This window comes from Gordionus sp. m RMFG-2023, chromosome 2 (genome assembly GCF_954871325.1).
Source record: "Gordionus sp. m RMFG-2023 chromosome 2, tfGorSpeb1-WG-v2, whole genome shotgun sequence".
NCBI classification, from domain to species: Eukaryota; Metazoa; Nematomorpha; class Gordioida; order Chordodea; family Parachordodidae; genus Gordionus; species Gordionus sp. m RMFG-2023.
This window is the reverse complement of record NC_088776.1, coordinates 63,381,033-63,453,121: the sequence shown is the minus strand read 5'-3', so window position 1 is coordinate 63,453,121 and position 72,089 is coordinate 63,381,033. Positions and strand designations below refer to the sequence as shown.

At 30.1% G+C, this 72,089-nt stretch overlaps 3 protein-coding genes and 1 long non-coding RNA gene across 5 annotated transcripts in view; 2 read left to right on the top strand and 2 right to left on the bottom strand.

The window, feature by feature from the left end:
* Window positions 1–10,329, bottom strand: part of LOC135924541 (uncharacterized) — a 22,723-nt gene extending 12,394 nt beyond the window's left edge. The window contains exons 1-9 of the mRNA XM_065459603.1: window positions 10,065–10,329; window positions 4,569–6,629; window positions 4,235–4,396; window positions 4,017–4,103; window positions 3,528–3,733; window positions 2,781–2,957; window positions 1,554–1,640; window positions 777–898; window positions 1–26 (exon numbers count right to left, since the gene is read on the bottom strand). The exon at window positions 1–26 is cut by the window's left edge and continues 68 nt beyond it. Coding sequence (XP_065315675.1) covers window positions 1–26; window positions 777–898; window positions 1,554–1,640; window positions 2,781–2,957; window positions 3,528–3,733; window positions 4,017–4,103; window positions 4,235–4,396; window positions 4,569–6,629; window positions 10,065–10,251 — 3,115 coding nt within the window. The 5' untranslated portion in view covers window positions 10,252–10,329. The remainder of the gene's footprint in view (window positions 27–776; window positions 899–1,553; window positions 1,641–2,780; window positions 2,958–3,527; window positions 3,734–4,016; window positions 4,104–4,234; window positions 4,397–4,568; window positions 6,630–10,064) is intronic.
* A 12,242-nt stretch (window positions 10,330–22,571) lies between these two features.
* LOC135924750 (zinc finger MYM-type protein 1-like) lies at window positions 22,572–24,430 on the top strand. The gene is made up of 5 exons (XM_065459856.1): window positions 22,572–23,168; window positions 23,220–23,509; window positions 23,557–23,674; window positions 23,718–24,019; window positions 24,064–24,430. Exons 1-5 carry the CDS (start codon window positions 22,618–22,620, stop codon window positions 24,102–24,104), a joined length of 1,302 nt encoding a protein of 433 aa, XP_065315928.1. The 5' UTR covers window positions 22,572–22,617; the 3' UTR covers window positions 24,105–24,430.
* Window positions 24,431–27,032: 2,602 nt separating this feature from the next.
* LOC135925111 (uncharacterized) lies at window positions 27,033–27,490 on the top strand. 2 transcript variants are annotated; one of them, XR_010571537.1, is made up of 3 exons: window positions 27,033–27,135; window positions 27,177–27,303; window positions 27,344–27,490. It is a non-coding gene; the product is annotated as an uncharacterized LOC135925111 (long non-coding RNA). The 2 variants fall into 2 exon arrangements; XR_010571538.1 differs by having other exon boundaries at window positions 27,117–27,135; window positions 27,181–27,303.
* A 15,244-nt stretch (window positions 27,491–42,734) lies between these two features.
* Window positions 42,735–54,475, bottom strand: LOC135923351 (uncharacterized). The gene is made up of 8 exons (XM_065458044.1): window positions 54,355–54,475; window positions 54,271–54,312; window positions 54,076–54,227; window positions 45,311–45,437; window positions 45,016–45,186; window positions 44,477–44,627; window positions 44,106–44,206; window positions 42,735–44,050 (listed from the first exon to the last, which is right to left on the bottom strand). Exons 1-8 carry the CDS (start codon window positions 54,433–54,435, stop codon window positions 43,931–43,933), a joined length of 945 nt encoding a protein of 314 aa, XP_065314116.1. The 5' UTR covers window positions 54,436–54,475; the 3' UTR covers window positions 42,735–43,930.
* Between the last annotated feature and the right edge of the window lie 17,614 nt (window positions 54,476–72,089).

The following is a 72,089-nucleotide window of genomic DNA, read 5'->3' as shown; positions in this document are numbered from 1 at the left end:
TCCACATGATAAAATTGGAAACTACCCTTTAGGGAAAATATAAATATTTTTTTAAAATAAATTGGCGGGAAAAATAAAAAATTCGAACCAATGCGAGGAGAGATTACCGTATAGCCAAAAAGATTTTTTGTATCATTTGCCCCACCCCCTCTCCCCAAGAAAAGAAAAAACATAGTTTTTAACACTTTACTTTTTTGCAAATATACGTGTTGTTTATATGAGTGAAAGAAAGAAAGAAAGAAAGAAATAAAGAAAGAAAGAAAGAAAGAAAGAAAGAAAGAAAGAAAGAAAGAAAGAAAGAAAGAAAGAAAGAAAGAAAGAAAGAAAAAGAAAGAAAGAAAGAAAGAAAAAGAAGAAAAAACCTCATTTCCTTATGTCAATCCCATTCATTCTCCGAGAGTTTCCTCGACAGCAGTTTATTCGGAATCTTAATATCCCCTTCCTCTAACACCAACCTATTTAGGTGATTTTCACTAACCTCTAGAGACTTAACCTCTCTAGAAAAACGGTGATTCTTTCGGAATGACAAAAGGGGACAAAAATTTTTTTTACTAACATTCACCCACCCCCCCCCCCCTCCCAACCATGTCGAGTCAGTTGAATACGAATATGGGCCTCAAATTAGATTGATCAATTAGCTATCTTACAGAGTTTGGTTGGAACTTTTTAAAATGAGTAAAGATCTTTCTGGATCCCTATAAAAATCAAGCAATAATAATAATTTTTGTCTACGTAGGCTGAGTTTTAGTTTTGTACGTAAAAAAAAAAGACCCAACCTTTTGGGAGTTACGGTCAATAACTTTCCCAACTTTCTCATGTATTCCAAGGAGAGAACTCCCACCAAGTCATCTTCCTTCAGTTCGGGCATCAAATGCTTGAAGTACTTGAGCCAATTTATCTGTTTTATTAATATATCATATAGGAAAAACTAGAATCATAATCTCGGTGATGATTTAATTTGTAATGTTTCATTTCTCTCACTACCTTTTCGGTTTTGAAATTGAGTTGTCACTCTTTTTCATTTTATATAATGTCGACCGGTCAATCAAAGTATATTGAATTTTCTTTTTTATTCGGTCACTTTTGTAAAATAAAATTATTTTTTTTTTAAAAAAAAGAAGCAATCGCAAATCTTTTTAAATCTGTGTTTTTTAATTTGATTGACGTTTAAAAGCGAAAATTTTTAGTCTTATTATTTTATTATGAATTTGGAGGTTGGGAGGGGGGGGGGTGTATATTTAACGCGCGGTTATTATATCGGTAGAGAGGCAGGAGGGAGGTTAAATCTACATTGTCTCTCCTTCTTAAATCGGAGGGGTTAGCGTGTAGAAGATTATGAGGGTCTCTACGAACGCGTATCATAATTGCTATAACATAATGATTGACAGGGATATGGTGAATATCACTTTTCTAATATTTTTGGGCTAAGTTAATTTTAAATAATAGAATTTTTTTTTAAATTAATTTTCATAAAAAAATATTACAGGGAAAGGGAAGTTGCCATTTTATTCACTCACTCATTCATTAATTTATTCGTTCGTTCACTTAATTACTTCCGGGATTTCTTTTATCAATTCTCCGACGTTCATCTTGGTGTAATAGTTTGACACTAGATGCCTCGCCCTTGTAGGTAAGCTTATCTATATTATAAATTTAAAAAAATATATAAATGATTGACTTGATATGATCCGTTATTATTTCACGCCGCCGCCTTTGCGCAGGGTCGGATAACTGTTCCGCTATTAATTTTGATTAGAAATATCTCCGCTAGGCTACAATTTTCTATGTTTCAAGGGAGCTCCCATTTTTGTAATATAGCGAATTTAGGGGAGACCCTGGCCACATACGACCCTATTTTGTAAAAATTCTCATAAAAATTTTTTAAATATTAAAAAGTCTCTACGAAATGATTCTATTTGTTAGCTATAATAATGATGATGATGTATAGTACACACTTCTTTAAAAATTTTCAAATTTTCGAGTGAAAGAAAACAGGGCATATTGGACATAGTTAGCATGGTACATAGGATAACTAACTTCCTGGGTTGCTGTAGTTTATAATTAACGGCTAATTTTTTTCTATATTCTCTAATATAATCTTATAAATGATAGAATTAAATAATAAAATGAAATTAATTTTAAACGGATAGTAATTTAAATCAGTCCTTTCTGTGCAAAAGTCTCACGTCATTTTCAAAATAAAACTTAGAGAATAATGCTTGATTGATATAAATTTTAAAGTGCCAGTTACCCAAATTATCGCTTAGAAGTTCCCAACTTATAGAATTTATTTTTTTCTGTCCCCTTATGAATATAATTTGTCAAAATAGAATAGTTGAAAATATTTAAAATTTTAAAAAATGAAAGATTGGAACCGGAAACGTTTATAAACCGAATCAATAATCGAACCCGGATTTTAAAAGGTCAAAGCGAAGTTTGAGACCGGGTTTCAAACCGAACGGACATTGTTATTTTTTACGAATCGAACCTGAATAACCGTTTTTATAGGAACCGGTATCTGAACCGATATTCGAATCTGAACATTTAATCGATCCCGTTATAATCGATAACAGAAGCAACAAGGAATTTATGAGTTCATCTTAATAAACGACATTATTGAAAGGCCTTCAGAGGGGGGAAAATTTTTTTTTTTTTAATTCCGCGAAATATGCAGGAATTAAATATATATTTTTCAAAAGGGCATAGCAAATTGTATTTTAAATTTGGGAAATGTACATTAAAAAAAATCAAATAAAATTATTTATAATTTGCGCTAATACATTAGCAAGGTGGATTTCGAATTCCAACGTCTGTCTCATATGGATCTCGGCGTCCGCCCGATCAGCTCCCAAATATTCCGCCACTTCCACCATAAATGCCAGGTAACTTTTCATGACCTCGTCTTCCATGGAATTCATGTAACGTTCCCTTTGAAATTTGAACTTGGGTTGATCTATCTTTTTTAAAAAAATTTTATAATTAAAAATTTTTTTGCTATCACATTTTCTTCCTTCCTTCCTTCCTTCCTTCCTTCCTTCCTTCCTTCCTTCCTTCCTTCCTTCCTTCCTTCCTTCCTTCCTTCCTTCCTTCCTTCCTTCCTTCCTTCCTTCCTAAGAATCAAATCTAATAAAATTAAACTCTAAAATCCTAAAACTCGCCTTAGTGTCTGTTACAGAGATTTGCAAAAGTAGACCCGACCCGTACCTGGCCGGAACAGACTAGGACCGGTTCGGGCCTAATATTCTTTAAAAAAAATTCAGGCCGGGCCGGTTTTGAAAAATAATCAATCAATACTGTAATCTCCGGATTTTCTTTCATTCTTTCTTTCTTTGAGAAGAGAAGAGAAGAGAAGAGAAGAGAAGAGAAGAGAAGAGAAGAGAAGAGAAGAGAAGAGAAGAGAAGAGAAGAGAAGAGAAGAGAAGAGAAGAGAAGAGAAGAGAAGAGAAGAGAAGAGAAGAGAAGAGAAGAGAAGAGAAGAATTACATCATGTATTCCATAAAGTGTATAATTATAAAACAAAAATTTACTTCGACAATATAGATGGAGGAATTTCTCTTGTCCGGATTGAGTCCTTCTTGGATCAGCACATTAATCCTGTACCTCCGGAGCCTGGCTATCGTTTGTATGGGATCGAAGGATTGTTCATTCCAATTTTTGCTGTTCAGCATCGCCCATCCTCCCAACATATTCAGGAATTCTAACAACGGTTCTACCCTAGCGCTTTCTATGAAACCTTGCTCCGAAAAAATAAAATTTGCCATTATTATTAGAGATCCCTTTCCCGCATATTTTAACCGCGCGTATAAACGTAAACGCTTTCATTGCTAAAAAAAAAGATAGGATAAAATTATCAACAACATTTGAAAGCGTTTTAAACGCAAAGAGAAGTGAACCAGACCCTAGGTAATATACTTTCTTGTCCCAAATTCTAGTTTCCTGAGAAACTTCATATATGAAGGAACCATTACGTAAAATGCGTATATGGCAGATGAGACAAAAAAAAAAATAATTCGTACTTTCGTTGATACACGATTCGTAGAAAGTCTTCGCTCTGACAACGGCGATTCTATCTTGATTGACTTTGATGGGCTCCTCCAAAATACCTATTTCAAAAAATGTATTTTTTAGTTGCAAATGTAATCTATTTTCTAATAGAATATCTTCAAATAACGATTATGGTTACTTGACTTTTTCCTTAGAGTCAGGAAATCCTAAGAAATATTTATATTATTACCCTTAATTTTGACGTTTAAATTGTGAGTGAGTTCTGTGAAGGGATTAATTTTAGACTCCCCTTCCGGGATCACGTGTTCCCTATCCCATTTACCGCAAGCGTATTCGTAAAAATTATCGCAGGGGTCCAGCGTCGCGTCCATAGAAGAAAGAAGGGAGGCCGCTTTTATTTAAAAAAAAAGGAATTTATCAATTCATTTGATTGATTGATTGTGGATCATTTCTTATTTATGATAAATGGCCCTGTCCCAGTCCCTACTCACTTTCTGATTGTTTATGTATATATATTTCTTCTTAATATCCCAAAAATTCTAAAATTCATAAGAATAATATACCTATTTCAACGCATTGGGGTGTTAGGCACACGTTGCCTTCTTTTTTGGTCGATTGTGGTGGCCGACCCTTGACAATCTCGGCTTCCTTCTCTTCGATCGAGATCTTTTTCTGAATGGAATGCTCTGAGGATGATGAATGATCGTTACTCATGGTGGAGGAATTATTTATCGATTCGCTAGACGTGTTCGGCGTTGCTAGATTGGGAGCATATTTGGTGACTATCTTCGGGGAAGAGGTTGAAGCAAACCGAGCATCTGAGTCGCCCTTTGCCGAAATGCTTCTATCCAGACCCGGCTGTTCAAATTTGATATAATCCTGTTCTTCTAATGTTTTGATGGATATTGACTTGGGACCCTTGAGGGTTTCAGGTTTTTCATTGCTTCTCGATGCGTTAATGATGATGGTATAATGTGGAAGGGTGATGGTTGTAGAAGAATTTTTTTTACTCAGAAAATCATTCTGAATCATGGGAGTCATGGTATCCAATAAATTATACTTGACAGTATCATTCCAACTGCTGGAGTTGTTACTGTTCGAGGAGCTGGAAGGTGGTAAATTGTCGTCTCTCTCAATAAATCCTGCTTGTTGAGAATCAGGCTTAGAGGATGAGTCCTTATCTTCCATTTTAAATTCAACCGGCTCTTTCGATTCCTGCGAATTTATTTGCTGTTTTATGATCAGATTTTTCGAAGATTCCAACAGCAGCTTGTGCTTAGCAAATATTCCGGCGCTCATGGGTGGAATACCCAAAGAAATGTAAGGGTTAGAATTTCGTTTTTCCTTAGATTTTTTAGTGGTGGCGGAAGAGTTGATCACATCTTCGTACCCATCTGCGTAATCGCGATCTTCCAAATTTCTAGAACCGTTTGTTAGGACAGTGTAATTTCGGTTAGCCGCCACCTGGGGCGTTTTGCTCTTTATAAGATTCGCGATCGTGTTGACGTGGTTGGTTGCGGGAGATATTAAATTGATATCGTCATAGGGATGGCTCGATTCGTCATTAAAGTCTCTCTCGATACTGTTGGATCTTATATTTACTTTATCGGGATTTTGGGCATCGTAAAATTTTACGTAGGATAACAGCGAGGAAAGAGCGGAGGAAGATACAGGGTAAGGCATACCGCTATAACCCATACCGCTATAACCCATACCGCTTTTACTGGCATTCTTTTCGAAATTGTCCGGAGGATGATAGCTGGAAGAGCTCATCTCCTTCCCGACTCTTTCGTTATTGTTATTGTTGTTGTTGTCGTTGTTAGGTGGGGGTGCGTTGAGATTAGGATCTAAATACCTGTAAAGTTGGAATCCAGAAACTGCGCTTATGAGAGACTCGGAGTCGATGAACTTGCCCAAATGGTTGGAATCTTCGTAATATCCGTAACCCTGGTTATGCCCATAATCCGCGTAACTCTCTGCGTGGTTATTTTGGCGCGGAAAATTTCTAAGCAAATTTTGTGAGGAATCATCGTAATTCTTCTTAATAGTACCTTCGCCTATGTAACCGGTAGTGCCGGGTGGTGAAGAGGAATTTTTGAACTCGCTATTGGACATCCTTAGCCGCGAAGTATTAACCTCACCTGAACGTTTTGAAATATTATCACGATCGGACAAATGAACGATTGCTGTGCCTGTCAGATTAGCTTCTTTGTCATCTATAGTCCCTCCGCTATCACTGATCAACGTGATTTCAACCTTAGTGGGCGAGATAGATTTGGCACCATTTCCCACGAAAATAGGATTAGGAAGTATGAGTATACCGTCCCTCTCCACGTTCTCTTCTTGGATGAAGGACTCCATAGTGGGAATGGGCGGTAAGAAGATCTCGGAGTACTTAAAACTCTTATCAACATCGGTCGACAAGGTCGCTGGCGAAGATCCACTATCGTCACGGGTGATTTCTTCCTTGAAAACATGGCCTCCACCTGAAGACAACGAGATGTTTGTGAAGTTATTCGGATCAAAGATCGTTATCTCAGATCGAAAAAACTTACTGGATTTCAACTTCGATGTGGGATTTGGAGTGGTATTGTTAATGGAGGAAGGCAAATCATAATGCTTATCTGAATAGTTTTATTATTTATATTTTAATAAATAAAATCTTAGAGATCTATAAGGACCCTAACTAAGGCCAAAACCCTCAAACTCGGGAAAATTTCGTATAGTTCTTAACTGGAATTTTCTTCTTTAGAAGAATCTAAATTTATAAGCTTTCTATTTTTCCAGAAAATCACTGACAGGACAGGACAGGTCCAACGTTACAAATGTTAGGGGAACAGGGTGATAACCCCTGACATCACCCGACCATTGAGGTATCCATTTTTCATTTAGACTTGAGGATTTCTTAAAAAGAAAAGCGAAAGTGAACCTTTATAGATTTAAATAGTTTATTTATCAAATATCCTTATAATTTTGTTTTTAATATCAAAGATTCCATTTTTTTTTAAACTTTAAAAAGAAATTTGTCACATTAAAAGTCCATTTTTTAGGGCTAAAAGTTTAGCTAATCACTCTTGAGTTGGTCAAATGACGTTATTTAACCTAGAAGTGATTATAACCAGCCACACCCCCCCCCCTTTCCATTCTTTTCTAAATATTGTTGATCCATATCAATTATCTTACACTTTTTCTCCTATTCAAGAACAGATGTCCAAAACGATTCTTACTCATTTTATACTATCATTTCATCTTATAGTCCATATCATTTTTTAAATGTTTTCTCAAAGATTATAATTTTGAGCCATAATGTATATATTAATTAATAAACAAAGGATTAAGTGTTGTTTTAAAAGGCCGATTGGGCTGGTTTTTAAAAACCGGCCAAACTCGATATTTTATCTACAATAATATTACGCAAGCCTGAAGATTTTGCTCATCAAGGGCGCACCAAGGTCTAGACATCTATCAAACTAATTCTCGAGAACTTGAACAATATTTTTCTGGCTAAAATATTGAGCTTGCAATCGGCTCACGAACGATCAGTTTAACAACACTACAAAGGGATCATCTTTCCTAAAAGCGATGTTTTCCACGTGTGTTATTGGAGCCCACAAAAAAATTTTCTATCGCTTACTTTGGTCCGGCGGCATTAATATTATTATTATTTATAGAAGATTGAAAACGAGATTTTAAGCAACGTCACTCTCGTTAACTGGAAAATAGCGGGCATAACGGAAATTTTTTTTATGGGAGAATAAAATGAGTAACCATAAAATATATGTGTATCTTTCATTCGGTTTTATTGGACAAGTATCCTAGCACCCCGGCTGTCCCAAGCCTGTCGGTGACCGGGGTATTCTAAGCTCAGATATTCATCTCATCATATGTCTTTCCACATCAGTCATCGAAGAAAAACCTGAAAAGTTTTAACAGTTCCTTATCAGGATCGAACCTGGGAATTTCGGGCTTCCAAGCACACTTCATAAACCTACTAGGCCATCCCGGCGTCGAATACCACATATGGAGCTTAAAATTTTGGCTCCTGATCATAGAAAAGGTAAGCGTCGATATCCTTAGAGTTTCCGAAGAAGGAGGATGAGGGGGGGGGGGGGAAGGAGTTCCTTCAAAAGTTTAGGGTTTTTTTTTGGCAAATCGTTCATAATTTTGAATTCATTTGCTCATAAAATATAAATATAAACTATTATAATACGATTTGATTGGTTGTTGTCCACGTGATCGTTCATATTGCCTGTACCTTGAATGACAGCAGTCATCACATAAATTAGGGTATATATGTCGTATGGGGAAGAAATAAATCCTTTAAAAAAAATTTAAAATCCGATTTAACCGGAAATGGATTCTAAGCATGATCCGATTTAATCGGAAATGGACTCTAAGCATGCGTAGAGTATTTTACCTTATAAATTTCAACCAATTTTGCCAAGAACATTTAGAAACTACTTCTAAATTCGTATTAATTTTTATATGGATTTTTCATAAAAAAATTTTAAAAAAAAATACTAAAATATCTATGGCTTGAAATTGGCTGAAATTTTTAGGGTAAATTACTCTTACATATGCTAGACAAAATTTTTTTTAATCGCCCTCGGTAAAGGATTTATAATCAAGAGATTCAGAATCCCCTATACGACATATTCAATCTTAGATATTGGAAAAAAAATTTGGTCAAAAAAAATATCATTATTTTCTTAGGGTATATCAAATAATTTAAAACCGAACTTTAAGGAGTATCGTATTCGTGAGGTTGGTTATTAACAAGGCGGATGATGGACATTTTGTCCTGGAATCATTATTTATATCATGGCGTTATTTTTTTTTTCTATTTTCACATTTGTAAAACCATCAGCATGACATTGAGTCGGAATTCTCTTCTCTTCGTGCTAAGTCTACACCTATTGTGCTTAAATTGGGCATATTTTAAATATCCCAAGATTTATGTGCTAGTTCAGGCTTGTCCCTTTCCGTCGCAGTGACAGGTGTTAGAAGCCATCAGGAACCTTGGCTCCTCAGAGTATAACTAGATCTATCCTCCCCCTAGATAACTTCTAAGGAGTGAAATTAATGAGTTAAATTCAGGATGCGCATTAGAGATCAGTTACGAACTGGCCAGACCGGCCTGCCCCTAACCGGAAAAATATCTTACAATGGTTGCACCGTCGCCCTCATTAGCGGGAAACTCCCGCAATTTAAAAATTCCTCACGCATTTAAATTTTCAGCATTTTTTTTAAACGTTTTTTTTTTTTTAATTTTACGTGAATAAACAAAGAAACGGTTGGAAAATAAAGAATTGTGTTTGTTTTTTAATATAAAAATTAATATTTTTAAATATAAATAAAATATAAACTCGAATACAAGTAAAAGTAAAATGAAAAACTTTAAAGAACTTATAAGAATAAAAATCATTTATTTTGAAAAATAATTATAAAAACGACGCCGACTTTGTAAGGAATAATTAAGGGGGGGGAGGCAAAATGGCACTTTCACAACCCTGGAAGATCTGCAAAAGTAGGCCCGGCCTGGCCGGGTCGGGCCTGGCCGGGTCGGGCCTGACCGGGCATTTCGGGTTCGGGCCGGGCAAAACTTTATAAAAAAATTTTCGGCCGGTACCGAGCTTGAAGTATTAGGTCCGATGCAGTTCACTAACCCTGGAGACCTAGACATGTCTATAGATTGTTAAATGAACAACACCTATGAGCAAATGATTCTTAAAACGAAATAAATGCTCAGATAAATTTAGAAATCATATTTAATACATAAATACTTAAATCATATAAGCTTAATGTTTTAGATCCAGATATGCACCTAGTTATACTGTAATTTAAAATTTATAATAAAATACCGCTTCATATTTATTCGGGGGCCATCTCTATTTTAACTTTTCTGGCGCATGCTCGGTCAAAATAAAAATATAAAAAAATTAAAGGCATATCTAATTAATTTTAATTAATAAAGTCTGAGAGGGTGTGCAAGCAAGAAAAAATGATAATGCAAATAAAATATAAAGTATGTATTTTTTTTCTTTCTCTTAATAAATTACCTTCTTCAACGAATAAAGAATTCGATTTATCGTTACCGGGCGAATATTTATCCGCTTTCGTGGCATCGGACGAATAATTATCCGGCGTCATTCCTATCGGAGTGTGGAAGCATCGACACCGATTAATCCGGAAGAACAACAAGCTCAATATTACAACGGTCACCGAATTTCTAACAAATAATAGCATTTATTATAAAACAACCTAAGTTTTTTTTTGTTTTTTTTTTTCAAAAAAAGAATTATTTTTTTTCTCAAAAAGGTTTTTCAAGAAAAATGAGGGATTATTAATCATGTTATGGAATGAGGAATGAAAGAGAAAATAGAATAGGATATAAATTATAATTTACAATTATTATTTATATCATTATATTATATAAAACAAACAAAAAAAGTTGAATAAAACAGATTTTTTTAAATATAAATTTTTTTTTTTTTGAAAGACATTTGTAAAATTTTCCCATTATTTTAAAAAATAAATAATTTTTACAATTTATTAGATATATATTTTTTTTTAAATTCTCTTTAGAAAAATTCTCTCTTTTAGGACTTGTGTGAGGAGGAAATGGGGGGGGGGTGGCGAATGATATTTTATTAGGAATATGTACTCTTGAAGCAGGGGATGTTTTGATTGGGCATTTTTGAGATTGCAGACCGCCCGAGGTAAAATAGACCCTGGTCGGGTTCGAACCTCTCTTAGAAAATCGGTTTCGATTAAGTTTCCGATATCAAAATATTTCGCTAAATAGAGTTGATAATTCTTAAACCCGGGGTCCGAGCGTTTCGAATTTGAATTTATCGAAGACTTTAAACTGTTTTTTAAAAAAAAGAAAAACTTTAAAAATATCTCCTAGGTTCCTGTTGGGTCGATAATCTTTCTACCAATCAATTTTCTTTTGCCCCCCCCCCTCCTCTGAGCATGCGCTGTCCCGACAATTCACTATTCACTTCCTTCCCCAGGTTTACTCACATTTTTCTTTTCAACCTAAGCTTCAGAGGCGTAACGTTTGGTTATTATTCCTAATCCTAAATAAATAAAGAAAGAAAGATAGAAAGAAAGAAAGGATTAAAAATTTATTAAAATAATATTAATTTTTTTTAAAGAAAATTATGATTTTATAGAACAATATTGCAAACCCGTCTGGCTAACATTTTTTTCTAAAAATTCTGTATTTAAAAAAAAATAGCTTAAATTTTTTTATTAGAAACATCCATATGGGATAAAATTATATAACAAAAAAAAATAAAATAAAATCGAAATCTAATAAATATTTTTTATTAGATTTTGTCAACAAATCAGCTGGTAAATAAAAATATATCATTTAAACTTTATCGCGAGCTCAATCTGTTACCTTTTATTGAGTGATGGCAACCAGCAGCTCACCAATCTTCGTTTAGTGTTGGATAAAACTGACCCACTAAGGGTTAGGTGACTATCCAATCAATATAACCAATTTCTAAGAAATGACGAATTTTAGTTAGGCGATAGCTATCAGGCAAAGCACCATTTTAATTGCCAATAGAAAACAAGATACCTGAATAATAGTTTCAAATGTACAAGTTACGAAAAGATATAAAATCACAGCGCAATTAATAAAGGTTCTGTAATAGCTTGAACTGTAAGATTCAATTATCAATAATTTCGGAACTGGAATACTCTGATTCCATCTTATGCAAGACACTTCTACTGGGATTTTTATTTATACGAATTCTTTTGCCTCTTCTCAGCATTCATATAGAATTGCTTAGAATAATAGCTCAATGATTCAATTTTATACATTAAAACATTATTGATTATAAAAATAAATAGGCTTAGTTTCAATGGATTTATCTCCGCTTTTCCTATAAAACAACTAGGTTTCACATATGAAAAAGATCCGATGAGTTTGATTTTGATACAGTGCGCAGGCGTCATTGATCGGAGTTGGACGAATAAAAAATCAAGCTAACCCATCTGTCGTCTCTTGACAGTATTTGGCGATTAGCCTTTGGATGTTGAGGGCGGGAACGAAAGTTGGTTCTCAAGATTGAAAGGACAAGGACCTCGATGGTGGTAATAATGAACGCTAATACGTTATCTCATATCGAATTACCTATATAGTAGCTTGATTTAAGATTACTACATCAAGTTACGATGATTTGGTTGTGGATATTCGGTATTGACCCAGGAAATAGTTATTTAGCATTTATTAACCCCAAAATATTATAGCTGTCCTGTCGTATGGGGGTTCGGAATCCGTGGAGATTCTGAATCTCTTCAATCTTAAATCCTTTACCGTGGTTGATAAAAATTTTAAAATCCCATTTAACCTGAAATTGATTCTAAGCATGTGTAGGGTATTTAACCTACAAATATCAGCCAACTTTGCCGTGAAACTTTAGAACTACTTCTAATTCATATTAATTTTTGTATGGATTTTTTCATAATAAATTTTTTAAAAAAAATACTAAAATGTCCGTGGTTGAAATTGGCTGAAATTTATAGGATAAATACTCTACACATGCTAGAATATATTTCCGGTTATATAGGATTTTAAAATTTTTTAAATCGCCAAGGCCATAAGAGTGCACTGGAACCTCTGGCGCAAAAAAGGACTTAAAATTTAGAGATTCTGTTAGAAAATTAGGAAAATTTTAGGAGGAAATAGGAAAAACTTATTTATAACTTTGAATTACGATAATGATCAAGTGAAGAAAATTTTTTTTTTAGCTGTTAAAGCTTAAATTCAATAAATTATATGGTTTGGGTAAAAAAATCCTGGTAATATATCTTAGGCATTTATCCACATCATAATAGAGGGAAGCCATTATTAGAACTTTAAATAATCTAATCTTCAAGGGAATAGATAGTTGTCGTGATGTCCAAATTTTCACCAAGGACCTGTACTTTGCCCTGGATTTGTTTAATTTAACCTGCTGATTCTGTTTTGTTCAACCTTTCTTATCAAGTGATACACCAAAATATTTTAAAATAGTCACTTCAGTGATCTAGATGAGAATAATAAGAAGGTTGTGACATTATAATTATAGGAATAAGTTGAGGTTGGTGATCAAAGCTTTGAGGTAGAGGGACATTGATCAACAGTAGAGTTTGGAGTTATCAATTTAAAGAGCTCTCATATCCTCCCAAACAATCCAGTATAATGGGAGTACCAATTATTCATTTGGGCTTTTGGATCCGTTATCAAATTATTCCCTTGCCAGAGTTAAAATATACCCCGTTTCCTGCCAAATGTGAAAAGATTTCAATAATCTAAAGGCTTTGAAAGTATCATTTAAAAAGTTAGTTGTGATTTTTTTTACTAGAAAGTTTTTTCGTATATAACTTCAGAGTTGTTCCTGTATCTAAATATAAAAATGTGGTATCCGTATCTGTATATCTAGATAGATTTTTGATTAAAATATCGGTATCTAGATATTATTTTAGACGATGTATCTGTATATAGATCCATTTAAAAAGTATCTTTTAACAACTCTGTATAACTTAATTTAAAAATTCTCGGAAAAAAATTTGTTTTTTCTTTATTATTTATGACGTGCCTGTGCTCAAAATTAAATAGTATATTTTTCATTTTGGATAAAAATATCAAATTATATTTTGCACCTAATCGTGCTAAATTTAGCAGTCGTATAATTGAATGAAAGTTATAAATAAACTTTTACTAAGATACCTACCTATCTATCATTTTTAGAATATGTTTATGACATTTATTTCTCTATTTACGTGATACGTGATAAAAGCGTTTTCGCCCTCTGGTTGTGGATACAACAGAGCTACGCTAGGTTTTCCTCAAAAATCCATCAAACTGGATAGTTAATTTAGGGGAGGAAAAAAAAATGAGGAGCCCTTCACACGTTTGTGGGCAAGCCGCACGTACTTGTACGCGCAACAGTCCGAGAACTGTCGCTTAAACGTCTATAGGCTAATCAACAAAAGAGATGGGCAAAAACAAAAGCCTATACCCATGAACTGCCTAAATAATTTAATTACTTTAAGGGTGGGTGGTGGCCAATTTTAAGTTTAACATCTAATGTAAGCCTTGATAGTTACTAACAAATAATTGAGAATGTGTTCATATCAATTGAGATTAGAATTTATTCATGAAAATAAGGAAAAGCTAAAATGGGTTTACCACAAATTGTTTAAAAGGTGAAAAATCCAGTGAATAGGCAAAAACTAGTCAGTAATCGGTTTATGACTATCCAGCAAACGAACACCACACAACAAACGGTTATTTTTCCTTTTTCCAGAGAAACAAAATACTCTATGGAGTGATAGATAGATTATATAGCGAAAAAGGTCTTTGATAATGATAAAGATATGAGAGAAAGGAAACTATGACGCAGAAATAGGAGCCAGCTCCGTAAGTTTTAGGAAATTGAAAAGTAATTGTTGGCCAGGATTAACAAAAGGCATTTTGGCTTGATTGTTATATGATAGTCTATCATTCACGGAAAACTCTACCAGCAAAACATATTTACAAACCTCGCCACCCCCCTGTCGACTGGTTTCTCCATAAATGATGTAACAAGCGAACAAAGACTAATGAAAAAAACACTAAGAAAAAGCAAAAGCTCCAGGGCCAGATAATATCACAGCAGAAAAACCAAAAAATAAATAGCATCTATAACAATATCGCTACCTATTTGCCCTCATTTAATAGAAATATGGGAGAGCGGAACTACTGCAGTGGGATGAAATCAAAAATCCTACCTAAGTAACTACCCAAAAACTAAGACCACAAGAAAATTAAGACTTATTGAGCTATAGCCATCACATCCTATAGCATGGAAAAAGCATAACACCCACACCAAAAATACATAAGTATATACAGGCCAAGAAAAGAAAATACTGGATCCAAAATTAATTTAGAAAAATAATCATGCAGAAAAACTAAGTACAAAACCCCTTCTGCTTTACATTTGTGAATTATAACAGAGCTATTGATAATGTTAACCATGCAGTTTTTTCAGAAAATAAGATAAATAAAAGCTGAAGTCAGTGAAGTAAGTAATTCACAGAATAGGTGAAAGACAAAAATCAAGAGGTAAAATTTAGAGATGAAGAAATTAAATAACCTGAAAAATACAGAAAATAAATTATGGGAGGTTTAGGTAATTCGATTTAATTTTTAGTAGTTTTTTTATAGATTTTTTGTTTTTATTTAGCCTTAGGAATTGCTTCAAATTTAAGTTTAGATCCATTATGTCCTTCAAGGCTCTGTAGAACCATAATGTCTTATATTTGCAATATGTTTTCCCATTAAAGGAGTATAACCAATTAATGGCATCAATAACAAGGCTATTGTTACTATGATTTCTTAAAATATGGGCAAAGAAAGTAAGACGTTTCTTTTTTAAAGATACGTGAACCTGGGTATGGTTAGACTTCTTCCAAAGATTTTCATTTGAGATAATATTTGGATAGAAGATTCCATTTATTATTCTAAGGCATTTATTTACAAACGTTTGTAATTTCCTAGTTTCGGTCTTGGTAATCTCCCATGTATCACCGCCATAAAAGAGAATCGGGATGATGGTTGAGTTGAAAATACAGAGTCTTGTGAAAACGGATATCTCTCTAGCTTTCCACAGTTTAAAAAATTTATAAAAAGCCGCCCTAGCATTTTGTAAACGAATTTTTAGTTCTTCTTTACAACTACCTTTATTGTCAATGGTTACACCTAGATATTTAAAAGAATCTACCACCTTAACCAACTTTCCCCCCACCACCAAATTATTCAGAAGAGGCGCCTGGGACGAGGGCATTATCACTGTTTTATCAAAGTTAATGTCCAAGCCAACCTTAAGACTAAAGGAGTTTAATATAGCGATCAAATTTTGGGTTTCTTCCAAACTTTTTGTTATCAAAACTATGTCGTCAGCATAAGATATCACCCTATTTTCCAAGAAAAAAGACTGACTGGAACTTAATTCTAAGAGATTCGCAGTAGCCAGCGTATCTACTATGATTTTATTCATAAGTATATTAAACAAAAGCGGGGAAAGAACACATCCTTGTTTTACCCCTTTTTTTGTCCTAAAAGATGGAGAAACCTTATTATAAATTTTTAAGGAGGCAAAAAGACTACTATAATGTGTTTTAATGCCATATTCGGTTAAAATCTTCCAAAGCTCATCATGGTTAACATTATCAAAAGCACGTTTAAAGTCGATAAAAATAAAGTAAAAAGGTAATTTATACTTCTGACATTTCTGCATTATAATCTTTAAAGCTAATATTGGTTCGTTTATATTTCTACCTGGACGGTAAGCACAAATATACTTAGACAAAAGGTTTGGTGTAGAGGAAAGAATGCGATTTTTTAAAAGAACCATAAAAACTTTTGATGCAATAGACGTGAGAGCGATGGCTCTATAATCCTTGAATTTAGATGGATTTGGAATTTTCGGGAAGTTGCAAAAGATAGTCTTATTCCAATCCGCTGGCATCATCCCAGTCAACCATATCTTGTTAAACAAAGGAAGTAAGAACCGAGAGATCGTTAAGGGAGCTGCTTTCAGATGTTCTCCCGTAATGTTATCTGTACCCGGAGATTTATTATTCCTAAGCTTCTTAATGGCAGCCACAATTTCCGCCGATGAAAAGTTTGCATCCAATTGTCCCCCATTTTGACTAGTGGATGGGATTAAGGTAGGCCTCCTAGAATCAAAGACTCCCATATAGTGGTCAAGCCATAACGCTATCTGTTCGTCAGGGTCAGTAATTAACCTATTATTATCCAGTCTTATAGTTGGAAGTGTCTTGAACACTTTGGCTTTACAAAAATAATTTAGTTTCTTATAGGCGTCGAAAGTTCTATTTTCCCTCATATCCCTGTCTATCTCAAAAGCCTTTTTAGCAATAAAGATCCTTCTATCTCTCCTTAGGAGTCTATGAATTGAGGTCCATAAGTGACCATCGCGCTCACCCCGTAACTTGAGTTGAGCTATCATGCGAGTGGTGTCATCGGATAGCCATTCCTGTCTCGGTGGAGAAATGTTGATGTTTGGGAGATGATTGTAGGCATCAAACAAGTTGTTTTTGAAAGACGCCCAACATTCTTCGACAGATTGAGACTCCGACGAGGATAAGAAAGTTGCCTCTCTATCATTTAAGAATAGATCGAGCTGTAGTTTGACTGCAGGGCGTTGCAGGTAAGTTGCATTTCTCTTCCAGGACAGGTATCTCGGCTGGGGTTGAAGAGAAGGACGCCGAGAGTTTCCCCATAAATTTTTCACAGTGATAGTGGCTCTGATTAATTTATGATCAAAAATATTAATATTTGGCATTACTTTTACATCGATAAACCAACTATGGATGTTCGAGATGATAAAATCGATCTGAGACTTAATATTATTTCTACTGAAGGTTAGGGTGTTTAATTATTCGTTATTATTTCCATAAATAATTTTTTTTTTACTTCATTGTAAAATTAATACAAATTTTTATCCATAAGATGGCGTATTTGTAACAAATAAATATTATTTAAAACATGACCATGTTTACATAAATTTTTTTTGATTTTTATTTCTTCTTGATTTTAAAGATGATATTTTTTGAAGTGTGAAAGGCAAATATATTTTTTTTTCCCAAGGAAATGATTGTCATAATTATTTTTCAGTTTTTCAATATTTAAAACATTATTTAAATTATAAAAATAAATAAGCCTGGATTCGTGTATTCCCTCCCCCCTTGCCGCTTCTCATAGGTGAATACAAGATTTCTCGTAATTTAAAAAATTGTAATGTCCCAATCAAAATCGTTTTGAAATTTAGTTAAAATTTATTGCAAATATATTTTGGCGCTTTATGATTTGGGGAAAAAATATCTTATATTTAATTTTAACTCTTAATCGCCCGACCCCCCCCCCCCTCTCTCCTCATACTTTGAAAAAAAAATTTATCTTTCTCCTATCATTATTGAGAATTATTTTTTTTCCCTCCACGATAACCGGAGACATATTTTATAAAATTCTGGTTGCTGGAATTTTATAGGAATGGACATGTTCGCCAGATTAAATATCCACGAAAACTGCTGGCTTTAATGAGATGAAAACCTTAAAAGAATACCAAACATTTCTCCTTTAAATTATTTTTTTTGGTCGTTGTTTGCCACCACCCTTACTCATCGATCACTTAACTGTGGGAAAAATTATCAGCAGCGATCCAAAGGAATATTTTCATTGCAGTTCAAATTGTAGGAATTTAGATCTAATCTATTATATCAATGTCATCGTATTATTATATTTTAAACATAAATTAGGGCTGAGAGCCCTAACGCTGAGCCCTTGGAATACGCGAAATTTACCCGAACCAAAACTTTCCCCCCTTTATTAAAATTCAGTGTCTAGGATTCAAGAATTGTTTTTCTTTTGCCCATATTATTTTTTAGATTATATTGTTGTTGTAGCTGTTGAAAAAAAGAAGAAATAAATTTAATATAATACATCAAATGTCAGTTATTTTCTGACAGGGGAATTAGTTTTCCTGGTGGATGGGAGGAAAACGAAATCATCACATGGGTTGTTGTTAGAAAAGAACATTCTTTGTTTGGATTTGGAGTGAAGATATGGATTGATTGGGGAAGATTTAATATGTTTATATGTTATATGGGCATAAATAAAGATGAATTAATTCTATTAATGTTTATTATATTTATTTAATATTATTAGAAAGGATTATTTTGTATTGATAAGTATATTTTTGAGAGTAAAGGGCATTTTTATTTGTTTTTTTTTCAATAATTGTATTATCCTAATTCTAAATATGACTATAAATTATTTGTATGGTATAATAAAATAAATTTTAAATGAAAAACAGCTCCGTGAAGTTGGCAGAACGACTTGAGGTACAATTGACAAAATTGATGTCATTATTTAGAGCTTTAATTGCACTTCTATCCGGACATCGGCAGAATGAACCGTTCGTGAGTTATGAGCAAAATAAGAAAGTGTTGACACTTTGCCAAAACCGAATATAAAAGAGATCCTTTTTTGAAACTTGGCAATAATGTAGTATTTGATTTACTCTTTAATATTCTCAAACCCGGATATCCGTATCACTAACCGTAACCGAGCTATACCTATTTAAAAAACGTGAAGTTGGCAGAACGACTTGAGGTGCAATTAACAAAAATTACGCCATTATTTAGAGTCTTAATTGCACTTCTATCCGGACATCAGCAGAATTAACCGCTCGTGAGTTAAAAGTGTTAGCACTTTGCCAAAACCGTAAAAGAGATCCTTTTTTGAAACTTGGCAATTAATTAGTTTTCAATTTGTGCTTTAATATTCTCAAACGGGATATCCGTATCATTAACCGCAAGCGAGTTATATTCATTTATTTGAGAAGCGGAAATAGGTGGAATTATCTATAAAAAGTGAGGTGCAATTAGCGATACATATGCCAATATGTAGCCCTTTGATTGAACATGAAGAGGCTTTTAACGGCATATCAGCAGAATTAACGGCTAGTGAGTTATGAGCAAAATAATAAAGTGTTGGCACTTTGCCAAAACCGAAAATAAATAAGAATAATTTTCGAAACTTGGCAATTATTTAGTATTCGATTATTTGAGAAGCGGAAATAAGCGGAATTCTTCTAAATGTGAGGTGCAATTAGCGATACATATGCCAATGTGTAGCCCTTTAATTGAAAATTAAGAGTCTTTAAACGGCATATCAGCAGAACTTTCGAAACTTGGCAATTATTTAGTATTCAATTTGTGCTTTAATATTCTCAAACGGGATATCCGTATCATTAACCACAAGCGAGTTATATTCATTTATTTGAGAAGCGGAAATAGGTGGAATTATCTATAAAAAGTGAGGTGCAATTAGCGATACATATGCCAATGTATAGCCCTTTGATTGAACATTAAGAGTCTTTTAGCGGCATATCAGCAGAATTAACGTCTAGTGAGTTATGAGCAAACTAAGCTTCGAGACTTCGCTAATCGATGTATAAACCTTCGTGCTATCAATGACCAAAATCTTCAGTTTTGCATAAAATTTTTCCGGCTTAAATATCGAGTTACCGGTTTTTAAAAAATCAGCTCAAACCGAGCCGTTTAACAACACTGAGTATCATCATTCACCATCGCAAGTATATATATATATTCATAATAAAATTGTTTACAAGCACTTTTCACATAAAACAAAATGTAATAAAATAACAAGAGAATATTTCAAATAAAATTTAAATAAAACTAAATATTTATTGTAATTGGTTTGAGAGATTTGTAAAACTTAAATTTTCTTTATTATAGGTTGTCAATTTTTTATATTTCGTTCTTCCGATTAGCGCCTTTCTTATAGAAAAAAATAAGAATGGCATTTGCATTTATTAAAAAAAAAAAATTTTTTTTCAAGTTTTTACCGATTTATAGAAATCCGGGACCCGGAGTAAACAGTTAAACCGTTATAAATATCCGAACCGTAACCGAACCGTAACCGAACCTATATAATAATTTTTTGAAGGAGTAAAAAGTATAACCGGTTCAGTTTTTATGATTTTAGAAATGGAAATAATTTAAATATCCAGAATTATTTTGCTCTCAATAGTAACTGGCGTTTCCCCGTATCTTAAAAATGAGTTATTTCGAATCATAATATATATTTTTTTTTTAGAAAAAAAAAATTGAAGGAAACATCAGAAAAAAATAAAGATTTTAAAAATGTTAAAACAAAAATGGGAAGAAAAATATATAAATAAATTGAAAAAAAATGTTTTTTAGTTTTTTCCACTGGTTTATTTTCCGGGTGGTTTTTTTTTTAACCTTTTTTTTTACATAAGGCTATGTCCTAAATATCAAAAATTGCATAAAAATAATCTCGCGCAATTTGCGCGAGTTTAACGAAAAAAAATATAAGCCATTTTAAACGGAAAATTAAAATGTTGGCCTAAATGATTTTTTCGATTTTGCGCATACTACACGATTCTTACAAATTTTACGATTCGTAAAACTTTAATCTTTTTTTCTTTAAACTTTTGTAATTTGTGCGAAAAGATGGCGATGCAGCAAGTAAAATAAAATGGGAAGAGATAGGGAAGATATATGAATTAAACTATGAGCAAATAAAAAAAAGTTCACAGCTATAAAGTCAAAATTTAATAAATTTTATTCCCTTTCAAAAAAATCAGGTATGATATTATTAAATATATTATAATTTAATTTTATATAGGTTCTGGTGCTGCTATGATAAGCAGTAGGCACTTGAAATTTATAGAAGATTATTTTTGGCTAAAAGAAAATGTGGAAGATATTTGTAAGAATGCAGAGGCAAGTTTTAGTTTGGATCAAATATCTTCACATGTATTATAACCAGGGTTGCCATGTCTCCCCCCATCAGTGGGAGTCTCCCACAATTTTTTAGTTTACCCACATACATCTCATACCCACAAAACTCCCACAATTAGAAATCTCCCACAAAAAGCTCCCACAATTTTTTAATTTCTCCCACAATTTTTTTTTAGCATTTTAATGTTTTTAATATATAAATAATAATTTTGAGAGACAGTATTTGATTATTTATATATTTTTAAAATAAATTTTAAATATTTATTCGAAAAATATGTCTAGTTCTTTTATTTTATTTTTCCGCTCTAAAATATATTTTTTATAAAATTCTCCAATTCTCCACTCGACAGTTTCAAAATTTTTGTGTTAGAAAGAATAGAAGTTAGAACAGTATGTATAATTATTATAAATATATTTTATATCGTTATATAGAATTGCAGTGCTCCACTCAACATTTTCAAAATTTTTGTGTTAGAAGAATAGAACTTTTAGAAGTGGATATTATATCCCATATCCAAACAGATATAAGTAATAAAATGTTCTATTTTGCTAAAAAAAATTTTCGAGGATGAAATGTCAGAAGCATATTTGGGATTAGTTTCACATGTAGGAAATCTACTTCATGTAGTTAATATTCAGTTGCAATCAGTGACCCCTACAACGGGGGGGGGGTCCGAAGCAACTGCTTCTATAAATTTCTATGGGGGTACTTTTTTTTTTTTAAATTTTTTATTTTTTTTTTTTAAATTTTAAAAAAAATTTTTTAATTTTTTATTTTAAAAATTTTTATGATCGATGTTTAGCAAATTAGTTTGTTATCCGATATTTCTTATCATAAAATTATTTTTCCACTTTCAAGATTTGGCGCAAAATTAAAATTTTATCAAAGGGAATAGTAAAAATTTAAATATTAAATCTTATATATAATCATTTATAATTTTTAGATCATTGTCAAAATATGCCCAAAAATATTAACCAAAAAAAATATAAATGCTTGATTAAAAATTGTACATATCATAATATAAGAGATGATAAATGGACAGATCATATTAGAAAAAGACATGGTGGGCTTAATTTTCACGATATAAAGAAAAGCTTTGAAATAGTGGCTTTTAAGAATATTTCTCAAAATTGGACAAATAGCAAAATAATTTTTTTTATTAAATAAGAAGTGAGAAAAAAATTAAGGGATTAAAATCTAAATTATATTCAAATCTGTTATCATATAATAACATAAATATTCTTATTGAAACCATGAAAAATATGGTTATAAAAAAAATTCAAAAGGAGATTGAATTCAACAGGTGCTATTCAATTATAGTTGATGGCACATATGATGTATCGAAATCAGAAGCAATAGCTTTGATAGTGAGATATGTTGAAAATAGCGAGACACCTAAGCCCGTTGAAAGGCTGATAGACATTTATTGTACGGGAAATACAACGGGCCTCGATATTAAAGAGAATATAATATCCAAGCCTGGCTCCATGAATCTACCCCTCGAATTCCTAGTGGGGCAAAGCTATGATGGCGCCTCAAACATGAGTGGAAGAATTAATGGAGTGCAGGCTTTGATTAGAGCGGAGGCGCCAAAGGCAGCTTTTATTTGGTGCTATTGTCATCGATTAAATTTAATAGTTGTTCAATTATGCCAATCAGTAAAAGAGCTGCCAAATGTCTTGGGAATATTAGACGAAATTTACGTATATTTTAATGGTGTTAAAAGATATGAAGTGCTCAAAACATGTCAGAGTGATTTACTGACAAAATCACATAGATTTTTACGCATCAAGAATACCACTCGGTAATATTATCTTAATTGTTTCGATATATAATGTTTATTTTATATTTATAGAAGCTGGCTAACATCATATAAGGCGATTGTAAATTTTTTCCTACTTTATGATGCTTTGAGGGCAGCTTTGGCAAATTTAAAGGATTCTGAAGATCCTGCCACTTCCACTATGGCTAGTGCTATAGTCTATAGAATAGAAAAATTTGATTTTATTTTATCACTATGTGTTTTGGATAAAATATTGTTGATAACTAGCTTGGCTTGTACAAAATTGCAAACCATTTCGAAGGATATAGGGTTTGCAATAAATCAAATTCAATTGGCAAAAGATTGCCTGATTAATATGAGAAGTATAATTTAAATTATTATCTTTTATTATTTTATAATCCTAAAATAGATAATAACACTGAATTTTTGGATGTCTTTTCAAAGGCCCAAGATTTTATGAAGAAGAGAAATTTACCTTTTGATTTTGAAAGTTCAAGACTTCAAACATTACAATCCAAAAAGGAGAGGTATATATATACTTTCATCATTAAATATAATATTTTATTTTAGCTTTAAAATCAGTGTGTTTTATGCTGCACTTGATTTAATTATTATGCAGTTTAGTGAAAGATTTAACGATGAATCGATAAAATTTTTGAGTCAAACATCATTTTTTACCCCAAAGGGAATGGCGGAAAAGGCAATTGTTAAAGATGATATCAAGGATATCTGTGAATTTTATCAATTAAATACAAGTCAAGTTTTTGAGGAAATGTTGATGTTTAGAAATATTTATAAAATGGCTAAAACGGGGGACGTAATTATTACTCGTGACCTAGAGGTTAAAGAAGATTTGTCAGATTCTGAGAATTGTAAATTTATTTAATTAAAATATTTTTACTAATACATTATTTAGCTTCTTCTGATGATGATAATAATTTTGAGATGAATGATTAAGACTGGAGAAACTATTCATTTATTTTACCTTATCGTCTGCTTATAAATTTTTCTGCTTTCCCAAATTTAACAATTTTATATAAATATTTATTAACTATTCTTACTACATCATGTACTGCCGAAAGGGTCATGAGTAAAATTAAACTAATTAAAACAAGACTTCGTAGTGTCATGAAAGATCCATTTCTTAATAATTTAACCATTTTATCAATGGAAAATAATTTATTTAAACAATTAAATATTGATGAAATTATAAATTCTTTTGCTTTCTCTTCCCCTAATTTATCTAAATTATTAATTTAAAAATAATATTTTTAAAGCATATATTTTTTACATTATATTTATATTATAATAAATATTGATGCAATAAAAATTATTTTTGAAATTTATTGGTGTCAAAAAATAATTTACAATGGGGGGGGGGGGTACTTTAGGGGGGTATTCTGCTTCTATCCCTCAAAAAGTGTAGGGGTCACTGGTTGCAATCAGATTTTTTATTGATAAAAATTCATAAAATCATGCTACAACTCTGTTCATCTCTACAGTTAAAAATAGATAATAAATTTTATGGCGCTATTGCTAAAAATATTATATTAAAATGTTCAAATATTATTATAATTAACGTATTTTTAAATGAAGCAAATATTTTTATTAAGACAATTTTGGAATATTTACAATCAAGATTTGATTTTAATAACTCTATTTACAAGTGTATAAATATTATGACCTTGGAACAGAAACCATCATTTGATGGTTTTTGTAATTTAATAAATATATTAAAATTACCGATAGACATTGAAGCCTTGTTTGAAGAGATTGTAATTTTTTCCATTTTTTATGATTCGCCAGAATACTTAAAGTTAGATGGTCTAAAAGCAGAGGAGAAATGTGTGGAATTTTTTCGTAATAACGATAAATCCCCATGCTTGGAAAAAATTTGCGAGTATGTTTTCTCCTTACCTCATTCTAATGCCTCATCGGAGCGCATTTTTAGCCTGATGAGGACTGCCTGGAGAAAGGAGAGAAATCGAATTGCTTTAACAACATTAGAGGCCGAGTTAATGGTTAAACAAAATTATAAAATGTCATGCCAGGAATTTTATAAATATCTTAATAACGACAGTAAACGTTTAGTTCCATTATTTAAATCGCAAATAAAATATAATTAACTATAACTTGACTTTCTATATTTTATAAAATCTTATTTATACATTTGCATAAAATCAAATAAATTTATTTTTTACATTGTAAAATTAATATTTTGAATATTTTGGCAAATCATAAAAATAAAGAAGCATTATAATCTCCTCAAACATGACATCATATTAAATCTTATTAATAATTATCCGATAATAGTAATAATAATCTTACTTTGGTATTTCTGCAGCATAATTTAGTGAACTTTTATTAAATTATATTCTTCTGATTGCAACTGCATATTAACAGCATATAGTAGATTTCCTATATGTAAAATTCCTAAATATACTTCTGCCATTTATTTTTGAAAATTTTTTTCAAAATATTAGGACAGCTTTTATAATCTATTTATTTTTTAAAGGTTTGTAAAATTTTAAAATTCTACGATGGCGCGTATTAGGAGGAACCTGTCAACCAACATTATGCTGACTCAATTCTTGTAAATACACTCTGGTTTTTGCCAAATTCATTGAGGAATTATCAGACCAGAAAGCTGCCATGCAATACATTGGTAATGCCAAATCTGCCATATTTAACATTATATATGGTTAGCTATGTCTTTGGATATTTCATATCTGGAGAAATTTTTTTAAATAGTTTTATTGAATGAAATTAATTTTGTTGAAATAGGGGAGGATCAAGGGAAATGTTTTGATATCTCCTTATTAGATGCATCTGTTAGAATTGCATATGTTTGCACATTTTTCAAATCGTCAAGAATTGACCTTCTGGATTTATATCCTAAAACATTGATGATAGCCTTGCTCATTTGTGTTCTACAAAGTATACTTTTCATTTATATTAGTCGTTAAATATTATGGGGAAAGATTCTACCAACATTGTGATGTTAAGTAGCTCTCTGAATGTTGTACTGCATGATAGGTATTTACCATTTCCGCAACTGTAGTTGCATCTGTATTATTTCTTATTTTTGAAGAATATTTTTGTTTTGCAATAGATGTTGATAGACTGCCCTGTACTGATTTATGATTTGAAGATTTTTGATGCCTCAAAATATCATATTCCCTTCCCCCATTGTATTAACTAAATACTGTAGAACAACTTCCCCGCACTTATTATAATTATTTTTTACATTGTAAATTTAAAATTGTTTGTTTTTTTATAAAATCTTATTTATACATTAGCATAAAATATATTTTTTTACATTGTAAAATTACAATTTTTTCATAAAATTTTATCTTGTTTACATTCTTTTGTATTTAAAAAAGATCGTTGCTTATTATTTTTAAACAAAATTAATATATTATAATAAATCAATATGTTATTTTAATAATAAAGATAGTATTTAAGAAATTTTGTGTCGTACTATAATTACCTATTTTAAAAAATAGTTGCGTATTTTATTTTGGAAAATAGTTACCTATTTTATTTTGAAAAATAGTTGGCTATTTTATTTTGAAAAATAATTACCTATTTTATTTTGGAAAATAGATTCGATTTTATATTTATAAAAAATAATAAGCGGATAACTAAGTCAATTCTAAATCCCGGCCGCAGGAATTTTTTTTTTAGCAATTTTCATATTTCTCCCACAATTTTTATATTACTCCCACAAAATACCGAATTTCTCCCACAATTGGAAATTTTGACCTGGCAACCCTGATTATAACATGAAATTATAATTATATAATAACAATATTTTAGGATTATGAACAAAATATCCAAGATGTGGTGAATGTACAAACATTATCACAGGTATTATAACATGAAATGTATATAATGAACTATATATTAGGATTACGAGTTAAATACACATGATCTTTTAACTGATATTGTTAATCCTACTGATATATATGAGAAAGAAATTTTAGAGGTTAAATTAATATTATGTATATATTATTAATTTAATTATAGTTAGACAATTCTTTTAATAAAGAAAATATTAATCCATGTAGCTCAAAGAGGAAGAATTTAGATACTCCTAAATCTAAAGCTAAAAAATCTAAGAAGTATGAAGATGAAAAAATGGAGATATTTAGGGGTACATTTATATATTTAATAATCATTAATTTTTAAAATAGGTTTTGCTGCCAAACATACATCCCAAGGAGATGATCCCCATAATATTATGGGTTTTTTCAAATCATATCAAGCTCAATTTAATATTATGACTGATAAAGAAATTTTTGATTTTAAATTAAAATTTATAACAACAATGTTAGTTTAGTTTATACTGTATTTTTTTAATTATTTTATACATTTTTATATCTTAATTTTTAATACCATAATATGTTAAACATATTTTGTATATTTATTTATAATAAAAATTATTGAAATTTAGTCATTTGTCTTACTCATTAAATTAATTAGAAATAACTTACTTATATAATGTAATCAAAACAACACTTTTATTTGCACTTTTTATTGAATATTTATAAATAAATTATATAACTTTGACAAATGAATACATTCATAAGAGATATAAGGTTATGGGGATTAAGAAATATAAGATTATGGGAATCAAAAATTAATGTGTACAAAAATTTTACATATAATTATTTACAAATAAATTAAAAGTTTCTCTAATATTATTAGAGCTTTCAGTCCATCGCTGGAACTGAGATTGGGTAAAATTGAGTATTGGATATTGTTCATGATTTATATCTGTGCTATGATTTTTGTAAGAATGTAATTAAATGTTTCCACATGAATATGGAACATCTGACGAAATTTGTCAGGATATGAAGGAATACTATCAAATGTTCTAAAAATTCCTTGATCTCTAGAATTAATACATATAATATAAATCATATCATATATACCGTCCTTCTAAAAATCTATGCCTTCTTCTAGACTCAGTCGTATCTTCAAATAATATAAAATAGAGAAATAGTATAATGCATATCAAACAATTTAAAATTGAAAATAAATGTATGATTCGGGACATGTTTCGTATCTCGCAAAACTCGCTAAAGTTGTGCATTTCGCAAAACTTTTGCGAAATTATTTTTTTGATTTAGGACACGGTAAGAAAAATTTTAAAAAATTAGTAAATATTCTTTTCACATATTTTTTATTTTTAATTTAAATTTCCAGCACATTTCATTTCAAAGGATTAATCTTATTAATTTAATTACTTGTTCCATATTTAAATTTCAATATGTATTAAATTAAAATAAATTTTATTATATTTATTTACCCCCCCCCCCCCCCCCTTTTGTCAACATGTTTCATTAAATCATAACTACACATATAACACCGTAAAATGTAAGACTTTTTGAAGTGATCTTATATTTGTTGTTGTTTATTTTATTTTAAAATTTACCGTATGATATAAATTAGATCTTTCCAACAAAGTCATTTTAAAATAACCTCTCGCCCCCTCTATCTTATAATGATTTTTAAGCACATGTGTGGTGAATTCAATCAGTATTAAAATTATTTTAAAATTTTTTTTTATAATTAAAATATAAACTTCCAACGTTCTGCCAACTTCACGGAGCTAACTTTCAATTAATATAATATATATATTATATTATATTATTTAGGTTATAATGGCTAATAAAAGCCTTATTCCAGAAATATAGGAATGAAATATTAATTCTTCGTCAGCTGAATTTTGAAAGACCCTTAGCAATGAACTGGAGAATCTGACGAGTCCAAAATCACTATACATTTATGCTAAGCAAAATAGAAATAACTCATTAGATGGATTTATATATCCAGAAAAAGGTAAATATATCATTATTTATATCTATATCTTTTGGGGAAAGTCCTTGTGACTTCACTTTTTTTTTTACTTTCATTTTAATTCACTGCATATAATGGAGATTGCCTGAAATTTCAATTTATAAATCATAATATATTTAATAATTTCTCGTCTTAAATATCTAAATTTAGGTATCTTTTTTTAATAAATTGGAATAATTTCTTACTATGTCCCTCCCCCATAGATATTATAAATTTTAGTGAAAAATATATTAAATAGATTTTGCAAAAGTAGGGCCGGATATCGAGCGAGAACCAATACGTTTGGCGGGATTATTTTTAAAAAAATCATTATGCGCGTACTTCATAGGGAGGGACTAATAAATTTTGGCTGGACCATATGTTTGATATAGATATCGGGTAGACCAGAGCGCAATTTATTTTCATCGTCAATATAATACTATTGCATTATATCGTATAAAATCGATTTTAAAAATATAAAATACTAGTTAATAAATACTTCTTTTTTTTACATTTGTTTGTATAAATATTAAGATATTATTTGTAAATATATGACTATCCGTGATTCTACTAGTCTCTAAGAAGGTACTAAAAAATATATTAAAACATGATATATAGAGACCAAGGCTAGTGGGCGCATGAATGCCGGTTCAGCGGAAACCGGACATGTTTAGAAATTCAAATATAAATATAATAGTATTATATAATATAGCTCTTGTTCTTTTATAGATAATATAAAAAAATAATATATGATTGGATACCTAAGACTATACTCTATAAAAGGTGCCTTATAAAAAATCTTAAGAATGTAATCATTATTTTTTAAATTTTATTTTTTTGGATAAAAGTGAAAATTTTGTTCAACGAGCCCCAATGGCGGGGTGAGGCAAACAACTTCAAAGGGGCTTCCTAAACCATTGGATTTTTTAGGCCATAATAAATTGAAATGCATTTTTATTTATTAATAATGATATGTATAGAATAATTTTATTGTTTTATTGTTCAAAATATGATAACACTTATAAATTGAAGCTAAATTATACATAAAAATTGAAACTTAACTTTGGCTAATTTAATAAACAATTTTTGACATAAAAAAAATTTGAATTTTAAGGGGAGATTAAGATTTTTTAGCATAAATCCTAAACACCAATCATAAACAACCATGAAATTGCCCTTTCAAGATTTTGAAATTTTTTCATTGCTAACTGCCATAATTGACGTGTATGGTTCAGCAAACTCCGAGCTATCTCTAAATTGACAAATCGTGATTGAAATAATATCTAGATTTGATAAATGTACATTAAACTTACCCAAATTATAGAAGAATTTAACATATAAATGATTAGATATTTTAGTAAAAAATTAAAATCCTGTCATGTAAATCTTTTGAAAATTTCATCAAAATTTTATTTCTTAATAAAATATTTAATAATTATATATTTCAACATATATTTTGTCCATTATATGTATAGTGTACTAATGAAAACTACTATATTAGGATAAAATTTTACCCTTCTGGTGTATTAAAATGAGATTAAGTGGTTTGCCAAGCCCCGCGGTATACCTAACCTCATGAGGCCAAATATTTTATACCCGATATTGTATTATATTTTTTTGATATAGTGGGTTTTTTAAGATAAGAATCAGTTAGCACATGTTAGAGTGAATAAACATGATTCATATGGTATATAAAATAGCATGGGATATAACTTCCTCTTGGCTATCATTATTCTTATATATAATTGATCTTGAAAGATCATATATTTACCATGTTCCATCTAATCGTTTAGAATAACATATATAATGACCAATCCCCTAAGAAGTGGCAGGAGGTAAAAAAAAACTATAAAAGCTCCTAAAGTATAAAATATATCTCCTAAATATATTAAATCTAGGAAAATTAATTAATTTAGAACTTTCACATCCAGTTGTGTCAATTATAATTTGTTCACTATATTGATATTTATGGACTAAGGATAAGGGGCCCTACATTTTACACTATGTTAAAAGAGGTAATGTATCTTGAATTGCAATATCAAACCTTCAAAACCTATAGTATTTATTATATCTAAATTCATTGATAAACATATGGATTCTAAAAAAATTCTCCGATCGTGAACATTCTTTATTATTACATTTAAAAATATCGGTTACACTATACACATCTTTAAAACATTTTTCTATAATATAATATATTGTTGATTCGCAAGACAATCAATACAAATCATTACTAACATTAGTTATATATCAAATAATTTTAATAATAAATCACACCTTATCTTATATGCATTATTATTAGCCCCATGCGAAACAAAATATTCTATAAACTCCTTAAATTTATTATTTTCTATATTATCAAAAAACGCTTTATATGATTTGCTATCGCAGTAGGCTACTGCTACTGCTCGTGCTAAACTATCAATGGGACATGTATTACTGATTATATATCTATTAGATCCTACTTTTAAAGGTCCATTTATTGTGGTAAGATTCCCATTTTTCAACATGCCTAATTTAATCATGGTCCCTTCAATTACATGTAATATTTCAGGGCAATGTGCTCCATAATATGAAGTACGATTTTTTTATGGATGATTTTTCTGCTAAACCTTTCCAATTATACAATTAATACATCTTCATCATCGGACACTTCTCTCTCATTTATCATTTCAATGCTAAATTTAGAAATTGGTAAATTCTCTGATTTTTGTGGTATATTAACTTGCTACAATATCCTTTTCCTTAATTATATTAGACATTCGGGAGGCTCCGTCGATATTAAATCCTCTTATCTCATCAAAATGTTTGCAGAAAAATTTATCAATAGGCATAGGTAACATTACGAATTTAAATGTTCTATTTTTCAAATTATTAAAATAACTTTCAACATTTGATGTAGAGGATGTAGCTTGTCCATAATTATAATGTAGTAGCATAATACTAGACCATGAAGGAATAAGTCTTTAAAAAATTACATAAATTTATAGTTATATCTGGCTTATATAAAATAATTTTCTTCTTTCAATGATATGATACATTTAAATATGGCTTTATTTTTAATACTTTCTATCCAGCAAATTATATTGCTAGATAAATTTAAATCAATGATTGTTTCATCCTCAGGTTCATCAAATATACTAGTGTCTAATTCTTCTATTCCAGAGATTACATTTTTTAGCCTTTAGCGTAATGTCAGGACAAATTTCGGCCCCACAAAATTCATTATTACAGATTTTGCCTTAAACTGCCGTGTGAAAAAAGCAAATGAAACAATGAAATATGGTGAATTAGAACCCAGAACTTTATATTCCTTGGATGTCCTACGGAAGTGCAAACAATCTGTTTCAAATAAATTTAACATTAAATTGGAAAGCACAATCAATCAATTATTATATCTAAAATATACACAACCATATTTACCCAGTATAATCGATATATCTTGTGATTAATCTTTTATGCACTACTGGTTACCAGAACAAATGATAACTTTTAATAATACTACAAATAGATGCCACATGGACCTTAGTAAAAAAAATTAAGTCGACCATATGATCAAACATCTGGGCATATTTTCTTATACATAGGAGTAATCGATTTAAAAGTAAAATCTGGGCAGCTTTATTGGGGGCTGTTGCCAGATCACTAGCAAATTTTATTGATCTTAAGTCATATATTGAATATTCATATACAATAATAGGCCATAAATTGCAAACCCCTAGGATATTTATTAGAGTAGATTATGCTCATTATATCAAACTGATAAGTAGATGGCCTAGTTTATATAAAAAACCTCGTTTATTTAGAGAATTTTATATTCGTTCCGTTGCTCTGCTAATAAAATCCGTTTCCTTTAAAGAGGCGGAAATGTTAATAGAATCCATCCTTATTGTATGTAATAGTGAATTTTGTGGGTCCGAAATTTGTCCTGACATTACGCTAAAGGCTAAAAAATGTAATCTCTGGAATAGAAGAATTAGACACTAGTATATTTGATGAACCTGAGGATGAAACAATCATTCATTTAAATTTATCTAGCAATATAATTTGCTGGATAGAAAGTATTAAAAATAAAGCCATATCTAAATGTATCATATCATTGAAAGAAGAAAATTATTTTATATAACCCAGATATAACTATAAATTTATGTAATTTTTTAAAGACTTATTCCTTTATGGTCTAGTATTATGCTACCACATTATAATTATGGACAAGCTACATCCTCTACATCAAATGTTGAAAGTTATTTTAATAATTTGAAAAATAGAACATTTAAATTCGTAATGTTACCTATGCCTATTGATAAATTTTTCTGCAAACATTTTGATGAGATAAGAGGATTTAATATCGACGGAGCCTCCCGAATTTCTAATATAATTAAGGAAAAGGATATTGTAGCAAGTTAATATACCACAAAAATCAGAGAATTTACCAATTTCTAAATTTAGCATTGAAATGATAAATGAGAGAGAAGTGTCCGATGATGAAGATGTATTAATTGTATAATTGGAAAGGTTTAGCAGAAAAATCATCCATAAAAAAAACGTACTTCATATTATGCAGCACATTGCCCTGAAATATTACATGTAATTGAAGGGACCAAGATTAAATTAGGCATGTTGAAAAATGGGAATCTTACCACAATAAATGGACCTTTAAAAGTAGGATCTAATAGATATATAATCAGTAATACATGTCCTATTGATAGTTTAGCACGAGCAGTAGCAGTAGCCTACTGCGATTGCAAATCATATAAAGCGTTTTTTGATAATATAGAAAATAATAAATTTAAGGAGTTTATAGAATATTTTGCTTCGCATGGGGCTAATAATAATACTTATAAGATAAGGGGTGATTTATTATTAAAATTATTTGATATAACTAATGTTAGTAATGATTTGTATTGATTGTCTTGCGAATCAACAATATATTATATTATAGAAAAATGTTTTAAAGATGTGTATAGTGTAACCGATATTTTTAAATGTAATAATAAAGAATGTTCACGATAGGAGAATTTTTTTAGAATCCATATGTTTATCAATTAAATTTAGATGTAATAAATACTATAAGTTTTGAAGGTTTGGATATCGCAATTCAAGATACATTACCTCTTTTAACATATTGTAAATCGTGTAAAATGCAGGACCCCTTACCCTTAGTCTATAAATATCAATATCATGAACAAATTATAATTGACACTATTTGATGTGAAAGTTCTAAATTAATTAATTTTCCTAGATTTATATATTTAGGAGATATATTTTATACTTTAAGAGCTGTTATAGTTTTTTTTTTTACCTCCTGCTGCTTCTTCGGGGATTGGTCATTATATATGTTATTCCAAACGATTAGATGGAACATGGGAAATATATAATGATCTTTCAAGATCAATTATATAAAAGAATAATGATAGCGAAGTTATATCCCATGCTATTTTATATACCATATGAATTATGTTTATTCACTCTAACATGTGCTAACTACTTGTATATTGGCTATCATTACTCTTAATATATTTCCCATGTTCAAACTAACTGTCTGGAATAACATATTTAATGACCAATCTTTGATGAAGCAGATGAATGATAAAACTGCTAGATATCCCTTAAATATAAAAATCTAGTAAATTTATTTAATTTTGAACTTCCATATCTACTATTTTTTATTTATAACTGATTAATGAATAAGGTAATTATGGTATGGGGATATAGGATACCGCATTTTGAGTAATTTACAGAATGTTATCTGGAATTATATATCTTGAATTAAATATTCAATCTTTATAAACAATTTATTGGTTAGCATATGATTTCTAAGAAATTCTCCAGTCGTTACATTCAAAAATTCGGTTACAGTATAAATATGTTTATTTTTCTATAATATTGTTTATTCATAAGCCAATCTAAACAAATCATTATTCCCTAGTTTTTTTAAAAAAAAATCACATCCTTGCGAAAAAATAATATTCTATCTTTCAACATATTATTTACTAAATTACCAAAATTTTATATTAATTTGCCATCGCATCAGGCAATTGCTTCTACTTGTGATAAACCTAATAGGGCACGTATTGATGTTTATATTTATTATTTGTGGTAAGATTTCTATTTTCAACAAATTAATTTAATCCCTTCAATTAAATTTAAGAAGCAATGCGCTTAAGTTTTTCTTATGGATTGATCTGCCCCTTCCAATTTTCTATTAATATATCTTCCTCCACAATTTTATCCCGAATAAAATTTCATTTGCTATATATAAAATTTATAATTTCTCTATTTCTTTTGGAATATACATTGTCTTTTTCCTTAATTATATAATAGATACGAGATGCCATAGCGAGAGTAAAGAACTCTCTTATTTATATCTAAAAGATAAATGTATCAATTGTCTACATAGGCAACAATTACGAATTTAAATGATATAATTATCAAATTAATTTAATAGCATCCAACATTTGATGTATAGGCTGTGGTTAGTTCTTAGTAATTATGATTGCATTATCTGAATCATTAATGATAGATCTTTAAAAAATTACATAAAACACTAAGTTATAGAAATAAATTTATTCTTTCGATATGATATATTTAAATATAACTTTATTTTTAATACGTACTCATCAGCAATGAAGATTGCTAGATATATTTTTTAATCAATTATTCTCTCATCATTTGGGTCATCTAATATATTAACATGTCCAGAGATTACATTTTTGATATATTAATTATTCAGTGCCAGGACAAATCTTAATCTAACAAAATTCACTGGTAAATACAATAAGGAAAATTCTATTAACATTCTTATAAGCATAGCAACGTAAAATTTTCTAAATAAATATGGCTTTTTATGTAAACAGAGGCATATATTTATCTATTTGATATAACCAGATTTTTATCTAATAAAATTCCTAGGAGTTATCTTGTCATAATATTATATTTTATAAATATAAAATGTATGACTTTAGATCAATAAAATTTGCTGGAGATATAGAGACAATCACCAATAGAGTTAAGGAATCATCAGTTCAATTTTTTTGTAATTTACCACCAATATGTACTCTCTCATGCAGATTTTTGGAAGTGTGGTTGATATCGTGGCTTTGAATAGCACCTACATTATGGCGCATGCTCAGATTTTTATATCTAAATCGATTACTTATATGTATAAGAAAATACTGCTAGATGTTTAATAACATGGTCAATATATTTTTACTAAGGTCGTGAAATCTATTTGTATGTAGTTGATCTGGGCAATATTTATTAAAAGTTGTCATTTCTCCTGGTGAGCCAATAGGGCATAAATAATTCACATGAGTAAATATGGTTCTGCTATATTAGATATATTCAGCGTCTACATGATAGGATTTACCTATCCATAAAAAATTTATCATATCCCCTTAAAAGTGCCTACCCTCCTACCCCCTTATAAAAATTAGGCAAAATGTACTTACACCCCGCCCCCCCCCCTATGTAGATGCTGGATATATTAATTGATTTATATGTATAAATCTAGGATTTGATATAGATTGTTTGCACATTCATATGACTTTCAAAGAATATATTTTTTACTGGTTTCGAATTCTATATTTCATGGTTTCATTTGCTTTCAATACGCCAGGAACTAAATTTAATTTGGCATTTCTTCAATTTTAATCCCAGTAAGCGGTATTTTATAATTGTTATTATGTAATTTTATTTTAAGATATATAATTCGCACATAAATTATATATAGTATATATTCTTTAAATCCTTAACACCTCAGCTAAACACTGTTTACAAAAAAGCAAAAAACAAAAAAAAAATTTAAAAAAACAAAAAAAAAGAAAAAAAATAGCAAAAATACTAAAAAAGCAAAAAAAAAAATAGTAAAAAACAAAAATAAAAAAAAAAGAATAAATTATAAATATGAAAATAAATCGAAAAAAAACATCATTTACACCTTGCAGATTCACCCTCAGATAGGGTCAAGGCATGTTCTGCTGACAACAGTGGGTAAATAAATTAGTTATTTTAATATTTTCAAGGCAACAATACCTAGTCCAACCCCCCCCCCCCCCAATTCCATTAAAATGTGATTAAATAATTATTTGGAAGCAATTAAAATTTTTTATAGCCAATCCCATTAACATCACCTTGCAATTCACTTTCAGATAGGGTCAGGGCTGTTCTGTTGAGGCTGACAATAGAGGGTAAATAAATTATTAAAATAAATTATTTTATTTTCAAATTTTCAAGCTGCAACAATACCTAGTCCAACCTCCTATTCCATTAAAATGTAATTAAATAATTATTTGGAAGCAATTAAATCTTTTTATAGCCAATCCCATTTACATCACCTTGCAATTCACTCTCAGATAGGGTCAGGGCCTCTTCTGCTGACACCTCCATTTGTATATAGCCCAATAAATGTATTGTTTAATGTAGACGATAATTAAATACTTTTATTGAATGCTATGCTTGAATAAATGAAAACATTTATGGTAACAATCTAAAATATTAATATAAATATATATATATATATATATTATTAAAGGTCCAATATGCCAATAGGCAAAATTTCCTTTTTTATCAAAATAAGCCATACAGATTTCATTATGAAAGGTTGGATATATTCGTTACTGTTTCAGGAAATCAGGCTGTATTGCAAAATGTAAATATGATCACACTTATAATTCATCAGGGTATACACGAACACACCCTAGTGTTATTTATTTTGAGCTCTTAAAAACGAAATAGTCTATAAAAAAAACCATTTCTCAAAACCAGTTGAAACGCGAATGAATATATATCCCAAAAGTATTTAAATAAGATGTTTAGAAACTCTTTCTCAAAACCAGTTGAAACGCGAATGAATATATATCCCAAAAGTATTTAAATAAGATGTTTAGAAACTCTACATTGAAAATTATCCCGAAGCAATTCCCCTATTTATATCAATTAGGGGGTCATCATATTGATAGGCTCCTGAAAAAAATATAGGCCTTCCATGCCCAATTCAATTCATGATATAATTTGATCCCCATCTATACAACAACCTCAAGATCTCAAATATTCCCAACTGAGAATAATAGTATATTGATTTTTGGTAGCGCTAAAATTGATGTCATCCGCTTCAACAATATGTATGGACGGAAATTTCTGTATAGTTCCTAGATTATATGTTCAGCTCTATTACATTGTAAATAATGTATGAAAATGTAATGATCCCAGTTATATATGCTTCTTCATCGAGATAAATCAAGGGAGATATATATTCAACTTTTTCTCACTATCAAAAATTTTGGTGCTTCCGGCAATAGGACGCGACTGCTATATCTGCTCTTAGAATTTAGGTTAATTTTTTTAATGTATATTTTAATCTAAAGTATTTAAGATGCTTCTATTGAAACTCACAATCTATTCCCCACGTGGCTAAGTGAAACTGCATTATTTCCTCATACTATATGGAAAAGGTATAAAAACTATAATTATATTCATTAATATTTTTCAATATTTAATTTAGGTATCATGTAGATGGGCCTAACACTAATAACTAGCCCGAGGGATTCAATCATGTGCTTAAACCTAAAACACTTTAGTGAAATTCAAACGCTATATATCTCATAATACAAATTCATATAAATAAAATTATATAATCTTAGATAGCCTGTGATATTTAGTAATAGCGTAACTTAAACGCTTAAATTTACATAAATTATAATTAAAACGACATCATGTCTGACTAAATAAATATATATACCGCAATTATAACAAATGATTCTTTATTATTGTGATTAATATAATCTACATTGTTCGCATTATGTAAATATATATATTATATCTTACCTATGAAATTTTTGGCTAATTAAATAATAAAGCGACTAGTACAAACACCCATTGAAATTTTATATTACTGGTATCAGAGATAAATAATAAAAGATGTGTGTCGCTGTCTAGATTTTCAAATTATAAAAATTTAAGGTAATCACAAAATAATGGCAAAAGATGTATGTCGTTAATCTTGATTTTGTCTTAGTTGTGACGCCATTTTTTATTTAGCTATTAATATTTTAATTTTGGCTGCTAAACTGATTAAAGTACTTCTAACCGAGGACAGATGAATGATAGAAATTTTAACTATTCTTAATTTCTAAATTCAAAATTTGAGGTTTAACTCGGTTTCTATTAGTGATACGGATATCCCGTTTTGAGAATATTAAAGCACAAATTGTAAACTAAGTAATCAGTGGCGTAGCTAGGAATTTTCTTTAGAGGGGGTCCATACATATAAAAGCTGGGGGCTTCGCCCCCAGACCCCTTTTAACGGGCCTTCGGCTGGGTTTATCTTACAAATCATAACCATATCTTCGATAATATATAATAAATATATTTTTAAAATGCATCAATAATATGTTATTATAATTTAGTAGATTATTCTCAATGACTTAATAATAATACTATCCAGAATAATTTCAATAGTAATATAATATCCTTCCACAAACATCAAAACCAAAAAAATATAATTCATATAAAATCACTTTTTTGAACGTATAATCTCAAAAAAAAAATTTGCTCTGGGAGGGGTCCAAACCCGAAAACCACCCCCGTAGCTAAGCCACTGTAAGTAATTGAAGAACAAGCAATAAGGGTTGTAATAAGTTTACGTAATAACTATAAATTAGAAGATTCGTTTCGTAAGTTATTCTTATTTATTTTCAGTTTTTGCAAAGTGTCAAGACTTTATTAATTTGCTCATAACTCACTAGCCGTTAATTCTGCTGATATGCCGTTTAAAGACTCCGAATGTTCAATTAAAGCGCTACACATTGGCATATGTATCGCTAATTGCACCTCACATTTACAAAGATTTCCGCTTCTCAAATAAATGAATATAACTCGGTTACGGTTAATGATACGGATATCCCGTTTTGAGAATATTAAAGCACAAATTGAGTACTAAATAATTGCCAAGTTTTGAAAGTTATTCTTAATTATTTTCGGTTTTGGCAAAGTGCCAACACAATATTATTTTGCTCATAACTCACTACCGTTAATTCTGCTGATATGCCGTTTAAAGATTCTTGATGTTCAATTAAGGGGCTACACATTGGCATAAGTATCCCTAATTGCACCTCAATTTTTATAAATAATTCCGCCTACTTTACTCTTCTCAGATAAATAAATATTATTCGCTTGCGGTTATGATATGCATATCCTGTTTTGGGAATATTAAAGCACAAATTGTAAACTAATTAATTGCCAAGTTTCAAAAGGTAATCTAATTTATTTTCGGTTTTGGCAAAGTGCTAACACTTTCTTATTTTGCTCATAACTCACGAGCGGTTTATTCTGCTGATGTCCGGATAGAAGTGTAATTAGGTGCAATTAAGGCTCTAAATAATGGCATAATTTTTGTTATTTGCACCTCAAGTCGTTCTGCCAACTTCACGTTTAAATAGGTATAGCTCGGTTACGATTAGTGATACGGATATCCGTGTTTGAGAATATAAAAGAGTAAATCAAATCTACATTCTTGCCAAGTTTCAAAAAAGGATCTTTTGGCAAAGTGCCAACACTTTCTTATTTTGCTCATAACTCACAAACGGTTTATTCTGCCGATGTCTGGATAGAAGTGCAATTAAGACTCTAAATAATGGCGTAACTTTTGTTAATTGCACCTCAAGTCGTTCTGCCAGCATCAAAATTTCACTATTTTCTTATTTTGCTCATAACTCACAAACGGTTCATTTTGCTGATGTTCGGATAGAAGTGCAATTAAAGCTCTAAATAATGACATCAATTTTGTCAATTGCACCTCAAGTCGTTCTGCCAACTTCACGGACCTGAAGTTTTTCTTATATATTCTGACTCCCAATTCCAAACCATAACCCCCTGTGGATCAAAGATTTTTCATAGAACGCCAACTCCAGTTCTTAGAATGAAGCTTCACAGCTCTAACCATGGCCTTAAATTAAAAATTCGATATATCTTACCTCAGCAATCAAGATATTATTTCTTCATCGAATATAAAAATTATTCCCCAGAGTGAGATTTGTTTTTTAAATTCTATTATCGGATTTAAAATCTTTTAATTTTTTTGTTAACAACTTGATTATATTTTCAACACCCTCCCCCCTTCCATTATAGCAATTGCTTGTTTCCTTATATCTTGGATTTCTATTTAATAATTATATTTCCGTTTATCTAAGCACCCTACTTCTAAATTTGGCCAAAAAAAGCTTCCTAGTTTCAATGTGCATTGCATTTGAAAAACTCCCTCTGTCTCCAGATCTTACTATCCATCGACTACCTAGAAACCCAAAGATAAATTATAATGGCATGAATGGATATATGTAATGTAGCAAAAGGGCAATGTTACTCACTAACCATGAGTTCGGTATTGTTATCGATCATAGTTAAGGTTGTCTTATTCTTTCTGTTGACTGTGCTGCGTGTAATAAAACTGTTTTATCTTAAAATCAGCGGCCTCTTTCTGTGGCATGACAATCTTAATAGGTTGATCGCAAACATTTGATTTCCCCAAGAGTTTGGAGCCATCAGGCCTTTTAAACGAGGATGTCCTAATGGCATGTCTCTAACATCTGGGTATGGAGATAAAAGGCATTATCTGGGGATATGTCATGCACCATCTCATTCCTTCTAATTGATATTCTAACCTCTTGGAACTACACAGCGTCTACATGATAGGATATTCAATGGATAAAAACCCCCTCAAAAATCTATATCTACACTCCCTTCCCCCCATTCAAGAAATCCAATTAAGAGTAAGAAATTATCTTTATCTATTTATCGTTTTGAGAAATATCACGAATTTCTTCTTTCAATCATGTAGGTATAGAAGTTTTATAAATATAGAATATTACATATTTTTAAAAGGTAACTTGAAAAATCTCAAAAATGAGATTAATTATTTTTAGTTTATTACTTTTTTCAGTCAAATAATTTTCTTTAAATCTCCGGACCAGACATGTTTCTAAAATAAAATTTAGGATTGGATTCGAATCCTTGCAACATTGTGGATGGTCGGTCAAAATTTTTTCTCGGATCAAGCATGTTGAAATGAGAATTTAGAGAATACAAATAACATATTTAAATACTTTATTGAACAATATTAATTCTAATTAAATAAATTAAAAATTAAAATAACAAAAATTAAAAAGCAAAATAAAAATTAAAGTCTACTAAAATTTATAAAAATTTCTTGATATTACATTTTTTTATCGCTATATTTATACTACTAACATTTACATCATATAATCTCGTCGTATTCATATTCAAATTTTAAAATTTAATTTTATATATATATATAAAAAAAACTATTTTCCTTAACTATTCAAATTTATATAAACCACTATTTAATTAAATGCAATTACAAATAATAATATTCTATTACAAGGCATAACCCGAAAAATAGGTACGATATAAGACTATCACATAGCAAGTCTAGGGCACATTTTAAAATTTACAAGCGTTATAATATAACATACATTCTCATTCTAATATTATCCGCTAATTCACTCGCCTCCCCTACCCGCTAGTTTCTCGATCCTGATCTTTATATCACGGATTAAATAGAATAAGACCAACCAAATCCATTCATATTTATTAATGTATAACCTTCAATTTTTATAAAAAAAAATCAATTTTATAAAAGAATATTATGGCAAATATATATTTATATATAAGGATATACTAGATCAATCATTGCAAATAAAAAAAAATATTCTTATAATTTGTGCGTGTTATTATAATATAAAAGAGAGATAGGAAAAAAAAATTAATTATAATCATTTTCGAAAACCAAAATAATATGTCATTCCGGAAATATTAATACATGAACATCGAGAGGAGTTATATTATGACAATTTTAAATTTAAAAATGCTTAGTGGTATATAAATTTTAGTCTTTAATATAATGAAAAGGATTACGATTGAAATGCATGGAGTATTATCATTTCCCCCGTTTCGTTCAGTAAGAAACTTGTATAATTAAAAGTCAATTTTTCTTTTTATATGTGATGGGATTTGGTATTGTAATAATTTAGCAAATCAATAATTTGGCCTCTAATGGTTAGAAGATTGGAAAATTATTTAGGTGTATTTTATGGATTGTCAGTAAGTTATAAATTTTGGCTATTGAAGATCGTATATAAATGTAAATTATATTACGTTATAATACAAGATAATCATGGAAAAAAATCCCTCTAAAATAAAAAAACAACAAGAAAAGCGAACAATAATATAAATATGGCACGGCAAAACAATTATTAATTCAATAAGATAGGAGTAGATTTTGTAAAGAAGAAGAAAATAAAAATTGCAAAATAAAAGCGATTACTAACAAATTGCTTTAAGCACCAAAAAAGTCTTTCTAACATAAAAATTTTTCCGAAAGATGGAATCTAGATTATCCATTGGCACAAAATTTGTCTATTTAGAATTCTGAGATGCTTTCTTATTTTTAGAAACTTCAATAAAGAAAATACCAGCAGACAAAAATTTAAACAAATTTTACTTATGGGATACCAATAATAAATTATATTTCTTGTAACAATAAATTAGCGCCGAAATACCTATGGTATTCAAAAATAATGTGTAGGTAGTGGGGGGGGGGGAGTCATAAATGCATTTTGGCGCCATTTTAATAATAAATGCCATTATTTTGGCCTGCTAAATCTAACTATTTTAAAATGATGAGCCGTTTAGTTTGTTGAAGGAGAAAAGGGTGAAAGGAAAGAATAATAACGAAAAAGAATAAAGAAAAAAATGTTTACAAAAAAAAAATACTTTTTTAAATAAATAAAAAAAAAATGAATTCATATTTTTTAAATCTATTCACTATTTATTTCTTCAATTTATTTAAATACGTGGGCAATTATAGGGGGGTGAGAGGATCTATAAAGATTTATTTGCTAATTTTTTTTGAATGTCATGGCATTTTAAACGAATTTGTCCTTAGGAATAGGCTTGAAGATATATTTCTGGGTCTTGTAGAGCACGGCTTTCTGCTTGTACATCACGTACGTGACGAGTATGACGACAGGGAAGAAAAGGCATACCTAAAATGGCGCGCAAAATTAAATCGAAATCGATAAAGAAATTTGAATATTGTACCTTAACGAGTCTTCGCTTCCGTTCTTCGAAGTGGGGCTCGGATGACCACCTCAAAAAGGTGACGACGTCTTTGGCCAATTGACTGACAGTGGCGGGTGTACCTTATCGACGTGACAGGGAGAATTCGGTATAAATAAAAAAAATTTTAACGCATATCTGTTTTCAAAATTCATTTCTTCCCATGCCTTTGCTTTCTTATAAGGTTTGGATTGCTAAAATTAAAAAAACCTCTTTAAATTCCAATCTAATATTAATTCACCCTGATTAAGCGCATCGTAAATGGAGTAGGAGAAGGGGGGGGTCACATGATCCCAACTTATATCCTTATCAATTTTCTTTTTAAAATATGCCATCCGTTTATCTGTAATTACCGTCTTCGTATTCGAAGATATCGTCGTACAAGGCTTGGGCCATACTGATAGCGCCACCGGGAAAGTAAGGGTTATAGTGTTGCGTTTCAGTGATGGGCACCCCGGCGGGCGGAATCTCTTCGTAGCCCGTTAGAATTGCGTATATGTAATCCTTTGGATATTTTACAAGATAATAAATAAAATCATTCTTATTTGCGGCGTCTAAATTATTTATTTCAATCACAATATTTCAACTTATCGTGTCAATTCATTTTCGGTATCAGATAAAATGAGGACCCTAATAATCACTGGGAATTCTTTTATAAAAGCAATCTAAATAATTCAGAATCTGATAATGAAACCGGTTAAGACTCCAAGAAAACTGAATAGATTTTTTTTTTTCGCAAGAAACCCAAACAAGAAATGAAATAAATCAATTAGTCCAGCTATAACAAAAAAAATATTATTTTATTAATTAATATGTGAAGCCAAACATGGCCATTAAACCAGGGACCTGATTTAATAACAATAATAAAATGAAGAGTTCGATGGCGTTAAACCTCGTTTCCCTCTCGCGCTCTGACTATAAGGGAGAGATCGGGAGGCGCCGCTCCGTTGTTAGCGGCCCGCGCAGCTTGTTCGTTGGGGTAAGGATCCGGGAAGGTGTCGGTCAGCTTACCGGGTCGTTTAAACATTTCGCCCTTATCGTCCGGCCCATCCGTCACCTGAATCTGTACGAGAGTATAACGAATAAATTTATATTTTTTTTTCTCTTCTACGTTTCTTCTCTCTCTTAATTATATTTATTTCCATTTCTTTTTTTTAAAAAAAAGTCGACCATTTTTTTTTGTTTACTTCCGCCGCTTCGGCTTTAGCCTCGTCGATAGTCATGAAAGCGTCAACCATTTGTCGGTAGGATCGGAATTTCATGCTGTGGCAAGCCGCGCAAACTTGTTTGTACACTTGATAACCACGCCTCACGCTAATGGGGGATGGAAAAAAAAAACAAAATATCGTTAAATAAATGAAAAGGGAGGGCCCAAAAAATCGGTGTTTATACGCTACTTTCAAAAGTGACGTGCTTACCGCTATTCAAAAAAAAGGGTGACGTCATCGCTAATTTTCAAAAAAAAAATGGCGCGCTACCGCTAACTCGGAATTCAAGGATTAAGACAAAATTGTATATCATAATGAGACCTGTATAGAATAAGTTAATTGTACATTTTTAATTATAAAAAGAATAGTTTTCTATATCTTCATACCCCGAGTCTTGGGCGGAGACCAGTAAATATGATCTTGGGGCTAAATAATCGCTCAACCCTGCATTCCAAGGTTAGCGCTAATTAGCGGCTCATCACCAATTCCCAATAGAAAAAGATATATATATCGGAGACTTGTTAGCCCGGTCCTAAGCCCAGCCCGGGTTTTAAATATACCTGAGTCGGGTGTATTTATTTTTTTTTTAAAAAATATCCTGGCCGGGCCTCGTATTTTTATAACCTAATATTTGATATCGATAATGATAAACTATAAAAATAAAAAATTTCCATTGTAATTAGTCCACATTAAATTTTAAACAAAAGAATATTTTCTTTTTTTTATAAGAAACAAAAAAAAAAAACACAAATGCGCTGTAAATTCATCTCAGCTGTTTGCAAAATAGGAAAGAAAAATTTCTTGTCTATAAAATTTTTTTAATTCCATTTATTTATTTTTTTGGGTATGAACCCTAAAATTAATCATTTATTTGAGTATAACTTTTTGTCGCCAAATAAAATTTATTTATAGATAAATAAATAATAATAATCTTTCTTAAATTTTAAGAGCATAGTAAACCAAAAAAAAAATATAATCATATTGGGAGCACTTTGCTTAAATTCTAAGAGCATAGTAAACCGAATAAAAAAGATGTTCACATTGGGGGTACTTCTAGCTAGGAAATCTTGCTTAAATTCTAAGAGCATAGTAAACTGAAATAAATTCGCATTGGAAGTACTTCTATCCAGGGCACATCTCCTTTTTGCAAAAATCAAGAACACATCGAAATTAATAAGTAACATTCTTATTCTAGATCCTGCAAAAGATCGTCGTGATTGGTTGGATATTAATGTTGTCCACTGGTAGTGTCATGATGGGGTAGAAGAAAATATTTAAAAAAAAGGAAAAAGTAATATTTATTATTGTGTTGTGTTGTTATTATAAAAAATAAATAAAAGAAATAGCGTAAATTGTTTTTTTTTTGTAAAAATTATTATTTATTTATTTATAAAAAAAAAATGTGTATATAATGTGAGAAAAAAAGAATTGTTTTTTTTTTGTGTGAAATTGGAAAAGAAAACAATAAAGAATATCTTGTAAGAACCACTTGTGTTATTTTTATTATCGAGTAATTTTGGGGACAGTCTTTTAAAGGTTGGGGAAATAATCTGGTGCCGTTATAGCTATTCGAACCTGGGTTATAGATAAAAAACTTTGTGGGATATATAAAAAAAAAATTTCTTAGTGACTTGGTGGGATATATAAAAATACTTTGTGCTGTGGTTTAATTTTTTTTTTTTGGGGGGGGGGGGGGCTTAGTGATTAATATAAGAAACTTTGTAGCTTTGTGGGTTTATAAGAATAAAATAAGTATATATACGATTAAGCGCTTAAACTTTATTTATTCAATATATATATGTGTATATGTGTTTTATTGGAATTTTTACCGTTTTAATTGTTTCATACCTCTTAACGTTACAGATAATAAAGATTTTTATTTTAAAAGTTATAGTTAATTTCTTATAAATAATAATGAAAAGTTTAAAATTCATAAAATACTGGGAGATCCAATATAACGTTCTGGGGGCTCTAATCATTTTAGCCATATGGGTTTGCAGTTTTTTCTTTGGAAGAAGGATTAAGCGTAGTAGAAATGTAAGAATTAGAGGTCAAACATTAACCATTGAAGGGCATAATGGGGAAGAAGATGTGATGGGAAAGGTAACCTGGTTACCAGTTCAGGAATTGATCAAGGGATAGACTGATAGCAGTATAGGAGAGTTTAGTAGGAATGAGGAAATTAATAACACGGAAAGAGGGGGTAATTATAAAAGACCGGGGTATAACAATCTGTTAGGAGGGCCATATAGTGGATCAAGAGAGAATTCACAAGGAAGGCGAGTGGAAATGAGACCAAGTTTTAATTTCCGAGGAAAAGAGAATTTTAGTTGTTATAATTGTGGAAAAAGAGACCATATGGTAAGAGATTGTCAGGAAAGCAAATGTTTTGAATGTGGGAAATATGGACATATATCTCCGTATTGTCCAAGGAAACAAGATAAATTGCGATGTGCAGGCTGTGGGCGTTACGGGCACAGTAAAGAGGATTGCAATGTGAGCAATTTTAATACTAGAGGAGGTTTTCCTCAGAGGGACGGGGGACAAAATGCTCCAAATGTAGGGATTATTGAAAATGAGAGAGATAAGGAGATAGTAAAACCTTATGAGATTGTAAATTAAGAACAAAATAAACATGTTGCGAAAGATTGTGAGTATTTGTGACTATATGATAGCAAAGAGCTTGCTCAGAGGGTCAGGAGGCAGGGAATTAAGAAAGTGGAAGGGTCGGATTATAAAGAAAGGGGAAAATCAAAAGGCATAAATATGATACAAGAAGAAAGGGTACATGATCCTTGTCCTAGAGTTTGGATAAATTTAAATGGAAGTATGGTAGCCATGTTATTTGATACCGGAGCGGCCATCTCCGTGATGGCCTATGAGAGGTATCTAAGTATTTGGTCTGAAGGAATAATTAAACGGGAGGACATCAAGATCCGTCAGTTGGATGGATCAGAAGTAGCAGTAATGGGCAGGGTGGAATTAAAGGTTATATTAGAAAGAAAATAGAGTAGAGATGTTGGACTAATGGATAGTAGATCGAAAAATAGAGTCAGTGTTGGGATGGGATTGGATCACACGGATGGGTCCAGATTGTAATCTTTGGGGGGTATTCGCATGGTATGGTATATTTGTACCTATTACAAGAGGTGAGGAAAATAGAGATATTAGTTATTGGTATGGAGAAAATTTGCCAGGAATTGAAACCTTTTTGGAGGGGGAAAGGAGAGGGGAAGTAGATGGAGGTTTTAGAGATGATAGAAGAGATATTGGGGGAAATTATAGGGGAGAAATCGGGGGGAATTATAAGGGAGATATCGGGGGAAATTTAAGAGTTTGTCGTGATGTTGGAGGAAAGGAAGGAAGAAATGACACTGGAGAGGAGAAAGAAATTCAGGGTCCAGGAAATTTTGAAAGGAAGTTGGAAGAATTGTCACCTGAGAAAATAACATTGCCAAGAGAAGGAACTAAAGAAAGTGAAAATTTCAAACAAGGAAATACCGAGGGCACCCATGGCCAAGAAATGGAGGTAGGGGAAAAAGATGCAAGACGATGAGGAGAAAGGGAGTTTCAAAGTAAAGAAATAGAATTAGGTATGATCAAAGTAGAAGAGGGAGTGCGGAAATTAGTCAATAATTATAAAGAGATCTTTGAAGAAAAGTTGGGTTGTCTCAGAGATTATGAAGTGGATATCAATTTAAAGGAGGGATTTGTACCCAAGTTTTGTGCACTACGACGAATACCGTTCGAGTGGCGAAATGAGGTAGACAAGGAGTTAGAACAATGGGTACAGAAGGGCATTGTCTGTCCCGTGGAATATAGCGAATGGGCGACACCGCTAGTACCAGTGAAGAAGGCCAATGGAAAGCTTCGTTTATGCGCCGATTTTCGGGTTACGCTAAATCCGTGGGTGGTGGAGGTCAAATATCCGTTGCCTCGGATTGAAGAAATCTTAGCTAATTTGAAGGGTAGCACATATTTTTCAAAGGTCGACTTTTCGAACGCTTATTTACAATTGAAGGTGAAACCAGAGGTACAAAAGCTATTAACGATCACGACTCCGAAGGGATTATATGCTTTCTGTAGATTACCGTTTGGACTTAGCGTGTCGGCTCCGATTTTTCAGCGAACGATGGCGGCAGTCTTTCAAGGACTCGAGGGAGTATTTTATTACATGGATGACGTATTGGTGATGGGAGAGACTCCCGAGCAACACGAACGTAGATTGGAGGAGGTGTTCAAAAGAATCAAGGATAAAGGATTGCGGGCAAGCGTTGAGAAAAGTGTGCTGGGAGTATCAGAGATCGTATATTTGGGTCATAAAATCAATGGGAAAGAGGTCAGACCTTTGGACAAAAATATGGCAAATATAACAAGTATGGTGAAGCCTAATAATAAGGTTGAGATACAAGCTTTCTTGGGAATGGTGAATTATTATCACCGTTTTGTGGAAAATTTTGCGCAAATAGCGGCGCCATTGTATAAATTGTTAAAGAAAGGAGAAAGATTTGAATGGAGGATTGAACAGGAGGAGGCTTTTGAGGAGTTGAAATTAAAGATTGGAAGAAAACCCGTTCTAGTGTGTTTTAACAACGACCAGGAAGTGATATTGGCCGTGGACGCTTCGATTAGGGGTGTGGGTGGAGCGCTATTACATTGTATAGACGAGTTGGAGAGACCTAATTTGTTTTTCTCAAGAATCTTTAGGGCGGCCGAGACAAGATATTCAGTGATTGAACAAGACGCGCTAGCGGTTATATTTGGGTTGACTAAATGTCGGGAATACTTAATTGGACGTAGATTCGTCATATATACGGATCACAAGCCCCTGGTGCATCTTTTCAGGAAGGACAACAAGGAGCTCATGTTGTCGCCTAGGTTGCAGCGATGGCTATTGCTGGTAGGCAGTTTTGATGTCCAAGTGAAATATAGGCGGGGAAAAGAAAAATATTTACCTGATATTCTATCCAGATGTGGGGCTGGAGAGGATTTGGAAGAAGTGAAACTGAGAGGAATAGGAGAGAGAGAGGAAGAAGGGTTGATTCGTGTTATAGTGGGAATATCTAAAGGAGGGCCAGTGACATGGGATGAGCTAAAGAAGGCCAATTTGAAGGATCGAGAATTGATAAGAATTAAAGGAAACGTTATGGGCCGGAGACCTTGGAGAGAGGGAGATAAACTTTTTAAGTGTATAGAGAAAGAGCTAGCTATTGTGGATGAATGTCTAGTGCGAGGAAACAGAGGAGTGATACCGATGAAATTAAGGGGCCCAGTATTGGCCATGATCCATGCAGGACATCAGGGTATTGAACGGATGAAACAATGGGGCCGTGAGTACGTGTGGTGGCCTGGTATGAATAAAGAAATCGAAGACATGAGCAGAGGTTGCGAAATGTGTAATTTATGGTCCAATATGCCACGTAAAGACAGAAACAGTGTGTGGCCAAGGACTACTCAGCCCTGGCAAAGGGTGCATTTGGATTTTTTTGACTTTGGGGGCAAGATATATCTACTGGTTGTGGACGTTTACTCGAAATGGGCGGAATATGACGAGGTAAGGGGGTTAACGACCCAAGTAGTAGTTAAGACATTGAAAGATCTTTGGGCCAAGTTTGGAGTAGCAGAAGTGGTCGTGTCGGATGGAGGACCCGCTTTCATAAGTAAACAGTTTAAAGAATTTTGTACTGAAACTGGGACGAGACACATTTTGGCGCCTCCTTACCGCCCATCGTCCAACGGACAGGCGGAAAGGATGGTGGCGGTGGTCAAGGGTTGGTTGAGAAAGTCAAAATATGGGGGTGGGGAGATTTGGATAGCGGTAGCATATTGTAACAATAGTCGAAAGGGAGAGGAATTGTCCCAGGCGGAAAAGTTCTTGGGCCATAGAACTCGTATTCAGTTGGATTTCTCAAGACCCAAACCGACTCAAAGTGTGAGTTCAATGGAGAATCAATGTGAAATTGTGGTTGGTCAGGCCATTTGGGCTAGAATTTTTGGAGGTACCAGAAAATGGGAGCCCGGGGTTGTAGTAGAAAACATTGGACATAAATTGGTGCGAGTCAAATTTGGCGACGGAAGGGAAGGAGTTAGACATGTGGAACAAATACGAAAAAGAGTAGAGTCCGAAAGATTAAGGTCAAACCGGGATGTGGTGGGGAAAGGTGGGTGATTGCCTTCGTAGGTCGTATTGAGAGTTCCAAATAAAAAAAAAAGTTAAGTTAAAAAAAAAAAATTTTTTTTTGGCGTGATACCTGGTAATGGAACATATTTAAAGAAAAATTTATTATAAAAAAAAATTAGTGGAATGGATGTGGGTAAAAGCAAAAGGAACAAATTATAAAAATAATTGATGGAGTTTGATAGGATTGAAAATTTAAAAAGTAAAATCGAAATTACGTTGGTACGATTCGTTAATGGAAGGTTGACTAATGCAAGATAAATTTTAAAAAAGATTATTTCCCCAACCTTTAAAAGACTGTCCCCAAAATTACTCGATAATAAAAATAACACAAGTGGTTCTTACAAGATATTCTTTATTGTTTTCTTTTCCAATTTCACACAAAAAAAAACTAAAAAAAAATAATAATTATCTTATACAATTCTTTTTTTCGCGCATTATATACACATTTTTTTTTATAAATAAATAAATAATAATTTTTACAAAAAAAAAACAATTTACGCTATTTCTTTTATTTATTTTTTATAATAACAACACAATAATAAATATTACTTTTTCCTTTTTTTTAAATATTTTCTTCTCCCCCATCATGACATGCCATCCCCAGGGAGCTACGCTCCCAGTAACTCATCCCATTCTCCGGCTGACAAGTCAATGACCGGCCAGCTATCGTTGCTATCATTATCAACATTGGTATGATTATTCATAACGTTCCAGGGCTCCACCAAGGCGATTGGTGTCGTCATCCCATTATCCAGGTTCTACCGCCAGTACCACAGGACAATGATATTCTCCGAAGTTATAGGAACGACCCCGTCCGTGTTGCCACAAACAACTATCGTGACATGAACCCTGAGCTTCCGGAGCCCCAACGGCAAGGGTTGAGACCATGGAGGAGACCGCGGGTTTGCTATATCTGTCGGGCCACTGATCATGTACGAAATCAGTGCCCGAGATGGAATGACGAGCGAACGACAAATAGGCGCCCGGCGCCGGAGTCCCCGGGTCGGACGGAGCGTGAAAGGAGCAGAAGTCGGGAGGTGTCAATCCATACCTCTTTGCCGGTAAGAGTAACACGAAGAACGCCTGAAAATGGAGTAGTGGAGAATAATGGGATGACGACACCAATCGCCTTGGTGGAGCCCTGGAACGTTATGAATAATCATACCAATGTTGATAATGATAGCAACTATAGCTGGCTGGTCATTGACTTGTCAGCCGGAGAATGGGATGAGTTACTGGGAGCGTAGCTCCCTGGGGATGGCATGTCATGATGGGGGAGAAGAAAATATTTTAAAAAAAGGAAAAAGTAATATTTATTATTGTGTTGTTATTATAAAAAATAAATAAAAGAAATAGCGTAAATTGTTTTTTTTTGTAAAAATTATTATTTATTTATTTATAAAAAAAAATGTGTATATAATGCGCGAAAAAAAGAATTGTATAAGATAATTATTATTTTTTTTTAGTTTTTTTTTTGTGTGAAATTGGAAAAGAAAACAATAAAGAATATCTAATAAAGAATATCTTGTAAGAACCACTTGTGTTATTTTTATTATCGAGTAATTTTGGGGACAGTCTTTTAAAGGTTGGGGAAATAATCTTTTTTAAAAGGTAGTAAAATTACATCGACAATTTAAAATATTTAACTTTTGAAGCCTAGAATTATTTGTGTGGTTTATTTGGTAAAACTATATATTAAAGATTTATGAGAAGATATATGTCAGTGTTAATCAAATGATTGGATATTTCACTATTGAAATAGTAGAACCAAATTTAAGGTACATTCATCTTGAGATGATTAAAAAAAATCCAATAAATCCTTTAATGATTTGTTAAGAACTCCAAGAGATTTTTCATTAAATCCCAATTCAAGTAATTCTATTAAACATAATAATAATTAGACCTTTTGGTTTCATTCACACTTCCAATGTTTTAAAGTATGTTAATTCTTTTCCCATGTATATATAAGTAATTTTTCACCTTTTTAATTTAACTATATTAAATAAATAAAATTAAATTATCATTTTAAAATAATTTCATGTTTCTTGAAGAATGGAGTTTCACATCCATTTTTATATTTTTAGTTTAAATTAGTCTGAATATTATATATTCCGATCAAAATTTAAATATAAAAAAATACTACTATTTATTAGTTTATTATTTTGCATTATTTAGTCAATTTGAATACACAAAATAATAGAGAAATTAAGAAAAATAAAATAATGAATTTATTGTAATTCATTTACTACAAATCTCAGTTAAGGAAACTTCAGTAACTATTGTTTTTTTTAAATTTATGTTTTTCAGAATTAATTACTTCCAAATCTTAGATATTTGAATTTAATGCAACAATATTTGTGATAAATATGCAATTCATAATTTTATGAATATTAATTTAATTAATTACATCTTTTAAATATAAAATTATCAGCAATTATTTTCAAAACATCACCATAAAATTGCCAAATTTTTAAGATGGGCTTACTAACTATAATCAATTTCTAGAGCAGTCACATTTTGGAAAATATTTAATTCTAATTATTAATATAAAAATAGTACATACCTTGACATGTCCAAAGAATCAAAAAACCCATTATGGCTCCAAGGATACTTTGCTGGATGTAAATGTAGTTTTGTCATAGCTTTGACTGAATATTCTAGGGAGGTTATTAAACCTATAACACCAGCCCCACATATTCCAGCAATATAATACAACTTTATGATACATATTATAAATTTAAAATCACTTAAAAATTACATGTTTTTTAGATTTTGGGACTTTTGCAAATGTGGTAGAATCCTAAATTAAACTAAATGTATATTTTTAAAATATTATTTTTACTGTTTTAATATGTTGGTATAAGAATTTGTGTTTATTATATAAAGTCGGTTTAAAAACTACATTTTTCAGTGCAAAAGCCATGATGTTCACATGCAACAACCCGAAGTTACAATCGCTAGGGAAAAAACATATGATTTTAATAAAATAAGGTTGTTGTTAAAAATAGTGCGAAGATGGTAAATAGCTACATTTAAAAATATATAATAGAGAAGATATAGTGCATCTCTCTTTTTTTAAATTAAAATCTATTACTATCCTAGTGTTGTTGTAAATGGCTAAATCAATATTTTAGCCAGAAAAATATTGATTAAACCTCGAATAATTTATGCCTATACCTTTGTTCCATCTATGGCATCTTGTTTGTAATATTTTTCTGGATAAAATATTGAGTTAGTTGTTTTAAAAATCCGCTCAAAACGAGCCGTTTAAAAACACTATCCCATATTTTTATTTTAATAAAATAAAATTTGTTTTCGAGGAAATAATTTTGATATAACATACAGCGTCTAAAGCAAAACTTCTTTTCTTCGCAAGCAATATGATATTTCTTATATATTTTGTTAAACAATTTATTTTTGATTTATTATCTTACGGAGTAACTAAAATATTATTAAACAATTAAAATATTTAGTAAAACACATAATAAGTAGTACATTCTAATAACATGTAATAAAAACTATTAAGTATTAAAAAAATAAAAAATATAATTTATAGAATAAGTTTAATCTATAATATAAAACATAATAATCAATTGTGATATATCATTCTTTCAACGTTATGAATAATTCTGTACGATATATTCTATATTGGAACATTCTTATTTTATTCGCTTACTGGGAATCTTCATAATAAATAATGGTAATGATATGCGAGAACGACAACGAGACGGATACTTTCAATGAAATGTTGAGAGTAATCTGAAGACAGAATTTAGCAAGACCTGCACTTTGAATCAAACAAAGTTTTATATATATATTTAGTTAAAGAAAAAATAATAAAGAATGTGATTATATATCAAATATGATTGAAAAATAAAAAATGTGATCATACATTAACAACAACAATAAAGTTGAAGATAAAATATATTTCGAACACATCTATTCCCTGACCACCATATATAACAATATTAATATTAGGAATAAACTGTCTAATAAAAGGTTAAAGAAAACTCTAGACGTTAGGTTAAGCTTCTGGAATCCCTTCCTTGAGATTCAAGGAAAACACAATTTAAACAATTCATTTTGATGCATTATTATCTTCATTTAGCATCTTAAAAATTAAAAAAAATAGATCAATTTCAGGTGAAAATTTAAAGCCATTACAAATAGCAGTAATGATTTTCTAGATTTTATTCAATTATTGATCAAGAAGAATTTTCAAATAAGGATATCCAAATGACCCTAACACTTGAAACTAAAATAATATAATTTATAAGCTTTATTTTTATGTAGAAAGTAAAACTATATAATTCTGTATATATTATTTTTCAAATATAACCTACATATACCTATATTTTCCTTTTCTAATAGATTTTGACAAAATTATAATTTTTCCAAGAATATTCTTGGTGATTTATATGAGATTTTATAATATTTTGATATTTAACTGGAAATCCTTATAAGGATTATTATGTAAGAGTATGTAGGGTAGTTTTTATATTTGAAGATGCAAATTTTAAAATATAAATTTGAAATTTAATTAGCTTCTTATATAAAATTAAAATTTGAATGTTTATAATTTGATAATTAGTTGCCGCAACATGTAAATTATTTTTTTATTAAATTATCAATTTATTATTATTCAAAGAGAAAGATCATAAATATATATTATTAATATACAAGACCATTAACATATCAAGTAGTATAATTTTACTACAAAACCTATATAACACACTATAACAATTTCTTTATATCGATTCAGTTATATCCTTTGAACATTTCCCCTTTATAGGGAAATGTGGATATAACCGGATATCTCGGCCTTTATGGCTTTGGTATCCCTGTGGCTTTATTAATCAAAATTTTCGATAATAGTAGTATGAGAAAAGACAATAATGATAATATACGATATAATATTTGTATTTATGTAAATAAATATTCGAGGGATGATTCGTTCCAAGTATTCATTATTTAGAATTATCAATTTACAAAAGGTGTAAATTAAGCTGGCATTGAAAGTTTTAATGCCTCCTATCATTTTATCTATTCCAAGATGAAAGAGGATTTATCCATATGGGTCACCTTGTTGGATACACTGATGACGGAATTAGTTTATCTCTAAATACCAGGTGTGTTGGTCTGGAATAGCAGTCTTGAAGGAACTGGTAAAATTCAATATAATGAAAGTGAGCACACATTTCTAGAATTAATCGAGTTTTAATGTATTAATTGGCGAAATCGATTTAGACAAGGATATCATTAGAGGGACTGGTATCTAACATTCGGACCATGTGAAGACCTGATTTGCATCCATCTGCCTTTATCGTGAATTGCTAATTGACTGGATATATTGTGTGATATTGAAAATTGCATCCGACGCATTACTAATTATCCGGGTTATCGACGCCCGGGGATGCAAATGACCATAGATCTGTTTTTAATAGGTTTGTAAATGGCTATAGGCTTGCCACATTTATAATCTTCGAAATATCTTAGGGAATGCCTATTAAATGCATACGGATGATGAGCTGAGTCATTTGTGAAAAGATGTCTGTTTGTTTAATATAGCAGGAATCGTCAAATCCTAAATGTCAATTCCAGGTGGAGAACCGTGTAAAATAGGATTGCTCTCCTAACATCGGTCGTAGTAAATGTGGTAATACAACTAGGTACAAAATAAACTGGATTACGATATCTATGTTATTCGATTGGTGTTTTAGGGCCAAAAATGTATTATTGTCGTAAGAAGCTAGATTATCCTTGTCTATGGTAAGGCGTATTGTAGATCAAATATTTAAGTTATCTTGTAGATATAAGTTTGCTCTCGTTTTATAAGCATTATGAGTTTCCTTATTATTGCAATTTTCGCCATTTTTGAAAATTTTGGGTCATCGATCTAAAGGAATGGCATTCTCGGATGCAACACATTGTTGAAAAAGTGATATTTTTTTACTATAAAAGTCAGGGGTTTTGTAAGGTGCATAATTATTAAGCAAAGATGTTAAATTCTTTGATTAATATCACGATAATTGGAATTTATCATCTTTGGGTATTCGTAAAAAGATGTGAGACTTGAGAGAAATTAGAATCAACTCTACAGCATTGGAATAAGGGCTTGCACTATATATAGAGTTATCATGAAGAATATCTGAAACGGGTATCAATGAAGCTCATGAAGACTGCAAAGTAATAGCAGGATCATGAGTGGTTGTGAGCTCTATAAATGAAATGGGTATAAGTGATATTCTCGATTGGAAGCCTTTAATTTTTCTAGCACTTACTGTGAGTTGGCAGGAGGCCGACTTTCTTATTTAAACAGTTTTATTGTACGATAGATAAATAAAACTCTCTTTTTAACATGAAATCTATGAAATCCTATCTTATAAATCATGTTTTTCAATTGATATTCAAATAATTTGTTTTTGAAACTTTATATTGATAATCATATTTTTTAGCGATTAGAATATCCAGAATCAACATTTATTACACGATATTTAAAAAATGGATTTTAATATATTTTTATAGCGCATTTAGTAAATGGCAGTCACATCAAGAAGGCTGCAATAGACCGTTATTTATCAAAAAATTGTTTTTTTTTTATAAATTTATTCATTTGTCAACCCATTTATCTAAAAATTTTCATTGGTTATTATATATAATCTACTTTTATTTTAATGTTAGTTGATCGTATATATTTTTGGTTACTTTGTGATAAATAAAAATTCTAAAAGCGGAAATAAATAATAAGGAATAAAATAGAAACCTGCTGATGATTGTTGTTAGTTTTTTTTTGTATAAAGTTTCTTGTCAAATATTTTATCGTTTCCTAAAAAAAGCAGACGATTTCCCCTTAAAATGATTTCAAATATTTACTACTGTCATATAATAGCAGCTTCTAAAAATTTCGTTTCATCGAATATATTGTATATCAAGGTCCATATTATGTCATTTGCAACTGACAGATGATACAACACGCCTCCTTTCTTTAGAAATATGGCTGCTGTAATATAATATTTTTGTGCATAAATATATATATACAATTCTAATAAATGTCTACAAAAATACAAATAAACTTTCAAATATATTCTTCTCCAAATTGCTCTAATAATTATTCTTAACGATAACTATCACATTGTTGTTTTCGAACTTTATCTTAACTTCCAGTCGATCATAGCGTCTTTGGTAGTAATGATCGTGCAGTTCGCGCACTCAATAGTTGATTGGTTGTAGTATCATAGGCCACTAGATGTATGGCTGTAGGAAAAATAAATATTGGTTTCTTGAAAACCGGTTTACTCGCCATACGGATTAATTTGATGGTAGGTATTATTATCGCTTGTTTTGTATTTTAATCCATTTACTTATGTAAAATATTACCCATTTATGTACATAATAATTTAATCCATTTATAAAATTTTAAAAATATACATAACTTTAAAAAAAAAAATTGAACTATTTTGAATCTAGCGTATGTAGTAGCTATCCCAGTTTAATTTGATTAAACCTAACTTTCTTGTACATTTTTATATATATTTTAATCTTCCGTTTTTTAATAATTTTATTTAATCACAGTAAAAAAATCTATGATTTTACTCAATTTTTCTTTTTTCATTTATAATATGCTTAATTCTTTTCAAAATTTATATATATATTTTTTATTATTTAAAAATTAATATGACTATCTAAATTTTTATTAAATGAATACTATTTTTATTAATAGATTAGAGTAGATTAATACATATAAATTATATTTTAACTATGTTTGCTTGCAATAAAATTTTGTGTTAAAAATATAATATAAATATTTAACTAAATATATATTTAGCACTAACAGTTAAATCTTTGACGTATAATATTTAAATTATTATATAATTCTAATTAAATAAATATAGGCATTTATTAATTGAAAATTAACAAATTTAATATTGTAATTACCTGACTTCAAAATCAATAATCAACTCTATTATTTATTTTTAAATTTAAATACCATGCCACCTTCCTAAAAATATTTTCTAGGTCAGTTTAAAAGATTTCTTTATAAAAAGTAAGTAGCCATATAGTTTATAATCCTCTATTATATATAATTGGTTATAAAATATTAGATAAAATGCCACTTTTACAGACGTATATTTATTTAATATATTACAGCTAATATTTTAATAAATTTACTACTAAATACTTTTGATAATAAATATAAGCAACAATTTGCATTTGATTCTTTAACGCCATCTATCTATTTAAAAATATTATTAAAAATAAACGCCTTATATTATTCATCTCACAATCGATGTAATAAATTAGATATCTTTTCTTCTCTTTTTTATGCGTTTTTAGGCAAGCTATTTTTTTCTTCTTTGAAAAACAGTTTTGAATTAAATTTTTAAATATATTTTTGATATTATTACAACTACTATTATTTTAAGATATAATATACCAACTAGAGGTGGTGCGACAGCTGTCATAATGTCACTCTGGTTCTTATTTTATAGTTATAAAATTTATTTCTAATATAGCACCCTTGCCGTAGACTTCAATATATTGCACAATTTCTTCTAATTTTAGTGTTTTTATTTTATCAATTTATCTAACATAATAAATTCTTATATGGGTTACCATTTGAGTGTCATGGCTATGAGTGCAAATTAACCAGTATCAATTATTTGTGTGGCTATGTAATTTAAGATTATTACTATAGCTGAGAGCATATGATTGCATATTATAGATAAGCATTAATGGTCAAATGTGTAGTCGTTTATATATCATTAAAAATGGAAGATGATCTTTTAGAAATTTAATATCTCACAATATATTTCTTGATAACTTATCTAACTTCCATCATGTCATTTAAGAGGAAGCTCTAACCACCATATAGTTTTATGATTTGGATTGGTCGTTTATATTCTCTTCTTCAGGAATTGTTGATTTGTAAAGGCCTATATTTTTCCTTATCAGTCCATTCTATAAAACATTGTCTAAATTGGTAACAGAGAGTTATATTAGTTTCATGACCTTTCTCCAATGTAAATTGCTAAAAATTATATAATATTATGTCGTTTTTAAAAACCATTATCAATTGAGGCAAATGTATGAATTAATTAACCTTTTTTATCATTTGTAATTCTTTAGATCAAAATTTTTGATATCAGCAAAAAATATTTAATGCTGTTTGTATTAAAAAATATTATTTTTAATTATTTATATGTAGCTTAATTTTGTATGCATAATATAATAAATAAGAAAATTTGTTCAGAATAATTGTTTAGAGTTAGCAAATTTTAAAAAGTATAATATATTAATACAAAACATGACAGAAGGCCGTGGAAAAGCTATCTAAAATTACGCAAATTAGGGGATAAGGGGGCTTCGTCCCCCATAAATATTTTTTAGCTGACCTCTCTGAGATTGTAAAGGTTAGCAAAGCCCCTGTCATATATATATCTCCTGTAATACCCCTCTTTATCTGTCCTATAAATTATTATTTTTCAAAGTTGTAGTATTTGAGATTGAGTCGATTACACAAGATTTTCCAAAATTAAATTCAATTTATATACAAACCGAACATGTTAATTTTATCTAACAAGTAATATTATTTAGTATGATCCTTCATAAACATTTGCATAGTATACACATTGCACGAAATATAAAAAATTAATAACAGACTCCGAAATTATAAATAAAGCAACATAAAAATTAAAATCAAATTTATCAAATAGCATAATATAAAATTAGCATAAACCCTGTCACAACAATCATAAGCCCTTAATAAAAAAGATGTCTTCTTACAAATTCGAGAATAAAGTTATAAACATTTTGTAAACCAAGAAGAACACAATTTTGAAAATTTTATAGACAAAGCAATTATTAACTATATTTATAAACGTCCATAAATGTCAATTACAAATTGACAGATACAACAGTGAGAAGTCCCAAATCGTGGAAAATCAGAGTTTAAAAAAAGGTAGTTTATAATAGATTTTTAAGACGATGTAAATTTAAAATGTGTTATCATTTATGTATTGCCATGGTAATTTCAGTTGCTACATTTTTAGGAGAAATAAAGCAGAAAAAATTTAAGAAAATAAAAAAATTATATTAATATAAATAGTGTATTATGTATCGCCCATTTATTAGCTATGCTCAATAATCTGTAGTGAATTACGAATAAAAATAGCTTATTATGTATGGTCCTTTCTTGAGGAATGCAAAAAAATCCGAAAGCATAAAAAGGAAATATTGTTTGGGGGGGGGGGGTGAATTGATTTAGGTAAGATTCGAATAGGTTGTTTATCATATATATAGCTATGATTAACACTTGGTCAGTTATGCCAAATAAATCTAAAGTGAATTATAAATATAGGTATATATTGTTTGGGGTGGCCAATGGGCAACCTTCAAAAAGGTACTGTGGTTGAAGAATAGATATTATATTTTAATGATAAAAAATAAAATATTAATTGTCAAAAATATTTACATTTATATATATACATATTATTATTGTTGTTTTTTAACAAGCTTGTAATAATTTTGATAGCTTTATTTTCTTCTTTAATATAAAAATAGCAGATACAATACTAATGTCCTTTCTTCAGTTATTAATTTTAATTGGGGAATATCATTAATTACTCGTATATAATTCTCTGCAGCCATATTTGAAAAATTAATATTAAAACCACATTAAAAACCATGTGTAAAAAAATTAAATAAAAATATCCAGAGTTGTTAAAGTATCTAGATACATTTAAAAAAATTGTATCTGTATCAAGATAACCTTTTAGACGATGTATCTGTATCTAGATCCATTTATAAAGTATCTCTTAACAACTCTGATAATATCTGTATTCATTACATAATTTTTACCATTTAAGGAAACACCTTTGCCCTTTATTTGTTATTCTCACTTCTTTATTTATTTATAATTAATGGGGTTTTTAATTTCTTTCATATATGAGGTCTCTCAGATGAGTGTTAAACACATTAGAAAACATTTTTTAAAATTTGTTTCTGTTTTATATGTATTCTTTAGATATTGTATCGCCTTATCATTCCAAATCTACCTAGCGACTTAAGTTTCGTTTGAGATAAGACATGAATTTAAAGTAACCTAAATAAATTAGCTTTTCAATTGCTAATGACCTATTAAAAAAAAATTCTGCTTTGATATAGAACATTTTATAAATATTTTTTAAGTCAATAATTTTGTACCAAAAATGGCTTATTTATATTATGTTTCCTAAAAATATATTTATAAAAAAAAAATATAATTAAAAAAAAAAGGAAAACAACGCTAGCCATCTTGTGCGATGAGGATGCCCATGAAGCTAGCCCTGTTAATTACTTTGGAGAGTCTTTGTCTTACATTCAGTCCCTTCAAAAAGGATGAATGTACAATTAACAAATGTTGTGGAAATAATGAGACTAAATATGTATTCTTGTGATATAGAATATTTCGCTATTTTAAATAACTCCCTTTTCTCCAGAATGTAGGGTGCTTTTGGCTGGAGCCAAAAGATAAATACACGAGTAATCCAGCATCAGGAATTGATCACGCTTCTGGAATTTGATAAATTCCGTCAGGAAATTTTTCATCTGATCTCAAAAAACCAGATAGTTCAAGAATAGAGGAAATTTGAGCTGTCAAAGCTAAACGGATAATTGAATTGCATAAATTATGTCTAACGATACCATCTTTACAAGAGTGACAATTGAGGCTAGGTCTTCTATTACCCAAAACGTCAGGACTGAAACCTGAACAAGAGTGGGGTTGTGTTATTAGGCAGTTAAAATGGAAATACCAATGGAGTGAATGAGCTCATTATTGTTAAGTTGTAATTGCAAATTAACATAGGGAGCGGGGCTTCGAGGAACTCATGACCAGATCCATTAAGCAGCGAGGAGAATGAAGGACGGTCAGATAATTGCATTCTGGAAAGGTGAGATTCAACGCAGCTTGCAATAATGGGCCCATCCCAGTCCTTCTGTTGATTCGTTCCTAGAAGTGGGTGATCAGCTATAATTCGTGATTTCCACTCGTTATAGCACCAATATAGGAAAGGTCCACTTTTGTCAAATGGGAATTTTCAATATTTTTTTAAAAGGCAACTGGATATGAAGGCAATTAGGGTAAGATCGGAAGGAGATCTGATATTAATCCCACCCGTCTTGGTGGTGAAAGAGGCTTGAGTTCACACTATGTCATCAAATTTTAGGTTTAAAATGATTTCGATTAGGACTTTAATCCCATAAACATAGAGAGGTATGGGATATTTAAAAATGAGAGTGATATGGGGAATATTAAAAAAATTTCTCAAAAAGTGTTTCAAGTGTGGAATTTAGGAAGGAATATAGTTGTGTATTCACCAATAGGAGCGCCTAAATGATTTAGTTCCACATGGTTGTCAGTTTGATGTTTTGTGAACTAGATGGAATTGATTTGATAAAAATGAATTCGGATTTCTCGGGGTTGATAGAGAGTCTAATAACCGTCCCAGCCTTCTTGATTAAATTCTTTGCTTTATTGACTTCGTCAATGGAACAACGATCTATACCATTAACAATAAACCAGGCATGCAAGGATAATGATCACATCGATGTATTTAACGATGTCGTTGCCTAAACAGAAAAATGGAGAACCTAGAGGATCTCCCTAGTTATATTCTTTCAATGGAAGGAATTTTATAATGATCTAATTGCAGATCGTCTACATGACAGAATTTTTACTGGATGCAAACCCCCTTCAAAAAGCTTTGCCTACCCCCCTAAAAAATAGCAGAAGGTTTTATTTGGAAAACAATGTGTAAGATTGTTTGCAATATATAAATTTGGTCGATGAATTGTATTATAATAATTCTATAATAAAAGTATTAATTTTTGCAGCAATAAATTTTGTCCTATTTTATCTCAAATTTAGTAGATAACCCTATAAAAAATTTATATTACCCCCATTAAAGCAGCCTACCCCCCTCAAAAATAGGATGCAAACTGTTCCTACCCCTCCCGCTCATGTAGACGCTGAATTGCAGGGTAGAAGGCAAATGATAACAAGCAAAAAAAATAATTGAAATCAAGAAGGAAATCCGAGAAAGTGTATTATAGGCATTGGAGAAGTCAATTTAAACTATTGACTCATTGATTGGCTGATTTTATAAATTATTTTAGTTAAGTATACAACAATTTTATAGCCACCAGGGATCCCTACACCAAGTTGAAAAGGTCTTAGGAGACACGAAGCTTCGTATTTTATTCGAGTAGATATTATCAACTAATTGGAGTAAGGTATAACCTATTGAATTTGGTCTAATATCATCGTTGGGCTTTTGAAAAATTAGCCTAACATAGTAGAGGATGAGATACAAAGCTGGGTAATTCACTTTTTAAAATTATATTGCAAAGGTTTGTTATTTTAGTAAGAATGGGAGTTTGTAAGCATATTGAGGGGGAAGTTATATTCTGGAAAAATATAAGGTATATGCCATTGAGACCACCAGGCAGAATCTCAATGAAAGTAAAGGATAGGATTGCTTTCCTCACTTCTTATTTTTACACTTAAAATTTACTTTATCTTTTTTTTTTGAAATATAGCGAGGGCTGTTAAGATAATTTTATAATTTAGATTAAATAAATTTTCAATTTGTAAATTAAGACGATATTATTTAATATTATATAAATATAAAAGTGAAGGTTAAAATATGTTATAATCGTATAATTGCAGATCGATTAACTGGGAATTATCAGATAAATATAAGGATCTTAAAATCTATATCTTCATAATGGCTCATTAATATTTCACTACGTAACTGACCCATGTAAACGTTTTCAGTATCTGGATAAATTTTTTAAGATAAAAAGTGACAAATATAAAAATATATTTTATGTCGTATCTTAAGATACAAATTTTTATGAAGTAACTATCTGCATATAGATTGATTTTTTTTTGAATTTGTTCTTACCAAAATCATATTAAACATAATCCCAAGTTTACCTAGTGTATAGAAGTAATCATAAAGAGGAACTATGTTAATTAAACGCTCCAGATAAACATTATTTATATCGAGACCATCAGATTCCGGAATAAAATTATGATATTAAAATGAGTTAAATTTTAATAATCCAAAAATATGGCTAAATGAAATGTTGCCGCCACATCAACATGATTTTAAAATATGAATGTAAATTATAACAAGTTGCACCCTAGAAATCTATTTTATTTACAAAATATCATTCGAAATTTTTTTTAAAATTATTACAAACATCATAAAATACGTTTAAATCACAATAGCAATATTTAATTCATTATTTTTAAAAATAAAAAAATATTATTTCTTAGAAAATCTGCCACGAATGTTGGTTCTGTAAAGAAACTTTCCATCTTCATCATAATATGACAATATCAAGCTAACATTAGGATATACGAAACTTAGCACAGCAAAGCCCCCTTTTCCCAATTGTCTAAATATCTTCCTTTCATCGGCATAGGAGTTTTTCTCGTCGACTCGGGAAGGCTTAGATCCAGCACCAGAAATTGCGTACTTCATTCTTACTCCATCAATGTCTTTTTCTATATACTACATGGTTCATTGGTAATAAAAGGCAAATACAAGTTTTTAGTAACAGACTAAGAAAAAAGATTTATCTGACCAAATATATCACAAAAACCTCATTGAACTTAAGGATTTTTTATGAATTATTATCATTTCTTATATCTAAATTATGCCGATATTTTATTTCGAGTTGATCTGATCAGATATTGGAAAAAATATTTTAAAATATGGCGTAAAATTATTTATTAACGAATTTTTTTTAAAAAAGGACTTATATAAGTTAAATATTTTCCTATCCTATTCTATATAAAAAAATAGATTAATTTAATTTATAATAACCTGTAAATCATGGTCATGCCCACTAATATACAATGATGCCATATTATCTTTTAGCCACTGATTCAAAAATTGGAGAGATTTTGTAGCACCGTGATGACCAAATGAATATATTGGATGATGTCCAGCCACTAATAAAAAATCTGCCTTGCTTAACCATTTCCTTTTAAATTTTAGTAATCTTTGGTTATTTATTTTATATTACAAACATTTTAGGAACATTATTATTATTGGTAAAATATCATTTATTATTACATTCAGGGATGTCAATATGGGAGGAAGGGTGTGCACAGGGACTTAATCCTCCCTGAAAAATTAGAATAGCTCCCTTATTTGTAATTTATTAATTTCTTTTTTTATTTATAATATCAATCCTCCTAATCAGATAAATAATTAGTTTTAATATTTTGATTTGCTCGTTATCACTTAAATTTAAAATGTTTTCCGACGCAAAAACGAAATTCAAATCAACCCAGCAAGACCCAAAATTATTAATTTTAAGTAAATGTAGATAACTTCTTGAGCCGACTAGCCCTTGTCACCCCATATATATTCCCTCCCTTCTCCCTCGTTACAAAAATTGTTCACTAATAACAACTTTCATGATATTAACTTTACTTTGTGATATTAAGGATTCACATATTTTTTTTAAAATTATTATTCGAATTATATTTATACAAATAACAATCAATAGGAGGAGGGCTAGAGCCAAAAAAATTTTTATTTAAAAAATTAGCTGTATTTTTTGAAGCGATAGTCAATATTATTAGAAAATCATATAAATAATCGCAGTCATTTTAATTTCCAAGCCGTTTTCAAATATTTTTCAGTTTTTCTTCTAAAATGGCTGACAATTTTTTAAAGTGAAAAATTTTTATATTATTAACAAATCAGAATTCAAATAAATATAGGAAAAACCTAAGATATGAAATTTAGACAATTATCTCTTTATTTGTTAATATTTTTATTTCATAAAAAAAAAAAATAATTTAACTAATATAACAAAATCATCTTAAATTTAATTGATAATTTTTCTATGTATTCTTTGATATCTTTTTTATAAAAATTTATAAAATGGTTACAACGGGTGAATTATTAAATATGATATAGGTGATGAAACAAAATTGAAGTTGATTAGGTGTTTCTTCCCTTACAATATTTTAATTCATATTTTATCATATTTATTTTCATCATTATCTAAATACTGCTAAATAGCTATACAAAGGAAATCACATGTCCATATTTTGTGTTGATTAAAAATATTCTCGAATCTCCAAGTGCTAGACTTACCCACTTCCACTTCTTTCGAATGATAAATATAATCAAACGATATTTTAATGAACCTTTAATTTGATACTCGTATCAAATTTCTAATTTTTTTAGCTCCCCCCCCCCCTTCGCTCCTCAGAACATATAAAGAATGAAAACTTTCAGTTCAAAATTTGTCTAAATTAGATTTTATTCAATACCCATATCTATATTTTGTGTTGATTAAAATATTAAAGAACCACTAGGCCTAGTCTCACCCAAGGGGGTAAGGTTGATCTCATGTTTTTTTAAGTTTTCTATTTGGTTATCGAGTGATACCTATACTAGACATATCTGCTTTCATAAGACCAAAAAATAACTTAAGGCATAACGCTAAGCCATTGCAGTGAGGGAATAGTGATAAGCTGCTACGATAAATGTTAGTTCGATTTCCAAATCCAGATATTGTTACACTTTGTCGCAAAATGTGACAAGCCTTTTATCGTATAAGATCATTGGTATAAATTTGATTTAGCATCTTTCAGGTGAGAAAATCTTTCCTATCCTAGCCAAAAATTCCAAACTTTTACCTATCTCTTCCTCATTCCCTTCTCCACAACGAAACTGAATGCTAATGTAGCCGTAATGTTAAAATATAGCCATTTATAATTGATTGGCTTATCCGAACGCATGGTGACTTTTCTACACAAAGCATAATGGGGTTAATGATGCTTACTACCTTAAGGTACTATCAACAAAATTTGAATTTTGTTCATTTTTCATTTGGAAAGGCACTACCAAATATATTTATAATGTATTTTTGAAAAATGGTGATTTTCGGAAAGCCTCTGAGGCTTAGTAGGCAAGAGCTTGGCTTACTGATCCTATGGTCTCCGGGTTCGAATCCCGGGAATGTTCATGTTTTTTTTCTTATTCTAACTTGGTGGTTCCATCCTTGGGGAGATAATATATAGGAGGCCGGACTCGACCACGTGATTCCGTATTAATATATTAAATAATAAGGGTCTTATTACATTTTAATAAATTTTGGTCGGTATATTTAGCAAATTAGGTTGGTATTTAGAATATTTCCATACATTCACTTGGTGGTAGTAAGCATCATTAACCGCATAATGTCTTCTCATTTTCTAATTAGCATTGAAAAATAACTTTTTTCTTTTGGAAATAAAAAACTTTCATGTTTTTTTAAAAAAAAAACAAACAATATTAGACCGAAAAAGGCTATGTAAAAAAGAACTTACTAAAACTCGGGACCTCTTATACATACTTCTCACCACTTGAGCTCTATCGTGATTTAACCAATGACACATATAATAATACCTAGAACTCATTCATTAAAAGTGTAGGGGAGACCAGGGCTAGTCGGCGCAATATTTGTCAAAATCATCATAGCTCAGAAAATAATGATCATATAAGATCTTACAAAATACCAATAGATACCTTAAACATCTACCTATAAATATATACTGTTATATTTTTTAAATATTTAATAATTATTTTTCTAGAAAGGTTTTAGTAAAAGTCATTTTTTGAACCTAGTAGCCCCGAACCCGTGGTTAGTCGGATTATCGATGGGGCTAGTCGAATCAAATGGTTTAGTAGGCTTCTTATGGGACAAAAAAATTTTTTCGCAGATTTTAATAGATAACTATGATACTTTATTTATATAATATTCTATTTATAATTATAACAAATAAAATATCAATCTTTTTTGACAAACTACTCTACATTGAAACCAATCTTCAAAATTATGAAAACTTTTATAATCCTGTTTAAATATAATACACACATCTTTTATTAATGTTTATGTTTATTAATAATAAATTTACTCAAAATTTATCTATTCTATATTTAAATATATAATATCATTTGATTTTATTATCAGGCTAAATATTATCTGATAACTAAAATGTTCATGTCCAATAAAATGAATTAATTTGAATTATGTTATATTGTCAATTAAAATAGATATATATGTAAATATTTGTTTGTTATATATAATTCATTTTAAATATATTGATATTATTATCTAAAATTTATATGCTAAAATGTTCATATCTAATAAAATGTATTAATTTGAATCATATTATATTGTCAATTAAAAAAAAATATATTATATTTATTTGCTAGATATAATTAATTTAAATAATTGATCTTATTATCAGGTTTAAATTTATATATGCAATATATATAATATCTGTGACAATATAAAATATATATTCACAATATGTATATGAAGATTTTAGTTTGCAAGATATTTATATAGGTCTGATATTATATTTAAAATTGAAATGTATTAGGAAAAATCAATCACATTAATAAATTTATATAATAATTAATTTAATATATTACATTTATAAAATATTATATTATGATTACATGTACAATATATAATATATTATCACAATATGTATATGAAGATTTTAGTTTGCAAGATATTTATTTAGATCTGATTTTATATTAAAATTGAAATGTATTATGAAAAATCAATCACATTAATAAATTTACATAATAATTATTATTTAATATATTACATTTATAAAATATTATATTTTAACCTGTAATAAATGGTATTTTTCTTAATGAGATATCATTTTCATACAGTTTTATAGTTTCTTCATAATATTTTTTTAGTAAAAATTTTACTATTTTGAATTTCACATATATATTTAGGTACCATAATAATATAATAAAAATTGACTGATTGCGCCGACTAGCCACGATTCTACTAACCTCAATGGTGGTAATATTACTAATTTGATCTTAACATATATTTAAGCATTATATATCAATCTGAAACTTTCCCAAATATTAAAATAGATATTTAACTTTCATATAATGTTCATTTTGTCATGTTTAAACTTTTAATTTTTTAATAAAACCTAATAATATTTAGTGGAAATATTGTAATTTTTATGTCAAAAACATGTCATAACGGATAAAAATTTAAATAGCTAAATATTATAAATTATTTTTATCCCCAATTATGGATATTATAGAATTCTATTTTAGAACTAAGTTTCAATTTTTAATCTTTACTGGTTTTAAAATAAAATCCTTTGAACCGACAGCCCCTTGCGCCGACTAGCCCTGGTCTCCCCTACATCAATGCAAATCAGCTGGAGACATCTTGTTACACTAATCATTATTAAAAATTTTAAATGAGAGCCTAATTTATTCCTATTTCAGATGCAAACTTTATTAAATAATTACCGGATCGTCGAGATAATAAGGAAGCAAGTTTTTAACACGAGAATAATTACTATACGTATTACCAAAATGGCCGGTCCAGCTGATTTGCTATTTAACGACGCTTAAAAAATGCATTTTAATGAATGAATCGTCAGTTAACTCTGAAAGATATTTATCAGCATATCACATGTTCGCGCCCCCGCCAAAAAAGCATAAAAATCTTACTCGACAAAGTCTTTAAATAATTCAATTAACCATTTTTTTTTAAAACCTAGTGGATAAATTGCGCAACCATTCTTTATGAGCCTGCCGAGAGGCGTTATTCGCGTATTTGTCCGCTTCTAATCCAGTTGCGAAATATTCCCGCGTGTCGAGTATATTAGTGTCTAGCATTACGACGACTACGGTTATCGTCTCCTTTAGCGATCCATTATGCCTGTACTTAATGTCTACCTCAAATACAATCTCGTAATACAAATGCGGATATTTCCTTTATTTGCGAGAAAAAATTAAAAAAAAAAAAATTAAAAAAAAATTTTATTTAAATAGGATTGATAAACAGGAAATTTCTATAGTTCCATCATTAGCTTAACTAAACATATTCTGCACTGCTTTTTATAATCTTACCTCAGAGGAGCGTTGTAAACCACTAGTTTATTATATTATATTATACAAAACTGAGACTTGCCCGAAAGTGCGACACCCATGGGTAGGACTTTTATAAGAATCTAGCTGGGCTAATCTGAAAAATGAATATGGAACATATCAGACTGGGCATTGGAAATCTCCGATTAAAGTTCTATTATCAATTTTTCGAACTGATATTTTTGATTTTGATTATAATATTATTTAAAAATAATTTAATATGATTAATCCTTTTGTATTATAAGAGCTGTCTAACTAAAATATACTAATTTTATAAATAATATTGTAAATTCTCAAAAAAATAAAATAAAACAATTTATTTATATGATATAATCACAAAAGCACAACACAGAACACAAATCCTATTAATTCGTAAAATTGCTTATTAACCAGCCGACCCAATAACTTGTACAAATGTACTTAAGGAAGCCGTATCGGGCAGTTTGCAGACCTAACGAAGATCGATGAAATAATTATGGAAAGATTTTTTGGAACTTTATTTAATAAAACATTAAAAAACTTTGCATCCTAAGTGAAAATGAGTCGATTTAAGTTGAATGAATAGGAGAAATGTATAATTTTCTCATTTGAAGTGAGT

What these genes read in the sequence shown, in the direction of transcription:
- LOC135924750 (XM_065459856.1), top strand. Translation starts at nt 22,618, where the DNA reads ATGAAAAATATGGTTATAAAAAAAATTCAAAAGGAGATTGAATTCAAC. An exon ending in CGCATCAAGAATACCACTCG is followed by an intron (nt 23,169 to 23,219) that starts GTAATATTATCT and finishes TTATATTTATAG; the next exon opens with AAGCTGGCTAACATCATATA. An exon ending in TTACAATCCAAAAAGGAGAG is followed by an intron (nt 23,675 to 23,717) that starts GTATATATATAC and finishes ATTTTATTTTAG; the next exon opens with CTTTAAAATCAGTGTGTTTT.
- LOC135923351 (XM_065458044.1), bottom strand. Translation starts at nt 54,435, where the DNA reads ATGGCTTTTGCACTGAAAAATGTAGTTTTTAAACCGACTTTATATAAT. An exon ending in CTAAAGCCGAAGCGGCGGAA is followed by an intron (nt 45,187 to 45,310) that starts GTAAACAAAAAA and finishes ACTCTCGTACAG; the next exon opens with ATTCAGGTGACGGATGGGCC. An exon ending in GGAAGCGAAGACTCGTTAAG is followed by an intron (nt 44,051 to 44,105) that starts GTACAATATTCA and finishes GCGCCATTTTAG; the next exon opens with GTATGCCTTTTCTTCCCTGT.